Here is a 72,089-nt window from a genome sequence, read left to right as displayed (position 1 = left end):
AAATTCAGACACTTATGAGCATACATCTGAATGTTCTCAGTCATGCTTAGTCAGTATGCTCTTGATTTGAGTATGCTTATGAGTTCAGAGCTTTCTAAGTGACTGAATTCCTTGTGCATGTGAGTCATTAAGTTGTGTTTAAATAAAGATTCTAGATAGAGAGCTTCTACATATTCTAGATCACAGTAAAGCACAATGTCATTTTTCAATTTTCTCAGCTTGAAGTTTGAAAGCATCTCTTCTACTACTCTTATAAGATGCTTATTATCTGACATCTTGTCATTCTTCAAGTAAGAGATTATGATGTTCACTCATTCTGATTTCTTGCATTCTCTTAGCATATTTAATGTGAATGTCTCTTATGCCTGATTCACAGAACTCTTATCTATGAAATCACGTCTGTGACTAATTGCATCAGATATTACAGTGTCTGATCTCTTTCAGTATTTGATATGAAGATTATACACTTGAAACTCTGAGATTCAATGTGCTAAGTGTTTGAAAGGTTTTATTATCAATTGTAGATAGATGAGACTTTCATAATCTGTGATCATCATTGTTATATGCTTATTATTAATATATCTATCTCACAATGTCAGTGCATACTTGATCACTAGCAATTTCTTTTCATACACTGAATAATTGAGCTCAGCATCTGATAGTTTTCTATCATCATATATCACTGAGTGTAGCTTGTTATTCTTACTCATCTGTAGAAGAGTGTCTCTGATAGCTTATTCAGATGTATCTGTCTCAATGTAGAAAGATTTATTACAATCTGATTGAATAAGCACTGAGAATATTATTATATATTCTCTCAGTGTGAGAAAAGTCTCTTCACATACAGTATTTCAGATGATTGAATGAAACTTCTTCTTTCACAGATTTGTATTCATTTCTCTTAAAAGATCTGAGAGTAGTGTAGATATTTATATGAAATTCTTGATAAATCTGCAATAATATGAGATCAACTCAAGAAACTGTCATACATGATATACATTTCTCAGTCATGATTAATTCACTATGACATTCAATTTCTTCAGAATGAAGTATATACAGTCATCACTCACTATATATTCTATGAACTTCAACTCTTTCATTTCAAACACACACTTTGTTAATTTGATATAGAGCTTATACTCTGTCAGAGTTGTAAGCACTTCATTGAGATGCTTCAAATATTCATTGTATGAGTTTGAAAAGATTAGAATGTCATCAAGATATACAAGATATGAGATTTCATTTTGTTTATAAAGAATTGTATTCATCATCATTTGAAAAATGACAGACATATTTGGCAGACTGAATGACATTGTCAGAAATTCAAACTTCTTCTATTATATATTAAATGCAGTTTACAGAACTGACAGTTCATCTATACAGATCTGTCAGTATTCTGAGAGAAGATTAATCTTTAATAGATATTGAGTGTTTTTAACTGTATTCAACTGTTATTGAATCTGTGACAGTGAATATTCATTCTTAATCATAAGCTTATTAAGTGCTCAATAATCAATACACATCTGTCACTTCTTATCTGTCTTTTTCACAAATAGAACTGGAAAGTCTCACATGCTTGATGAGAATTGTATGAGATCATGTTCCAGAAGATCAGTGATCTGACACTTCTGTTCTTCAAGATGTGTTTGTGACAGAGAGTATGCATTCTGATTGACTGATTTTGTGTTTCTCATGTCAATCTCATGTACAAATCCTCATTTCAGCAGCAATTTCAGTGAAAGATCTGTTCAGAAGATCTTCTTATGCTTCTTCAGAAGCTTCTTTATACACATGTTCTCTTATATATTCTTTATCTTGGTTTTCTCCACTTTCAGGTCCTGTATAATATACAGAATGCTTTCAGATGAGGTCTTACAAATTATTCTCTTCACTTATTAATATGTAAGCAGATTTAATTCTTCTATATCAGAGATGTGAAATATTCTTCTTATATCAGTTGATAGAATTGTATGAATCATTTTCTTTCTATCAGTCAATCATATATAATATATATGTTATTGAATCTGCAGATTGAATCTTTGAAATCAATCAAGTCTGAGAATAAGATTATATTTCACATTCTGCAGCTCTCACACTCAAATATAGCAAGATCATTCTCTGAAGTGTAAGAGAACTCTTACTCTTGCAGATGATATCAAATATTAATTATCAGATAATCTTATATATTGAAGATTCTTCACTTGATAAACCTCTTTCAGTCTTCAGATCATATAATTATCAATATATTATATAAAAGCTTCTGTATCTGTTAACACTTTTGCAGCTATCTCTCAATTCTTATTCAAGTGCTTCTTATACATTAACATTTCAGATCTCAAGGTATTGAGATGAGTATTCACTTCATTCTCATCTGCATCTCAGTCAGAAGCCTGCTTTCTCTTGACATTCACAGAATTCAGAGAGTCATCTAAGACAGGCATCTCTTTCACTTTGAAGACTTTTTATAGAATATCAGTGAGTGTCTCTGAGCTCACTGATTCTGCTAGTTTTTTGACTTTCTTACTTCTCTTGACTGTGCATGCTGAGTGCAATCTTTTGTATCATAATTTTGACATTCACAGTTGAAGCAAGCTTGATACTTATGACATCAAGATTTTCATTCAGAAAATCTCTTTTTCAGAGGATTCAGTGCTTTAGCAATGACATTCAGATCTAGATTCATTACATTCAGATGTGTGACTTATATCATAGAAGTCTGATTATCTGTTCTTCACTGAGATATACTTGATTGCAGTATTTTCTGTTACAATTGACTCACTTATTCTCATATAATGAGAATATTGTATGCTTTCTTCACTGTGCTTGACTGTGAGGTTAAGCATTTTCATTTCACTCTCAACTCAGATGTAAGATTATGAATGAAGATCTGTAAATAGAAAGATATTAAAAGCTCTTCATTCAATATGAGATAGTATAAACTGAAGTGTATAAAGTATGATGTAAGATCACTCACTTATCTACACTCAGTGAAGTATTTGTAACACTTGTCTTATATATTCACTTTCTCAAAGTTGTGTAAGATTCATTTGGAAAACTTATTTCATGTTTGTGAGAATGAATATCACTTCAGATCTGTGAGATTTATCTTTTCATCAGTCATTTATAATGACTTTGCTTTTTCATGTAGAAATGCAGCAGATCTTAAGACTTATTAGAATTCTGTTAACTGTCTGTCTATAAGTTCATGTTTGATCTGATAATATGATTATATCTGACTTAGTCAGCTGATTGCAGCATCATTTTTTCAGTCATTATTAAAGCTTAGTGACTTCAGCAGATCTTCTGACTTGATGTATTTCATGCTCAGATTCTCATTCTGTGTAGTGATCTCTGATAATATATATGCTTCTGAAGAGGTTGTGAATAATCATGATAAAATCTCCAGATTCAGTGTAGTCATCTGTCTGTATAAACATTTGATCTCTCACTGCAGGTCTAAGATCTGATTTTCTCCATTCTTATTGATAATGATGATTGTGTCAGCAAAGCTCTTCATAGTGAATGCTTGATTCACAGTGAATATCAATTGTTATTTAGCTTCTGTCTCAGTCTGTCACTGTATATGCAAGGCCTCAATCTCATTTAGAATTCTCATACACATACAGAGCTTTGATTTCAGTTCAGCAGTTTCAGCTGTTTTTCTTACTGTTTCAAGTAAACCCTCTGAGAGGTTCTGTATATCTTTCAGTTCAGATAGCAGAGAAGAATGTTATTCATATTAGCTAGAGAAGATATTCATTTCAGTGATCTCTCATTGATTGTACAATGTCTATCATTATATCACTATATTGTTATATAATTTCTGTTGTCATTATATAACTTCAGTGATGATCATCCTTCTCTTTTATCCTTCTTTTAAGTAGAGAGTGAACTTCTTTGAATCTCATTCATCACTCTCATCTCTTTTCTCACATCTCATCTGTTCATGTATCATATGTGGCATTTATCTGAGCATGAAGTTTTCCCTCTACAAGTGAAGCAGTATCAATTGAATGCTCTTCTACTCACTGCTTTTCATACACTATCTTTTGAGGTGTTCTAGAACCACACTGACATGATAACTACAAATCACTTTATAGATGGAATTATCACACTCTGGAGAAGTCTGCACTTCTCACCAGTTTTTAGACATGCTATCAGATGTGATTCAAAGGTTGCTTGAGCCAGTGTATGATTACAGGTATATGCTGGCTTCTTATATATTGTAATATTATATGCTAAATTAATTAGTGGCTGCTATGACTCTCTTTACACTTGTAAGCAAGTTCAGAAGCGGTCATGTTATTATCCGACAGTTGTACATTCTTCCGAACCACAGAAGATTATGTCTAGAGACTCAGTTTAAGAGTGTTTACAGATAGTAAGTATTTCTTATAGAAAAATATCTTAATTCTGTGAAAGATACTCAAGAATATTCTTCACTAAGATTGATTTATTTATAAGTTCAGAGAATTTCTCTATTACAGATGTAGAGAATGATATTCTGTGAGTGATTAATAAGTTCTCTGAGACTTCTTTTATAAAGATTATTTATAATTCAGATAACTGCTTCTGAGTGTCTGCAGTAAAGTTTACAGAGATTGAAGTATATGAGTTTCTAGTTCTTTCAGTTATAACAGATGATTGCTGACTGACTGAGCTTGAAATGTAAGAATAAGTGCTCAAAGATGATTATTCAGGTGTTTGCAGCTTGATATGATATATACTGTTAACTACTAGAAGTATTCACAGTAGAAAGATAAAATATAGAGATTAAATATATAGTAGCATTCAAGCTGAGTTATAAATAGTATTCATGAACTTCAGTCTATATAGTTGTGTGTAGCCAAGGGCTGCTAACTCTATTGATTACGTGAGAGATAGGAATAGAGGTAAAGAATCTGTGAAAAGCAGGATTTCTTACATCACAAGAACATTATTATTCTAAGGTTTCAAGATAATGCAGAAATGATGAATCTATGAAGTTGAGTTGAAATTCTCTTTCATACTCAGAGTACTGAGTAAATTCTTCTCATGTTGCTAACAATCAGAAACTGTTTCTTCTCAGACGCTTTGCAAGATATTATCACTCACATGACCTGATTTTACTATTTGAGGTTAGCTCATGACATAATCATCAATTCAGTGTTAAAACAGCAATTGAATATATATCTGAAGAAGCGTCTAAGCTTGCTGAGATAACATCATTATACATTATTGTTATCAATGCGTCTTGTAAAAGTCAACGCCTATTTGAAACTATATGGTGCAAAGTCCCGTATTTGCTAAGCAGCTTAAACTATTGCCATTTGCCCCTGATTAGCGCGGTATATAACGGGCTAGGAATTCCGGAGAAAACTTTCTGGCCACATGTGACTTGCTCAACTTCCTTCTTCTCTTGAATGACTTTTAGCAATTAATGTATCTTTCAATCATGATTCAATTGCTACCTTTTCCCTCTCAATCTATGAAGACCTTAGCACTCTAAGTGACACTTTTACCACATTCTAAATAGAAATAGCTGATTTTTCTGAAAATATGATTTCAATTCTCTACTTTTGTTCATACTTATTACTATTCTGTCATGATCTCTGTCTGATTTCTGTTTATTCACACATTTACTATCTGCATGATTAAGATAAAGATATGAAAATCATTTAAATCTCTACAGCTTAGACATTGTTAATGTCTATGCAGACTTAAGGCAGTTTTTTCAGATGCTTGTGAACTATATTATAATAAGTGATAAGAAGCTCTGTTACAATAATCTATCAGAGTTTAAACATTTAAGCATAAGACTGATCACTGATATATACAGAGTGAATAATAACTGTCTTCTAAACAGATCTACTATAGATAGAGTTCTATATATACAGTCTTAATATTAGTACTGATTTCAGAAACTATTCATCTCATTTCAAGACATACTTTTCTCAGATTCAAGTCTAGCAGAGTATTGTATATTTAAGAATTTCTTTTCATATTCAAGTTATTTATATTCATCAGTTAAAAGAATTCATAATAATAGAGTATCAGATTTCATTAAAATTTTTAAGTAATAAATAAAACAAGTTCTTACATTTATATAATCTTGACAGTGAAATAATGTATATTACAAGTTTTCACTTTTATCACTTAAAATGACTATAATATCGCCCCAGTGACTGAATGGTTAATGCGGCCACCTGGTAGCGCCTTGGCGTGGGAAACCAAGGTGCATGGGTTCGAAACCCGTAGGGAATACATTAAATTCAGAACTCAAGCACCTCAGGTTTCTAATAAATACAGAGGTGTACAAATTGCTTCAATGAATTGCTCTATGTTCCTGAGCTGGAAAGTTATTATTGCATGTATCTAATTGTCACTTCTTTGTATTTTCCTGTGTTCTTGTTATCTTGATGTGGTCTCAACACCTGTATTTCCTCCTGTATAATCAACACTTGACCTGTATTTAACATCACGCAAGGACTCATCATAAGCTCCGCTTGTATATGAGTATAATGAAAGAATAATAATAATAATAATAATAATAATAACTATAATATCAGATTAAAAAAAATCAATCACTAAAAAAGACAGAGTTGAAGAAATAAATTTCAATTATACTAACTTTTATAATAAACTTTTGAGTGAGAAAAATGATGAAGAAGACTGAGATTACTAGTTTAATACTATCAGAAATTAATAACTTAAATAATAAAAAACAGATTTACATTCTCAGTATTATTAACAAACTTTGAAAGTTGAAAGTAAGTGAAAACATCTCACTTTCTTAGATGAGATATACAGAGTTTAATTTATATATACTTACTGATACACTGAAAGCTTATCATTGTTAGAAATTAGTTAAGTGAAAAGTTCTTACTTCTGAAAGAACTTATAGAACTTTTATTCTCAATTACTAGTAATCTATATATCAGGTTTATAACACAGATTATTTTTTATTAAGTCTCAGTTGAAGAGGTAATAATCAGAGTTACAATAATCTCAGATCTGAATAATTATGAAAATAAGTAGATGAAAGAGTATCTACTAAGCTTTAAATATACTTTTACTATATATAAGTTTAATACTCAGACATTCAGATTTATCTTTAATAAGATATATTATTATTAAAGTTAAGAGATATAGATACTGATATTATAGACTATATAATATATAAAAGTTTCAGATTTGAATATTAAGAAACTTGTAAGAGGTCTATACTGAATAGATTAGTATAATATTAATAGGTCTTATATAATAAAGAGAAAAACATTAGAGAAGAAAAAGAAAGAGAAAGTGTGAGAATCAGCAATTGAAGTGAATATTTATATGTGTATGTAGTAATGTACACAGTGAAGCTTCAGAGCGGAAGAGTCTATTATATATTTATAGTAACTGAGAATTAGTGATTGAGAATGGCTGAGAATCAGAGTGTACATGTTCAAGAATGAAGTGGTTGAAATCTGTGAAGTGTAATGAAATAGTCTATATAATTGATCGGGTGCACGTGTTCAAGAATGAGGCGGTTGAAATCTGTGAAGTGTAATGGAATAGTCTATATAATTGATCGGGCGCAGCCCGCCACATTAGCCTCTTCTTTCCAGAAGCAGTTCTCATCAGTCAAGAGCCTCTGTTTTGAATAATGCAGAACTCAGAGTTCAGGTTAAGTAATCATATCTGACTCATTTCATGAGATATTGTCAGCTGTGACTGCAGAGTCTCTTATCAAGAATATTCTCAATCTCTCACTTAAGCTCATTATCTTCTTCTATGATGCCTGGCAGCTGCCAGTTGAAAGTCAGTTGAGAAGGAAATGAGTCAGTGATAGCACAGCAGAGCAAGCTTGTATAGAAGACATCATGAATTTCTGATAATATGTTAAGACAGTAGTTGTGACTATCTAGAACTTCTATCACTTTGTACTTGATATAATGATAATTCAGTGTACAAGATGAACATATGATCTGTATATTCTTAAGATTTAATTATATCAGATCTTCTATCTTATATTGTTCAGTGAGATCTTGATGAATATTAATTCAATCTTCTTAATTCTGTTTAGTACTCATCATAGAGGCCTCTGCTCAATCACAGATATCTTGAAGTTTTATTACTATATTATCAGTAATCTGAATAGAACTGCAGGAGTTTGATATGAAATGTGTGATTTCTAGAAGATTCAGTACTTTTATATGATATCTGTGTATGAGAAAGAATAAGCTTATATCTGTTGAAACAGCATCTCAATCATTGATAGTGATCTCTGCATGTAGAAGAAGATTATATCAATCATCTTATAAGTAATTGTAGAATGTACAAAGATAATTCTTTACAGTCTGAATTGTCTGTTCTGTCATATTATCAGTCTCAGAGTGATAGACAGTTGATGAATAATGTATAATCTTGAGAATTGAACAGATTCTTATTCAAAGAGTGCTTATGAATTGATGACTCTGATCTGATACTATAGATCTCAGCAATTCATGTATCTGATAGAAAGAGCTCTGTAGAAAAGCTTCAGTGATATTTTTAGTATTCATTTTATCATAAGATTTCAATATTATATCTTTGCTTAATCAATCTATAATGATCAGAATATTCTTACAATTCTTACTCTCAGAGAGATTGATAGTGAAGTTAATTATTATATCTCATCAGATTCTATTAAGAATATTGAGTGATTTCAGCAGATCTTTTCTACAGTTCTTTTATAAGATAATGAAAGAATAATAGTTACAGTGTCAGATAAAGTGTCTGATACTGTTTAATATCTCAGATTAGTAAAATTCTCAGAAGATTATTCTGTACAGTTATTCACAGCCTGAATAATCAGTTATATACAAATCATGCATCTCTTGTACTATCTGAGTGTGTAAGAGTTCAGAGTGAGAAATTCAGCATTGTTTATAAAATTATAGAGTGTTATTATTATTGATTGAATATTCTGAAATATTGATTCTTATACATAGTTCTGAGAGAAATCAGAGTGCTTCTTGATGTACTGCTTTAATAAGTGCTTAAAGAAGTTCATTAGTTTAAGCTGTTACATATCATAATTCATCTAGTGTAGGTTCAGAAGAAGTTGAGATATCAGTGTCAGTATTAGTATCAGTGTCAGTTTAAAGAGAAAGTGTTCTAATGAAAGAAGTGTGTATAGTGTCATGAGTTGTTTCATCTTAATCAACTAATATCTTCAGATTTAGAAGCTGATATTCTCAGTTCATTCAACAGGTGTCTGCTACATCAGAAGGTATATCTTACTCTCATTATAAGAGAGTATCTGTCATTGAGTTCTAGCTGCTGAGACAGTAGTGTATTATAAAATAAAAGTGACTTAAGAACTCAGATCATTACATTTATTATTCAGTGAGTTTACAGATAGTTATGAAGTATTTGAGATTCTTATAATCTGTGATTATCTTAAATTCAGTGACACTTTAAAGTTCAGAGTCTCATTCTTCTAAACAGTGTACAATTGTGAGAAGTTTCTTATCATAGATCTTATAATTGCATTCAGTGAGACTCAGTTTCTTAGACATGAAGATATATAATTATAGAACATTTTCATCATTATATTATAATATCACTTCTTCTGTTATATAGTCAGAGAAATCAGTCTTAATAACTGTCTTATAATCAGAATTGAATATTATCAGTAGAGAGATATTAATAAACATCTTCTTTATCTGTATAAATACAGCTTCAGTGTTCACTGATTATTGAAATACTGAGTCTTTTTTAGTGAGATCTGTAAGTGATCTTATGATATCTGAGAAGTTTCATATAAATTACTGATAGAAGTTAGTAAATTCAATGAAGCTTTATATATCTTTCACAGTATATGAAGCTTCTCATTTGAGAATGACAGAGATCTTCTCAGAATTCATTCAAAATCTCTTATCAACTTCTATGATGAAATCTAAGTATTTAGTACTCTTAACTTTGAAATCACACTTGTTAATATCAATTAGTAGTTCTGCTTCTTATAGTTATTGTAATACTCTTTGTACATACTCTTGATACTCTTTTCTAAATTCATTGATGAAGATGAGAATGTCATCTAGATAAGCAGATACAAACTTATTAAGAAAATCTTGAAGTGCTCAGTTGATATACTTCTGAAATATACTGAGAGTATTAGTCAGTTCAAAGAGTGTGACTATTTATTTAAAGAGATCATAATATGTTCAGAATGCTGTAAGTTATTTATCTTCTTCAGTGATATAAACCTTATGAAATGTGATAATGATATCTAGCTTTATAAATCATTGAGCTTATCTGATCTGTGCTAGAGTTTCATTGATGAGAGATAAGAGATATTAATCTTTCTTTGTCAATCTGTTCAGATCTCAGTAGTTCATGCAGAATTAAAGTTCTTCATCTGACTTCTTTACAAAGAGAATAGAAGCTGTGATGAAAGAGTTATTAATATGTATAAATTTCTTATCTAACAGATCATTGAGTGTCTTCTGAAAAAGAAGAAGTTCATCTCAAGATATATTATAAAGAGAATCTCATAGTGACTCAGAGTTCTTATCATTCTTCTTTTCTAACTTGATACTGTGATTCACTCCTGAGTCTTATAAAGAAGGTATATTTATAATGTTATCTTGTTAAAAGACATCTAGATATTCATGATATTATTAAGAGAGTTTTGTGTGAGAATCTGTTATTATAGTACAGAATAACTTTTCTAGAGCTTTCTTGATGTCAGTCAGACTGATGAAATAGATTGATACACAGTTCTGCTATCAGTGACTTTGTCAGTAATTTTGATAACTTCTTTTTCAGAGCATTTTATAAGTGTTAACAGAGATCTGTGTCAGGTTCATTGTCTTGTGAGTATCATCTTCATGAATTCTATCATTATTAGAGAATATTACACTCCTGTTTCAAGTGTTCAATAAGATGTCTTATTCAGATAGTCAGGTAAGTTCTAACATCAGATTATAATCAAGATTATTAACTTTATATACATAGGCATCTTCACACTGATATTCTCTGACATCTATATTTGGTTTTATCATATAATAAGTGCAAACATCTTTTGAATTATCAAATTCTGCAAGAAGTTGAGGTTTTGATAAGAGAATACACTGAAGGTTATGATATCTTATGACTGAAGATTTTATCATTGTATAGTGGCATAGACTGCTATCTATCATAGCTTTTATATTATACATGTTATTAATCACAGTAGATATAAGAATTGCATTCATTGTCATTTTCTCTTCAAATTATTGTTATTCAATCTCTTCAAGCTTCTGTTTGCAAATTTGAACAGAAGCTAATCTTTTCCCTGTTTCATCAGAGCATTCTTATAGTTATCTTCTGAATTCTTCTCTAATGTAATGTAGTTGACATGAACAGACACTGATTCATTCTTTGAATAAGAAGGTATGTAGACTAATCAGCAGTTGAAAGCAATGTGTTCTGATCAGTTATAGTTAATACACACTTCTTGTTAATGTTGATCAGCGACTTCTTCAGAAGTGATTTCAGAAACTTAAAAGCCTGTTTGAATGATAAAGATTCTTGCTTGTATGTAGATATTTAAGTCTACTTAATTCATGACATCTGCATCATTGCTGTTCTTCAGTGTAGATATATAAATAACTGAAGTGTAATATCTTCTATCACTGTTCTGTATACTCTTGAGCTTGATAAGATGATTATTCAATATCTGAAGCTGTGTGCAGAAATCTTCATAAGTCTGATCTTTATCTATACTTACAAGAGCCTGTAAGAGTTTGAAAGTTAATGTCTTCTTGAGCATGTTAATCTTCATTCAATTCTCTCAAGATTGATCACCTGCTTCTAGAATCTTGATATTAAAGTCAGAAATGAATATTATAAAAGAAGTGTTTCTCTGTCAGATGCTCTGTAATCAATCTAATACTTTCTATTACATGACAGTGTCTCAGAACAGAATATCAAGATATTTCATAATATTATCAGACATTTGCAATGCTGGTTCACATGCTTTCATTTATAAGTGAAATTTCTATTTCACATGATTCTTCAATTATTCATTGATATATCAATCTTGATTGATTAATAAACTGATGATATCTTCATTTACACTCAGTTTCATAAGCATTTTCATTCTCTATGATAAGTAGAGAGTAAGATCAGAAGTATTGAAATATACAGAAGTATCTAAGTGTTCTTTCAGTGCTTTTGTATTCAATTCTGTAGATGTTAAAATTATATGAGTTAATTATTAAATCTCTTCATATTGAAGTTGTTGAGTTACATGCATATCAGTTACTTATTATTATTATAACTTCAACATTGCTTAAAGTCACTGTAATATCACATCTATACTCATATTTGAGAGTTTCATATTATTGTTAGACATAGTTATATCAATTATCAGATATATAATTATATGAATATCTTATACATCTGAGTGTCAGAACTCTCAGATCTTTCACTGACATTCTCTTGTAAAATCTTATTGCAGGGCCAGAGTGACTGATGAGCAAGCTTCTATCTAAGAACTTAATATTTATTTAACTGTTTCTCTTTCTTACATATCATTATGCATTCAGATATCTCTTGATAGATAATCATTTCTAATGAGAAGACAATGTATAAATAATCATTTTCTAATAAGAAAACAATAAACATTTTTCTAGTGTAAGAGGCCTATGCTGAATAGATCAGTATAATATTGATAGGTCTTATATAACAAAGAGAAAAACATTAGAGAAGGAAAAGAAAGAGAAAGTGTGAGAATCAGTGATCAAAGTGAATATTTATACGCGTATGTAGTGGTGTACGCGGTGGAGCTTCAGAGTGGAAGAATCTATTACACATTTGTAGCGGCCGAGGATCAGCGATCGAGAATGGCTGAGAATCGGGGTGTACACGTTCGAGAATGAGGTGGTTGAAATCTGTGGAGTGTAATGAAATAGTCTATATGATTGATCGGGTGCACGCGTTCGAGAATGAGGCGGTTGAAATCTGTGGAGTGTAACGGAATAGTCTATATGATTGATCGGGCGCAGCCCGCCACAAAACTGAAGAGTCTGAATAAAAGATTCTCAGATAATATTTTAAAAATTGAACTTTCTGATTTAGAGTACTGATATCTCAGTATGATTAATATATCAGATCTATTTTCATAGTGAATAAACAGTGATTGAATAACACTTTGTTTAATTATCTGACTGTCTTCTTAAATTTCATGAACTATTCAACTGAGAAGAACTGTGCTATTATTATAGCGGCCTGCGCCCGATCAATTATATAGACTATTTCATTACACTTCACAGATTTCTACTTCTCCGATTCTCAGTCACTGATCCTCGGCCGAAAACCTATGAAATTTCTATTCTTCCGCCTCGAAGTTCCACTGCGTACATCATCATGTACGTGTATAAATATTCACTTCAATCACTGATTTCTACACTTTCTCTTTCTTTCCTTCTCTAACATTTTTCACTTTGTTATATAAGACCTATATATTATATCAATCTATTCAGTGTAGGCCTCTTACACTTGAAAAACATTCATTATCTTCTTATTAGAAATGATTATTTATATATTATCTTCTTATTAGAAATGATTACTCACTGAGATATCTGAATATATAATAACATGTAAGAAATAGAGAAACCGTTAAATAGTTAAGTGAACACTGAGTCTCAATTAGTTAAGTAAACACTGAGTTCTCAGATAAAAGCTTACTTATCAGTTACTCTGACTCTGTAACAAGATCTCATAAAGAGAATAAGATTTTATAAAGAGAATATCAGTAAAGAACCTGAGAGTTCTGATACTACAGATATATAAGATATTTATATAATTACACTTCTTCTGATTTCACAGATATTATATATTCAATGATTGATATAATTATATCTAATAATAGTATAGAAGAACTCTTGAATACAAGTATAGATATAGTACTACAGTGACTCTGAGTAATATTAAAACTATAACAACAATAAATAGCTGATATGCATGTAACTTAACAATGCTAATATGAAGAGATTTAACAATTATCTTAACAAGAAACTCATGCAATTTCAACATCTACAGAATTGAATATAAAAGTGTTGAAAGAATGCTTAGATACTTCTGTATATTTTAATACTTCTGATCTCACTCTCTACCAAGCGCTTCATCACGAACTCGCTAAGGTGAAGAGATCTAATCATATGTGCCAATCTTCTTGATTTTGAAAGATTCTCAATCTGTAATTGTGGAGATATCTGAGAAGCAACTTTCATAAAAACCCTGTCTATCTTTGATGTTTCAAAACATCAACACCAAGTTTCACTCTTGTATCACTCTTCTCAATCTGACTCATCTTCAGCAGAAAAATAGAAAAAAGATATCTCAGCAATAGTATCAAGCACATAATTAATAGACACATCTGAAGTGCATTCTTCATGAAAAACTCTCTCTGTCTTTGATGTACTAAGACATTAACATCAAGTCTTACTCTTGTACCACCTCTTCTGATCTGGCACATTTCCAGCAGAAAAATACAAAGAGATATCTTAACAACTGTACTCAATACATAATCAGCCGACACAATAACTATAAAATCAGTATATCTCAAGATCTGACTGAGCCTTTAATCTCTGCACAGTGAGATATATTAAATTTAGTTTTAATACCTCAATATTCAAAAGATTCTGTAAGAGATTGAGAACAGTAACACTAGATTTCTATTGAATTTGAGAATTAACTCTATATTGATATAATCATTGATAAAGTCTTCTATTTTGAGATATAAATAATCAGTTTCTCTACATCCTGCTGATAATATTTACATTATTATATAGAAACAGACTTATATTCTCTATAATATCAAGACTCTGAAGAGAGAAAGTCTTGATAGAGAATATATAGTAGTGTATATTTTAGTAGTTTCTATCTCATTCTTCTGCAGCAGTTAATGCAAAAAAAAAAAAAAATCTTAGAAATAGTTTTTTACTTCTCTTGAAAAAGTAAGATATTTTTCTCTGAGTTTTATATAATATTCTTACAAAGAATTAAAAACAGAGTTATTTTCTGTTATAATTTTATATTCTTTTAAGTAAGAATTACTTTTTCAGTAGCTGAAGAGCTTTTATTAATACTTAATTCTTTTTTATACTTTTTATTAACTGATTTGAGTTGCATACTTGTTGTGTGAGAAGAATTGAATGATTTAGAATAAAATTGAATAGTTTTAATCAATTTCTCTGCAAAAAATTGATTTATTTTTTGTCAGTTTTTCTCTCAAAAACTGTCATATTATCTGATTTATTATCAATTGATATCATACTTTTTCTCACTGTATCTCAAGAAAGAGATTGTAAAGATTTTATTAATTTATCTCAAAAATCAATTCTAGTTTATTAGATTCTCTTCAAAAATCTAATCTAGTTACTGAACTAGTGTGAAAAAAATCAGGTGTTTTATACATAAAAGTCTTTTATTCTTCTTTTGAAACAGTCTGACCAGCTTTTCAATTGAAAACAGACTTAGAAACCTCTTAATTAAAACAGTCTGACTAACTTTTTAAAAGAGTTCAATACATATCTCAATTAAAACAGTCTGATCAACTTGTCATTGAGTGAGAATAATAAGTTCAAAAATACACTCAGTTGATGTGGAAAAAGATGCTTTTTCAAATACTATTTCTGAGATTGAAATTCTGAAGAGAAGAAAGAAAGAAGAAATAGAGAAATAATAAGTTCTTGAAATACAGAAACTTGAAAAAGCAAGCAAGATTCTTGAAAAACAGTGTCTGAGTGAGATGAATAAAGAAGTTCTGTTAATTCTTCATACTCAGACTAGACAACTACAGAAGATGATCAAGTTCAAACTTGGAATTTCAAACACAGTTTAAAAAACATTGAAAATTCCTAGTACAATCACTGACTTCTTATCTTACTCTTCTTTCTCTTTTTCTACTTCTTCTTCTTCTTTGAATCAGAAGAAAACATATGCTCAAGCAGCTGAATCTGCTATCTCTAAACCTGCTATCTCAAAACCTGCTCAAAATCCTGAGAAAACTGAGAAGAATAGTGCTCATACTTTTATTCATAGAAAAGTGAAGAAAAAAATATAAAAGAAGAAAAACTTTCAAATCTTCAGAAATAGAAGACTTATTCTCAAAGTCTCAAATCAGAATATCTTACAAAGGAACAAGCTAAACTCAAATCTTATTTTCAGAATTAGAAATGAAATTAATTAGCAGTTCTTTTCTCAGTTAATAACTGATATTGAAGTTCAAAAACCAGTTATAGCTTCAATTGAGTCATTCTTCTTTGAAAACTTCATCATTCTGACTACAATGCCTGAATTCAGTGCGGAATTTCTTATTCAGAATGAGAATCTCTGAAAATCAGCAGTAGAATCTTTGTTAAACACAATAATTCTATCTGAGAGAGATGAAAAGTGAGACAAATTCATTCTTTATAATATTCTAGTTGAAATTTTTGACTGTGAAGAAGAAATGCTACTTCTCAAAAATAAATTAGAAGAATACAACTCTATTCAACTGAGAAAAGAGTGTGTGTGACTAAATTCAATTAAGTTCAGATAAAGTAGAAGAAATGTCTCTGTTCTAGTATATATAAAGACACTTGAACAGTCAAAGATCTCTGAAGTAAGAGTAGCAGGTTTGAAAATGAGAGTTCATGAATACAAAGACTTAAGAATGAATCTCAAAGCTCAAACATGGTGTTCAAACTGTCAAAGATATGAATACTTTGCAATCTTCTGTTTTAGAGACTTAAAATGTGCATTTTGTGCCAGAGATCATAAAACTAGTGAGTATAAATGTGAAACATGCTTAAAAAGAGATGAAATATGTCAACATACTATGCTTAAATGCTCTAATTGCAAATAAAAACATGCATCTAGCTCAAAAGAATGTATGTTTGCTTCAAGAACTCAAAAGAACTGAAGAAAAGATGAAGCTCAAAGCAAATCTAGAACTGAAGAGAATAGTCAAGTCAGTAAACTTACAACTGTAAGCTTAAAAAGAAGAAACTCTCAACTATCTAAATCTTCAAACTTCAATTCTCTAGCTAAATGTAAACAGAATTTGAATTCTCAAACTTCTGTTAAGATTAGAGAATTGAGAAATGACTCTGATGATAAACTAGATATAATGCAAGTAGTTGAGATTTCTATCTTTATTATTATTATTATTATTCTTCAATTATAGATGTATGCAGTCAGAGACTATGACATCTACCTGAGAACTTTTAGTTCTCAGGGTTTTTCCTATGTCAGTAAAGTTAACTATTATACATTCATCAATTTCAGATATGCAAAATCAGAAAATTCCAGCCCAGAATACAAAAACTGTTTACAAATTGAAGTGTTTTAACATCTTTTGATACTTTGAAACCATTTGACAATATCATGACAAAGGAAAAGAGAAAAAGAACACAGTCTCAAAGATAGACACATTAAATAGATAGTATAGAAAGAAATTGAAAGGAAAAGATAAAGAAAAAGATAAAGTAAAGAGAGACTATAACAAAACAAATTATTAAAAGAGAGTGTATAGCTGTTTTAACAGACTATATCTGATTGATTTCCTCCTCTTCATATTCAGATAATTCTGAATTTAGCCATTTTCTTGTAGCTGCTTGAGTTTCTGATAGAAAGTCTATTAAGTATTTAATTCCTGTCTCAGTTGAGAATAAGAATCTCATATTTAATTGATTTAGATCATACTTCTCTTTCAATCTGGCTCTGAGACTATTGTATAATGCACAGTGCATTACAATATGCTCAGAATTCTCATTTGTATTGCAGAATAAGCATTCTATTGAGTCAAATCTATCATCAAATCTTTGTATATAAGATTTGAAATAGCCATGTCCTAGTTTCAGCTGTATTATAGATGAGAATATTTTCTTTTTACATTTAATTGAACAAGATTTCCACTTGGGTTTTGTTTCAAATCTTGAATAATGTATACTCTTCTTTTGTTTCTGCCAGCTTTCATTCCACTTGTCTAAACAAGATTCTTTTATTTTTCTCTTTATAAAAGACCAGGACACAATTTTTTGAATAGATCTGCTTAATTCTGCACCCTTTTTTGCAGCTGAATCAGCCAATTCATTGCCATGAATATTCATATGAGCAGGAACCCAGTGCAGATGAATTATCAGCTTTGATATTCTTCTCTTTTGAATTTTCAAAACAGAGTTTAAGATCAGTTCAAGATTCATTTAATCATTATGAATCTGACTATTTCTAAGTCTTTTTAAAGCAGCTTGACTATCAGAGAATATTCATGCCTCTTTCAAACAATTTTCTCTTTTATGAGATTTTATTTCAATGAGTTTGAAAGCTTTCACTATTGCAAATAGTTCAGCATCAAAGACTTCACATTCACAGCCTAGATTTCAGAAATCTGAGATAAAATTGATATTATCTTCAGTATAAGCAATGCCTGCGCCTAATCTATTCAAGTTCTCATTTTTTGAGCCTTCTGAATAAATCAGAATAGAGTCTTTTATATTGATTGTAGAAATTCTCTTCAAATGCTGTTCATATTCTTTCTCTTTTAATAGTTCACTTATTTGTAAGTCTATAAGAGATACAAGCTTTTCTCTTCAGGGTGATAACTTCTCATGATCAACTTTTTCAATATTTAAAGAAGAAAATTGATTTTTAATCAGAGAGCATAGTCTGTACAGTTGAGAAGGCATTTTCTTTGAAGAATTATTTTCATTCCAATCAAGAAATCTATTTCAATCCAGTTCATTTCCAGAGTTAATTGATGGAAATGAAGAAGAGACTCTTTCTCTGATTATATGATTTGAGCTCATCTTTACAACTCTCAGAGCATAGTTCATACAGGCCTTTTCAAATCTAATAGCAGGAGGAGGAATTGAAGCTTCAATTTACATTGCTTTAATAGAAGATGATTTGAATGCTTCCAGAATTCTTCTCAAGGCTCTGTTTTGCAGACTTTAAAAGAGTTCAGTGAAATTCCCTTGATTATTCCACCAAACTTGAACTTCATAATCAGCTACTGATGTAATACAGGCTATATATAACTGTCTCATAGCCTGGAAGGATAGACCCCTCTCTGTACTTGATAGTCTGATTATGTTGTTCAATAGTCTTTCTGCCTTGACAGTTCTTTGTTGAATGTGATATTTAAAATTCAACTTAGAGTTTAACCATACTTCTAATCATTTGACATTTACACTGGGTTTAATCTCTCTATTTAAAAGAGTTAAAGATAGTTCTTTCTCATTGAATCTAGGAAAGAAATGAATTAACTCAGTTTTATCCATATCAAATTGAATTTGATTGATATCTGCTCTAACAAAGATTTCCTTTGCAGCTTCTTCAATTACTTTCAAATTCTCTTTGATAGTTTTTGAGCTGTAGACTAGATCAATATCATCCACATAACTCGGAGATCGCACTATTCTCATATTTCTATTTTTGAATAGAGATGCAGTGTATATTGCAAATAAAATGAGTGAGATTGGAGATCCCTGTGGTACTTCTATTTTTATCTCAGTCTTATCTTGTTTCATTCCATCAAAGAAGAGTTGTATAATTCTTTTAGACATAAAACAGTTAACTCATTTTATTAGAGAAAGTGGCAGTTTTAATATCTTCAATGTCTGAATTAACTTTGACTTTGAAACATGATCAAATGCTCCTTTTATATCAATAAAAACTGCAGTTGAGACCAGACCCTCATGCTTTGCTATTTGAATATCATGAACAACTGAGAGATTTCTATCTTTCAGAATAGTTATAATCTACTATCTGATAATAGTGATTAGATTCTACTCTACTCTCTTTTAGTATGAATTTACAACAAAAACAATAAAAAATATTTAAAAACTCTTCAAAAATCACATTTATTTAAAATAATCTGAATAGAAACTCAAATTACATTTATTCTTATCTTCAAATTGCATTTGAATAAAAAGTTAATTTTATACTGCTTCAGAAGCTGAATTTTGATGCTGAGTAAAAATATGTCATTTCTCATTCAAGCTATCACTACTTTCTATCTCAAAAGTCTGAGATAAAGTCAAGAGTAGTGATCTATGAAAGAAACAGGTCAAGATATTAATTTAATCTAAGATTTGATATCATGTCTGACTCTGATATTCTAGTGAGTGATATTATAGATAAAGAGAAGGAGTTTGATATTATACAGCTCATAAATATCTATAATAAAAAGTCATTGAAGAAAAATAATAATATCTGAATAATTGATAGAGAATTTCTGAACATAACTTTATTAAGAAACTCTATAATTGTAGAAGATTTCAATACACATCATCTCTGATGAAATTCAGAATGCAAGAGAGTAGTAAGAGCTGATAATCTGATTGAATGAATCTTTGAGCATTTAATAGATTTAGTTAATAAGTCTGATCAACAAACATTCTTTAGAAAAGATATGAAACAGAAATCTATTATAGATCTAATCTTCATATCATAAAATCTAATGAAAGAAAGACTTGTAAACTGGTTTATTAATTCAAATGAGATATCAGGATCAGATTATGAGATTATTCAATTTGACATTGAACTGAGTGAAAAATAAATGAGTGAAAATCCTCTTCTCTCTAATCAGTTTAACTTTGAAAAAGCTGATTGAAAAGCAGTTGAAGAAAGTATAAAACTGTTAAAATCTGAAAGATAGAGTGAGTTATATTGAAATTCTGATCAAGATATCTCAAATGAAATACTTGAGAATAGAGTGAAGCTCATTACATCTATTATTCTAACAAGTGTTAGAGATAATATTTCAAAGAAAAAATCTTCTGAGTATTTAAAGTCTTGATAAAATGAGAATATCTCATCTAAAAGAAAAGAATTAGCTACTGTCAGAAGAGATTGAAAGAATAATATAATATCTGATAAAGAGTTCAAAGCTGTCAGAAATGAATATTTTTCAGATATTAAAAGAGCTAAAACAGACTGCTGAAATAAATTTCTTGAAGAAGCATAAGAAAAGAAAGTTTTTAAAGCTTTGAACTATATTAAAACAAGAAGTGTAGTAAAATCTCCAGCCTTAGAATATAAGTTTCAGAATAAATTATATACAGCAAACTCTTTTGAGGAAAAATGTCAAGCTTTTATAAGAATTCTCTTTCAAAACTCATCAGATTCAGATTCAGAGAAAGAGAATATATCACTGCTCAACTACATTGATGAAAATGACTGGGAATGGCCTGATCTTACACAAGATGAACTAGAGTCAGCTATCTTCTCAAGTTCTGTTAAAACTGCTGCAGAGCCTAATTCAATTAATCACTTGATTATTCAAAATACATATTCCTACTTAAAGAATGAGTATTTTGAGCTCTTTTTCAATCTCTTGAAACATGAATATTATTCTGAATGCTGGAGAGAAGTCACTGAAGTGATTCTTGTAAAATCTAATAGAAAAACTTCAATTTCTAAGTCATATAGAGTAATATCTCTATTAAACTGTCTAGGAAAGATTTTGAAAAAGATAATAGTTACTTAACTATCTTTTATAAGCTCTATTAATAACTCTCTTTTATTCAGTAAATAAATGAGAGATAGAAAACAATATTCTGCAATTGACACTGTTCTCTTAGTTATTCATGATATTCAAATAGCAAAGTATGAAGATCTGGTCTCAACTGCAGTTTTTATTGATATAAAAGAAGCATTTGATTATGTTTCAAAGTCAAAGTTAATTCAGACTTTGAAGATGTTAAAACTGTCACTTTCTCTAATAAAATGAGTTAACTGTTTTATGTTTAAAAGAATCATATAACTTTTCTTTGATAAAATGAAATAAGACAAGACTGAGATAAAAATAGAAGTATCATAAGAATCTTCAATCTCACTCATTTTATTTGTAATATACACTGCATATCTATTCAAAGATAGAAATATGAAAATAGTGTGATCTTCAAGTTATGTAGATGATATTGATGTAGTCTACAGCTTAAAAACTATCAAAGAGAATTTGAAAGTGATTGAAAAAGCTGCAAAGAAAATCTTTGTCAGAGCAGATGTAGCGGGCTGCGCCCGATCAATCATATAGACTATTCCGCTCCACTTCATAGATTCTTCCACTCCACTCTCGAACACATATGCTCTGATCCTCGGCCATTCTCGATCGCCGATCCTCGGCCGCCACGAACGCGTATAGATTCTTCCACCCCGAAGCTCCACTGCATATGCCACCACATATGTGTATAAATATCCGCTTCACTCTTGAACATGTACACTCTGATCCTCGGCCATTCTCAATCGCCGATCCTCGGCTGCTACAAATGTGTATAGATTCTTCTGCTCTGAAGCTCCACTGCATACATCATCACATACATGTATAAATATCCACTCAGATTGCTGAATTCTACACTTTCTCTTTCTTTCCTTCTCTAACATGTTTCTCTTTGTTATATAAGACCTATCAATATAATACCGATCTATTCAGTGTAGGCCTCTTACACTAGAAAAATATTCATTGTCTTCTCATTAGAAACAATTATTCATTGAGAGATATTCAAACATGTAACAATATGTAAGAAATAGAGAAACAGTCTAACAGTTAAGCAGACACTAAGTCTCTAGATAGAAGCTTGCTTACCAGTCACTCTGGCTCTGTAATAAGATCTTACAAAGAGAATATCAGTGAAAGACCTGAGAGTTCTGACACTCAGATATATGAGATATTCATACAATTACACTTCTTCAGATTTCACAGATATCACACATCTGACAAACAATATAACCATGTCTAATGATAATATGAGAGAACCTCTGAACATGAGCATAGACACAGTGTCACAGTGACTCTAAGTAATGTTGAAACTACAATAATAATAAATAGTTAATATGCATGCAACTCAATAACATCAATATGAAGAGATTCAATGATTATTACAATAAGAAACTGATACAATTTCAACATCTACAGAATTAAATACAAAAGCACTGAAAGAATGCTTAGATGCTTCTACATACTTCAATACTTTCAATCTCACTCTCTACTCATTATGAAGAATGAAAATGCTTGTGAAACTAAGTGTAGATGAAGATGCTATCAGTTCACTAATCAATCAAGATTGATATATCAATGAATGATTGAAGAATTGTGTGAAACAGAAGTTTCATTCATGAATGAAAGCATGTGAACCAGTGTTGTGAATGCCTGATAATATCATGAAATATCTTGATATTCTGTTCCAAGACACTGTCATGTAATAGAAGATGTTAGATTGATTACAGAGTATCTGACAGAGAAACATTTCTCTTACAACATTTATTCCTGACTTTGACATCAAGATCTTAGAAGCAGGTGATTAATCTTGAGAGAATTAAATGAAGATTAGTATGCTCAAGAAGACATTAACTTTTGAACTCTTACAGACTCTTATAAGTGTAGACAAAGACCAGACTTATGAAGGCTTCTGTACACAGCTTCAGACATTGAATAATCATCTTATTAAGCTCAAGAGTATACAGAACAGTGGCAGAAGATATTATATCTTAGCAACTCATACATCTGCACTGAAGAATAACAATGATGCAGATGCTATGAATTGAGTAGATATAAATATCTATACACAAGCAAGAGTCTTCACTGTCTGAACAGGCTTTCAAGTCTCTAAGATCACTTTCAAAGAAGTCACTGATTAACATTAATGTGAAGTGTGCATCAACTGTAATTAATCAGAACACATTGCTTTCAACTGCTGATCAATCTATGTGTCTTCATACTTAAGAGAAAGATCAGTGTCTTCTCATTTAAAGAATGAATCAGTGCCTGTTCATGTCAATCATATTACATTAGAGAAAGATTCAGAAGATAACTAGAAGAATACTCTGATAAAACAGGAAAAAGATTCACTTCTGTTCAAATTTATAAACAGAAGCGTGAAGAGATCAGATAACAATAATTTGAAGAGAAAATAACAATGAATACAATTCTTATATCTACTGTGATTGATAATATGTATAATATAAAAGTCATGATAGACAGCAGTCTATGTTACTATATAATGATAAAATCTTCAGTTGTAAGATATCATAATCTTCAGTATATCTCTGTATCAAAACTCTGACTTCTTACAGAATTTGATGATCTGAAAGATGTTTGTATCTGTTATATAGTGAAACTAAACATAGATGTGAGAGAATATTAACATGAAGATGTCTACACATATGAAGTTGATAATCTCAATTATAATCTTATATTAGAACTTGTCTGACTATCTGAACAAGGTATCTTACTGAATACTTGAAACAGAAGCTTGATATTCTCTAATAATGATAGAATTCATGAAGATGATATTCATAAGACTATGAATCTTACACAGATCTCTGTCAACACTTATAAAATACTTTGAAAAAGAAGTCATTATTAAAATCACTGATAGAGTTACTAACAAGTTCACTGACAGCAGAATCATGTATCAATCTATTTCATCAGTCTGACTGATATTAAAAAAACTCTAGAAAAGTTATCTTATATTATAATAACAGATTCTTGTACAAAACTCTCTTAATAATATCATGAATATCTAGATGTCTTCTGATAAGATAATATTATAAATATATCTCTCTTACAAGGTTCTGAAGTGAATCACAGTATCAAGTTAGAGAAAAAGAATGATAAGAACTCTGAATTATTAAAAGACTCTCTTTATAACATGTCTTAAGATGAACTTCTTCTTCTTTAAAAGACACTCAATGATCTGTTGAATAAAGAATTCATATATATTAACAACTCTTTCATCACAGCCTCTATTCTCTTTGTAAAGAAATCAGGTGAAGAACTTCAGTTCTGTATAAATTATTAAGAATTGAATAGATTAATAAAGAAAGACTGTTATTCTTTATCTCTTATCAATGAAACTCTAGCTCACCTTGAATAAGCTCAACAATTTATAAAGTTAGATATTATCACTGTGTTTCATAAGATTCATATCACTGAAGAAGATAAGTAACTTACAGTATTTCAAACATAATATGATCTCTTTGAATGAGTAGTCACACTCTTTGAACTGATCAATGTCTTCAGTACATTTCAGAAGTATATCAACTCAGTACTTCAAGACTTTCTTGATGAATTTGTATCTGCTTATCTAGATAACATTCTCATCTTCATTAATGAATTCAGAAAGAAATATCAAGAGTATATACAAAGAGTATTACAATAACTACAAGAAGCAGAACTATCAATTAATATTAACAAGTGTGATTTCAAAGTCAAGAGTACTAAATACTTAGATTTCATCATAGAAGCTGATAAGAGAATCTGAATAAATTCTGAAAAGATCTCTACTATTCTTGAATAAGAGGCTCTGTGCACTGTGAAAGATGTATAAAGCTTCATTGAATTTACTAACTTCTATCAGCAATATATACAAAACTTCTCAGATATTATGAGATCACTTACAGAACTCACTAAGAAAGACTTAGTATTTCAATGATCAGCAGACACTGAAGCTGTATTTATACAGATGAAGAAGATGTTCATTAATACCTCTCTGCTGATAATATTCAATTCTGATTATAAGATAGTTATTGAAGCTGATTTCTCTGACTATGTAATAGAAGAAGTAATATTATAATATAATAATGAAGATGTTCTACAATTATATATCTTCATATCTAAGAAACTGAGTTCTGCTGAATGCAATTATGAGATCTATGATAAGAAACTTCTCATAATTATACACTGTTTAAAAGAATGAGACTCTGAACTCTGAAATATCTCTGAATTTAAGATAGTCATAGATTATAAGAACCTCAAATACTTTACAACTACTTATAAACTCATTAAATAACAGATATGATAATCTGAGTTCTTAAGTCACTTTCATTTTATAATACACTATCATTCTGGCAGTCAGAACTCAATAACAGATGCTCTCTTATAATGAGAGTAAGATATACTATGCAATGTAACAGATACTTACTGAATGAACTGAGAGCACTGACTCTTGAATTTGAAGATATTAGTTAATTAAGATGAAACAGCTCACAGCACTATACATGCTTCTCTGATTAGAACTGTCACTGATATCTCAACTTCTTCTAAACCTATATTAGATGAGCTATGACATATAGCAGCTCAAATCAATGAACTTCTTCAAAACACTTACTAAAGCAATATAATAAGAAGTACTCTGATTTTCTCTAGAATTATATGTCAGAACTGACATCTCAGAATGTTCAATCAATACTAATAACACTCTATGATTGTATGAATGACACTGAGTCTCTCACTTTGAATTCTTACACATCTGAATAATGTAAGAGATACATGATTCATGTATAACTAATTATTCAGACTGTGAATAACTGTATAGAATGATCTTCTGAGATGTGACAGGCTGCGCCCGATCAATCATATAGACTATTCCGCTCCACTTCATAGATTCTTTCACTTCACTCTTGAACATGTATGCTCTGATTCTCAGCCATTCTTGATCACTGATCCTCGTCCGCCACGAACGCGTATAGATTCTTCCGCCCCGAAGCTTCACTGCATACATCATCACATACATGTATAAATATTCACTCTGATCACTGATTTCTACACTTTCTCTTTCTTTTCTTCTCTAACATTTTTCTCTTTGTTATATAAGACCTATTAATATTATACTGATCTATTCAGTGTAGGCCTCTTACACTAGAAAAACATTCATCATCTTCTTATTAAGAAATGATTATTCACATATTATCTTCTCATCAGGAACAATTATTTATTAAGAGATATCTGAACATGTAACAACATGTAAGAAATAGAGAAACAGTCAAACAAGTTAAATGAACACTGAGTTCTCAGATAGAAGCTTGCTTATCAGTCACTCTGACCCTGTAATAAGATCTTACAAAGAGAATGTCAGTGAAAGACCTGAGAGTTCTGACACTCAGATGTATGAGATATTCATATGATTACACTTCTTCAAGATTTCACAGATATTATACACTCAATGAACAACATGTCTAATGACAATATGAGAGAACTCTCAAATGCAAACATAGAAGTAATACCACAGTGACTTCAAGCAATGTTGAAATTACAACAGTAATAAATAGCTGATGTGCATGCAACTCAACAACTTCAATACAAAGAGATTCAACAATTAACTCATATAATTTCAACATCTACACAATTGAATACAAAAGTGTTGAAAGAATGCATAGATGCTCTCACATATTTCAATACTTTCAATCTCACTCTCTACTCATCATGAAGAATAGAAATGCTCATGAAACTGAGTATAGATAAAGATGCCATTGATTCATTAATCAATCAAGATTGATATATCAATGAATAATTGAAGAATCACATGAAACAGAAATTTCATTCATGAATGAAAGCATGTGAACCAGTATTGTAAACATCTGACAACATTATGAAACATCTTAATGTTCTGTTTCAAGACACTGCCATGCAACAGAAAGCATTAGATTGATTACAGAGTATCTGACAGAGAAACACTTCTCTTATAACATTTATTCCTGACTTCAACATTAAGATTCTAGAAGCAGATAATCAATCTTGAGAGAATTGAATGAAGATTAGTATGCTCAAGAAGGCATTGACTTTTGAACTCTTACAGACTCTTGTAAGTGTAGACAAAGACCAGACTTATGAAGACTTCTGCACACAGCTCTGAACATTGAACAACTGTCTTATCAAGCTCAAGAGTATACAGAACAGTGACAGAAGATGTTACATTTCAGTTAATCACACATCTGCACTGAAGAATAATAACAATGATGCAGATGCTATGAACTGAGTAGACTCAAATATCTATGCATAAGCAAGAGTCTTCACTGTCTGAACAGGCTTTTAAGTCTCTGAAATCACTTTCAAAGAAGTTGCTGATTAATATCAATATGAAGTATACATCAACTGTAACTGATCAGAACACATTGCTTTCAACTGCTAATCAATCTATATACCTTCATACTTGAGAGAAAGATCAGTGTCTTCTTGTTCAAAGAATGAATCAGCACCTGTCTATGTCAATCATATTATATTAGAGAAAGATTCAGAAGATAACTATGAGAGTGTCTCAATGAAACAGGGAAAAGATTAGCTTCTATTTAAATTTGCAAACAGAAGCTTGAAGAGATCAGATGATAATAATTTGAAGAGAAAATGACAATGAATATGATTCTTGTATCTACTATGATTGATAACATGTATAATATAAAAGCCATGATAGACAGTGATCTATGTCACTATACAATGATAAAATCTTCAGTTATAAGACATTATAACCTTCAGCATATTTCTTTATCAAAACCTCAACTTCTCACAGAATTTGATGATCTGAAAGATGTTTATACCTATTACATAATACAACTAAACATAGATGTGAGAGGACATTAATATAAAGATGTCTACATATATGAAGTTAATAATCTCAATTATAATCTTATATTAGAACTTATCTAACTATCTGAACAAGGCATCTTACTGAATGCTTGAAACAGGAGCTTGATATTCTCTAATGATAATAGAATTTACAAAGATGATATTTACAAGACTATGAATCTTACACAGATCTCTGTCAACACTTATAAAATACTCTGAAAAAGAAGTCATTATCAAAATCACTGACAGAGTTACTGATAAGTTCACTGACAGCAGGATCATGTGTCAATCTATTTCATCAGTCTGGTCAATATCAAAAAGTCTCTAGAAAAGTTATCTCATATTATAATAACAGATTCTTGTACAAAACTCTCTTAACAATATCATAAATATCTAGATGTCTTCTGATAAGACAATATTATGAACATACTCTTCTTACAAGATTCTGAAGTGAATCACAGTATCAAGTTAGAGAAAAAGAATGATAAGAATCTCAAACTGTCATGAGACTCTCTTTATAACATGTGTTAAGATAAACTTCTTCTCCTTCAAAAGACACTCAATGATCTGTTAAATAAAGAATTCATACATATTAGCAACTCTTTCACAACAGCTTCTTTTCTCTTTGCAAAGAAATCAGATGAAGGACTTCAATTCTGTATGAATTATCAAGAAGTGAATAGATTAATAAAGAAAGACTGTTATTCTTTATCTCTTATCAATGAAACTCTAGCTTGTCTTGAATAAGCTCAATGATTTACAAAGTTAGATGTTATTACTGCATTTCATAAGATTCACATCACTGAAGAAGATGAGTGACTTACAGCATTCTGAATACAATATGACTTCTTTGAATGAGTAGTCACACTTTTTGAACTGATCAATGCTCTCAGTACATTTCAGAAGTATATTAACTGAGCACTTCAAGACTTTCTTGATGAATTTGTATCTACTTATCTAGATGACATTCTCATCTTCATCAATGAATTCAGAAAGAAACATCAAGAGCATGAGTAAAGAGTATTACAATAACTATGAGAAGTGAGACTATCAATTGATATTGATAAGTGTGATTTTGAAGTCAAGAGTACTAAATACTTAGATTTCATCATAGAAGCTGATAAGAGGATTTGAATGAATTCTGAGAAAGTCTCTACTATCTTTGAATGAGAAGTCTCATACACTGTGAAAGATGTATGAAGCTTCATCAGATTTACTAACTTCTATCAGCAATTTATATAAAACTTCTCAGATATTGTAAGACCACTTACAGAACTCACTAAGAAATACTCAGTATTTCAATGATCAGTAGACATCAAAGCTGCATTTACACAGATGAAGAAGATGTTCATTAATACCTCTCTGCTAATAACATTCAATTCTGATTATGTGATAGTTATTGAAACTGATTTCTCTGACTATATGACAGAAGAAGCAATATTGTAATACAATGATAAAGATGCTCTACAATCATGTGTCTTAATGTCTAAGAAACTCAGTCCCACTGAATGCAATTATGAAATCTATGATAAGAGACTTCTCATAATTGTACACTGTTTAGAAGAATGAGACTCTGAACTTCAAAGTGTCTTCAAATTTGAGATAGTCATAGATCATAAGAACCTCAAATACTTCACAACTATCTATAAACTTATTAAATAACAGATATGATGATCTGAGTTTTTAAGTCACTTTTATTTTACAATACACTATCATTCTGGCAGCCAGAACTCAATGATAGATGCCCTCTTATGATGAGAGTAAGATATATCATTCAATATAACAGATACTCACTGAATGAACTGAGAGCACCAGCTCTTGAATCTGAAGATACTAGTTGATCAAGATGAAACAGCTCACAGCACTATACATGCTTCTTCAATTAGAACTGTCACTGATATCTCAACTTCTCTCAAATCTACATTAGATGAGCTATGATATACAGCAGCTCAAACTGATGAACTTCTTCAAGCACTCACTGAAGCAGTACAATAAGAAGCACTCTGATTTTTTCCAGAATTATATGTAAGAACTGACATCTCAGAATATTCAATCAATGATAATAACACTTTATGATTTTATAAACAACACTGAGTCTCTCACTCTGAACCCTTACACACCTGAATAATGCAAGAGATACATGATTTGTGTATGACTGATCATTCAGATTATGAACAACTGTATAGAATGATCTTCTGAGAGTTCTATTAACCTGAGATATTAAATAGTATCAGACACTTTATCTGAAACTGCAACTGCTGTTCTTTCATTATCTCATGAAAGAACTGTAGAAAAGATCTACTGAAATCACTTAATATTTCTGATAGAATCTGATAAGATGTAGTGATTGACTTCACTATTAATCTATCTGAGAGTAAGAATTGTAGGAACATTCTGATCATTCTTGATCAACTAAGTAAAGATGTAATATTAAAATCTTATAATAAGATGAATACTGAACAAGTCACTGAAGCCTTCTTACAGAGTTCATTCTATCAGATGTATGAGTTGCTGAGATCAATAGTATCAGATCAGAGGCATCAATTCATGAGCATTCTCTGAACTAGAATCTGTCAAGTTCTTAAGATTATATGCTGTCTGTCAACTGCCTATCACTCTGAGACTGATAATGTATCAGAACAGACAATTCAGACTGTAAAGAACTATCTTCATAAGTTCAGCAATCACTTATAAGATGATTGACATGATCTGCTTCTACATGCAGAGATCACTATCAATGAATGAGATGCTGTTTCAACAGATATAAGCCTGTTCTTTCTTACATACAGTTATCACATAAAGATGTTGAATCTTCTAGAGATCACACAGTTCACACTGAACCTCTGCAGTCTGATTTAGATCACTGATAATATAGTAATGAAGCTCTGAGATGTCTGTGATTGAGCAGAGATCTTCATAACAACTGCAAAACAAGATCAAGAGACTCAAATCAATATTCACTGAGATCTCACTGAACAATATAAGATAGAAGATCTGATATGATTGAATCTTAAGAATATACAAATCACACATTCATCTCATACATTAGATTACTGCCATACCAGGTATAAAGTGATAGAAGTTCTAGATAGTTATAACTACTGTCTTGACACATTATCAGAGATTCATGATATATTTTATACAAGCTTGCTTCATCACACTGTCACTGATCTGTTCTCTTCTCAACTGACTTCTGACTGACAGTCACCAGGCATTATAGAAGAAGATAATGAGCTTGAGTGAGAGATTGAGAATATTCTTGATGAGAGACTCTGCGGCCACAGTCAGTAATATCTCATGAAATGAGTCAGCTACAATCAATTAACCTGAACTCTGAGTTCTGTGTTATCTGAAACAGCAGCTCTTGACTGATGAGAACTGCTTCTGAAAGAAGGGAGATATTGAAACTTTCTGATATGAAGTGAACTCAGTTGAAATATATGATTGATTTACTGTTTCAGTCACTTCACTCTTAAACACATACACTTCAATTCTCAGTCATTCTCAATCACTGATTCTTATCTGCTATAAATGTGTATAGATTCTTCCACTCTGAAGCTTCACTGTGTACATTATCACCTACATGTATAAATATTCACTCTGATTGCTGATTTCTACACTTTCTCATTCTTTTCTTCTCTAATGTTTTTCTCTTTGTTATATAAGACCTATCAATATTATACCAATCTATTCAGCGTAGACCTCTTACATGAGAGTTCTATTAATCTAAGATATTAAACAGTATCAGATACTTCATCTGAAACTGTAATCACTATTCTTCTATTATCTTATAAAAGAACTGTAGAAAAGATTTACTGAAATTACTCAATATTTCTGATAGTATCTGATGAGATGTAGTAATTAACTTCACTATTAATCTATCTAAGAGAAAGAATTGTAGAAACATTCTGATTATTATTGACTGACTAAGTAAAGATGTAATATTGAAATCTTGTAATAAGATGAATACTGAATAAGTCACTGAAGTCTTCTTACAGAGTTTATTCTATCAGATATATAAGTTACTGAGATCAATAGTATTGAATTAAAGTCATTAATTTGTGAGTGCTCTCTGAACAAGAATCTGTCAAGGTCTCAAGATTATACACTATCTGTTAACTATCTATCATCTCAAGACTGATGATGCATCAGAACAGATAATTCAGATTATAAAGAACTATCTCTATAAGTTCTGCAATTACTTACAAGATAATTGACATGATTCACTTCTATACACAGAGATTGCTATCAATGAATGAGATACTGTTTTAACAGATATAAGCTCATTCTTTCTTATACACAGTTATTACATGAAGATATTGAATCTTCTAGAGATTACACAGTTTATATCAGACTCTCATAGTTCAATTCAGATCACTGATAATATAGTAATAAAGCTCTGAGATGCCTGTGATTGAGCAGAGATCTTCATGATAACTATAAAATAAGATCAAGAGAATTAAATCAATATTTATCAAGATCTCACTGAACAATATAAGATAGAAGATCTAATATAATTAAATCTTAAGAATATATGAATCACATATTCATCTCATACACTAGATTATCACTATATCAGATATAAAGTGATAGAAGTTCTAGATAGTCACAACTACTGTCTTAACACATTATCAGAAATTCATAATATATTTCATATAAGCTTGCTTTACTGTACTATCACTGATTCATTTTCTTCTCAACTGACTTCTAACTGATAGTCACCAGACATCATAGAAGAAGATAATGAGCTTGAGTGAGAGATTGAGAATATTCTCAATGAGAGACTCTGCAGCAGTAACTGATAATATTTTATAAAATAAGTCAGCTATAATCAACTGATCTGAACTCTGAGTTCTGTGTTATCTGAAATAGCAGCTCTTGACTGATGAGAACTGCGTCTGAAAGAGAGAGACTAATGTAGCAGACTGTGCCTGATTAATTATATAGACTATTTCACTTCACTTCATAGATTCTTTCACTTCACTCTTGAACATGTACACTCTGATCCTCAGTCATTCTCAATCGCCGATTCTCGGCCACTATGAATGTGTATAGATTCTTCTGCTCTGAAGCTTCACCGCGTACATCATCACATACATGTATAAATATTCACTTCACTCTTGAACATGTACACTTCAATCCTCAGCCATTCTCGATCGCCAATTCTCAGTCATTATAAATGTGTATAGATTCTTCCGCTCTGAAGCTTCATTACATACATTATTACATACATGTATAAATATTCACTCTGATTACTGATTTCTACACTTACTCTTTCTTTCCTTCTCTAACATTTTTCTCTTTGTTATATAAGACCTATCAATATAATACCGATCTATTCGGCGTAGGCCCCTTACAGCAGATATCAATTAAATTCAATTTAATATGAATAAAGCTGAGTTAATTCATTTCTTTTTTAGATTCAATGAGAAAGAACTATTTCTAACTCTTTTAAATAAAGAGATTAAACTCAGTTTAAATGTTAAATGATTAGAAGTATGGTTAAACTCCAAGTTGAATTTTAAATATCATATTCAACAAAGAACTGTCAAGACAGAAAGACTATTAAACAACATTATCAGACTATCAAATACAGAGAGAGGTCTATTCTTCCAGGCTATGAAATAGTTATATATAGCCTGTATTATCTCAGTAGCTGATTATGAAGTTCAAGTTTAATGAAATAATCAATGAAATTTCACTGAACTCTTTCAAAGTCTTTAAAACAGAGCTTTGAGAAGAATTCTGAGAGCATTCAAATCATCTTCTATTAAAGCAATGAAAATTGAAGCTTTAATTCCTTCTTCTGCTATTAGATTTGAAAAGACCTGTATAAACAATGCTTTGAGAGTTATAAAGATGAGCTTAAATTATATAATCAGAGAAACAGTCTCTTCTTCATTTTCATCAATTAACTCTGGAAATGAACTGAATTGAAATAGATTTCTTGATTGAAATGAAAATAATTCTTCAAAGAAAATGTCTTCTCAACTGTACAGAATATACTCACTGATTAAACATCAATTTTCTTCTTTAAATGTTGAAAAAGTTGATTATGAGAAGTTATCTCTCTGAAGAGAAAAGCTTGAATCTCTTATAAACTTGTAAATAAGTGAACTATCTAAAGAGAAAGAATATGAACAGCATTTGAAGAGAATTTATACAATTAATATAAAAGACTCTATTCTGATTTATTCAGATGGCTCAAAAAAGAAGAATTTGAATAGATTAGATGCAGACATTGCTTATACTGAAGATAATATTAATTTTATCTCAGATTTCTGAAATCTAGGCTGTGAATCTGAAGTCTTTAACACTGAACTATTTGTAGTAGTGAAAGCTTTCAAACTTATTGAAATAAAATCTCATAAAAGAGAAAATAGTTTGAAAGAGATATGAATATTCTCTGATAGTTAAGCTGCTTTAAAAAGACTTAGAAATAGTCAGATTCATAATGATCAAATGAATCTTGAACTGATCTTAAACTTTGTTTTAAAAATTCAAAAGAGAAGAATATTAAAGCTGATAATTCATCTACACTGAGTTCCTGCTCATATGAATATTCATGACAATGAATTGGCTGATTCAGCTGTAAAAAAAGGTTCAGAACTAAGCAGATCTATTCAAAAAATTGTGTCCTGATCTTTTATAAAGAGAAAAATAAAAGAATCTTGTTTAGACAAGTGAAATAAAAGCTGGCAGAAACAAAAGAAGAGTATACATTATATAAGATTTGAAACAAAATTCAAGTGAAAATCTTGTTCAATTAAATGTAAAAAGAAAATATTCTCATCTATAATACAGCTAAAACTAGGACATGACTATTTCAAATCTTATATGCAAAGATTTAATGATAGATTTGATTCAATAGAATACTCATTCTGCAATGTAAATGAGAATTCTGAGCATATTGCAATACACTGTGTATTATATAATAGTCTCAGAGTCAGATTGAAAGAGAAGTATGATCTAAATTAATTAAATATGAGATTTCTATTCTCAACTGAGACAGGAATTAAATACTTAATAGACTTTCTATCAGAAACTCAAGCAGCTACAAGAAAATGGCTGAATTCAGAAATATCTGAATATGAAGAGGAGGAAATTGATCAGATATAGTCTGTTAAAACAGCTATATACTATCTTTTGATAATTTGTTTCATTACAGTCTCTCTTTATTTTACTTTACTTTTTCCTTTCTATTCTTTTCTATCTATCTATTTAATGTGTCTATCTTTAAGACTGTGTTCTCTTTTCTTTTATCATGATATTGTCAAATGATTTCAAAGTATCAGAAGATGTTAAAACACTGCAATTTGTAAACAGTTTTTGTACTCTGAGCTGGAATTTTCTGATTTTGCATATCTGAAATTGATGAATGTATAATAGTTATCTTTATAGATATAGAAAAAACCCTGAGAACTTTTGATTCTCAGGTAGATGTCATAGTCTCTGACTACATACATCTATAATTGAAGAATAATAATAATAATAATGATCTCACTCTCTACTTATTATGAAAAATGAAAATGCTTATGAAACTGAGTATAGATGAAGATATTATTAATTCACTAATTAATTAAGATTGATATATCAATGAATGATTGAAGAATCACATGAAACAGAAGTTTCATTCATGAATAAAAACATGTGAATCAGTGTTATAAATATCTGATAATATTATTAAACATCTTGATATTCTGTTCTGAGATACTGTCATGCAACAGAAAGTATTAAATTGATTATAGAGTGTCTAACAGAGAAACACTTCTCTTATAACATTTATTTCTGACTTCAACACTAAGATCTTAGAAGCAGGTGATCAATCTTAAGAGAATTAAATGAAGATTAATATGCTTAAGAAGATACTAACTTCTGAACTCTTACAGACTCTTATAAGTGTAAACAAAGACTTAACTTATAAAGGCTTCTGCACATAGCTTCAGATATTGAATGACTGTCTTATCAAGCTCAAGAGTATACAGAATAGTGATAGAAGATATTACACTTATATATCTGTACTAAGAAATAACTCAGTTACTTACACATCTGCACTGAGAAATAATAACAATGATACAGATACTATGATCTGAGTAGACTTAAATATCTATATATAAGTAAGAGTCTCTGCTATCTGAACAGACTTCTGAGTCTCTGAAATTACTTCTGAAGAAGTCACTGATTAATGTTAATAAGAAGTCTGTATTAACTGTAACTAATCAGAATATATTACTTTTAACTGCTGATCAGTCTATGTATCTTCTTACTCAAAGAATAAATCAACTTCTATTCACATCAATCACATTGCATTGAAAGAAGATTTAAAAGATAACTATGAAAATACTATCATGAAATAGGGAAAAGATTAGCTTATGTTCAAATTTATAAACAGAAGCTTGAAGAGATCAGATAATAATAATTTAAAGAGAAAATAACAATGAATGCAATTCTTATATCTACTGTGATAGATAACATGTATAATATGAAAGTTATAATAGACAGTGATCTATGTCATTATACAATAATTAAATCTTCAGTTGTAAGATATTACAATCTTCAGTGTATTCTCTTATCAAGACTCTGACTTCTCACAGAATTTAACAGTTCAAAGAATCTTTGCACCTGCTACATGATAAAACTAAACATAGATGTCAGAGAATATCAATGTGAAGATGTCTATGTATATGAAGTTAATAATCTTAATTATAATCTTATATTAAAACTTGTCTGACTATCTGAATAAGACATCTTACTGAATGCTTAAAACAGAAGCTTAATATTCTCTAACAATGATAGAATTCATGAAGATGATATTTATAAAATCATGAACCTGACACAGATCTCTGTCAATGCATATGAAATACTCTGAAAAAGAAGTCACTGACAGAATTGCTGACAAGGTTGCTGATAGCAGAATCATGTAATAATTTACTCTGCTAGTCTGACTGATATTAAAAAGACTCTAGAAAAGTTATCTCATATCATAATAACAGATTCTTATATAAAACTCACTCAGTAATATTATAAATATCTAGATATCTTCTGATATAATAATATTATAAATATACTCTTCTTATAAGATTCAGAAGTGAACCACAGTATTAAGTTAGAAAAGAAAAATAATAAAGACTCTGAATTATTATAAGACTCTCTTTATAACATGTTCTAAGATGAACTTCTTCTTCTTTGAAAGACACTCAATGATCTGTTGAATAAAGAATTTATACATGTTAGTAATTCTTCCGCTGCAGCCTCTATTCTCTTTGCAAAGAAATCAGATAAAGAACTCTCATTCTGTGTGAACTATTAAGAATTGAATAGATTAATCAAGAAGAACTGCTATTCTTTATCTCTTATCAATGAAACTCTAGCTTGTATCAGACAAGCTTAATGATTTATTAAACTAGATATCATTACTGTGTTTTATAAAATCTGTATCCCTGAAGAAGATGAATGACTTATAGCATTTCAGACATATTATAATCTCTTTGAATGAATAGTTATGCTCTTTGAACTGATCAATACTCTCAGTATATTTCAGAAGTATATTAACTGAGTACTCTGAGATTTTCTTAATGAATTTATATCTGTATATCTTGATAACATTCTCATCTTCACTAATGAGTTTAGAAAAGAATATTGAGAACACATGTGAAAAGTATTGTTATAATTATAAGAAGCAGAACTATCAATAGATATTGACAAGTATAACTTTGAAGTCAAGAGTATTAAATATCTAGGTTTTATCATAGAAGCTAATAAGAGAATTTGAATAAATTCTGAGGAAGTCTTCATTATTCTTGAATGAGACACTTCATATACTGTGAAAGATGTATGAAGCTTCATTGAATTTACTAACTTCTATTAATAATTTATATAAAACTTCTCAGATATTGTGAGATCACTCACAGAACTTATCAGAAAAAACTCAGTATTTCAGTAATCAGCAGATACTGAAGCTGTATTCACATAGATAAAGAAGATGTTTATTAATACTTCTCTACTAATGATATTTAACTCTGATTATGAAACAGTTGTTGAAGCTGACTTCTCTAACTATGTTACAGAGAGAGTTATATTATAATATAATAATAAAAATATCTTATAATTATGTGTCTTTATGTCTAAGAAACTGAGTGCTGCTGAATACAACTATAAGATCTATGATAAGAAACTTCTTATAATTATACACTATCTAGAAGAATAAGACTCTGAACTCTGAAGTATCTTCAAATTTAAGATAATTACAGATTATAAGAATCTCAAGTACTTTATAACTATCTATAAACTTACTGAATAACAGATATAATAATCTGAGTTCTTAAGCTGCTTTTATTTTACAATACAATATCATTCTGACAGTTAGAACTCAATGACAGATACTCTTTTATAATAAGAGTAAAATATATCATTCAATATAACAGATACTTACTGAATGAACTGAGAGCACTGACTCTTGAATCTGAAGATACTAGTTGATCAAGATAAAACAGCTTATGACACTATATATACTTCTCTGCTTAGAACTGTTACTGATATCTTAACTTCTCTTAAATCTATATTAGATGAACTATGATATATAGCAGCTTAAACTGATAAACTTCTTTAAGTGCTCACTGAAGCAGTATAATAGAAAGCACTCTGATTTCTCTCAGAACTATATATAAGAACTGATATCTCAGAATGTTTAATCAATGATAATAATACTTTATAATTTTGTAAATAACACTGAGTCTCTCACTCTGAATTCTTATGTATCTGAATAATACAAGAGATGTATAACTCTTGTATAACTGACTATTCAGATTGTGAACAACTGTATTAAATAATCTCTTAAGAGTTCTACTAGCTTAAGATATTAAACAGTATCAGATATTTTATCTGAAACTATAACTATTGTTTCTTCATCATCTTATAAAAGAACTGTAGAAAAGATCTGCTGAAATTACTTAATATCTCTGATAGAATCTGATAAGATGTAATAATTAACTTCACTGTTAATCTCTCTAAGAGTAAGAATTATAGAAACATTCTGATCATTATAAACTGATTAAGTAAGAGTGTAATATTGAAATCTTATAATAAGATGAATACTGAACAAGTTACTGAAGCTTTTCTAAAAAGTCTGTTATATTAAATGCATGAATTACTAAGATTTATAGTATTAGATTAAGACTGTTAATTTATAAGTACTCTCTGAACAAGAATCTGTCAAGTTCTTAAGATTATATACTGTTTATCAACTGCCTATTACTCTGAGACTGATAATATATTAGAATGAATAATTCAAACTGTAAAGAATTATCTTTATAAGTTCTGTAATTACTTATAAGATGATTGATATAATCTTCTTCTACACACTGAAGTCACTATTAGACTGACCGTGTGACCGTGTCTGAGATCAGAATCAAATATTATAGTTATTATATTATCTAAAAGTATTACTTCTGATCATGATTTATATTCATTACATTAATCTCAAATCACATTATTTCAAATATTACAGATCTCAGATTCACTTTTCAAATAAAAATCTAGTTTCAGATAAAGAATATATTTGAATTCTTAGTCATATTTTCATTCTAATCTTATTATTAAGAATAATATTAAATAAGATTATGAAATCATTTCTTACTTACATAATATCATAACATAGTACTGATTTATTGAAAATTAAATAGAGAGTATTACTAAATATCATTACTTTTCTAAATATAGATTATAATTCATATAATTTTAATTATGAAAAAAATATAAAATATAAAAAAAAAATAAAAAACAAAAAACAAAACAAAAACAAGAAAAAATCACAATGAAAAAAAAAATAAAAGAGAAAGAAAAAAAATAAAAGAAAAAGAAAAAAATAAATAAAAGAAAAAGAAAAAAATGAAAAATAAAAATAAAAAAAATCAAGATTGCAGAGTCACAGTATTTTTAAAATACTCACTCTTCAGAGTCTTTACAATATTTATCACTAACTGTGTATTTCTTATTATGAGAGTTATTATTATTATTATTATTCTTTCATTATACTCATATGCAAGCGGAGCTTATGATGAGTTCTTGTATGATGTTAAATACAGGCTAAGTGTTAATTATACAGAAGGAAATACAGGTGTTGAGATCATGTCAAGATAACAAGAATATAGAAAATACAAAGAAGTGACAATTAAATACATGTGATAATAACTTCTCAGCTCAGAAACATAGAGCAATTTATTGCAGTGATTTATACACCTCTGTATTTATTAGAAACCTGAGATGCTTGAGTTCTGAAATTAATGTATTATCTGTGAGTTTTGAACTCACATGTCTTGATTTCCCACCCCAAGGCGCTACTGAATGACTGTATTAATCATTCAATCACTGAAGCTATTATAAGAGTACTATGTTGAAGCTACTACACAAGCTCTAACTCACGTGACTCACACACATATATTTAGCTTTCACTAGCTACTAGTTAGATAATAATTAATCAATCACATTCAATCTCTCTCACAGGTTATAAAGCCCTTGCACTTCTATGAAGTGTTATAACTATGTAATAATCATACAATAAGCTTTTCAAATAGCTGCTTCTTTCATTCAAATATCTCATATCAAATGCCTGTTAATACAAGATCAATTAACTGTGAAGAGACTTCAGAGAATCAAACTACTGCATCTGAATTCTTTTCAATCTTAATAACCGCGAGAAAATCATCACATAATAACAATAATTAAGATAACAATAATATGACTGATGAAGCTACTGTCTTGAGATGATGTATTGCTCAGATAAATGAAGAACTATATCAGATAAGAGCTTCTAGCAATTCTACTGCTATAGCTACTGTCAATGATGACAATAATTTAAGCTCTGATCTTGCTGCTTATTTTCAGAATTATGAGAATATCTCTGCACTGAGCAGAGTTCTTCAAGAATTTCATGAATATATTAAATACCTTAAAAACCAGGTCTTCTCAAATCAATATCTGATTATCTCATTTGAAAGAAAGAGATTCTACTTGTTATTAAGCAATCTCATACAGAAGATATTCTCACTAGCAAGCTCTTGAAAAATGTCTCTAAGAATATGAAATAATTCTGAGAGGAACACAACTTCTGACTATATAATTTTGTATGATTTTCTATTTCTATTGAAGTTAAATCTCTTTTTACTATATTTCAAGATTTTCTAAGTTCTGCTGCTCTATAAAATGTCATAGCAGTATTCTTTTCAGAACAGGTGAAAATCTGCAGAGTTCACCTGTTCAAGAAATTCAATGATATCAGTGCAACTGCTATCTATGATGACTTCAATCACTTATTCATAGAATGTCTGCTTACAATTTATATTGAGTATATCTGCTTTAAATATGCTAATATTTCCAACTTCATATTCTTCAAAAAGCTTCTCAACAGCCTCATCAAGAAGTGGTCAACCTTTATCAGAGATTGCATGAACTATGCAGCAAAGAATGATAATATCACATCACTAGAAGATGATTTCCTTGATCTCTGTAGAAATATACTACTCCATCTACTGTTGAATGACAAAAATACCAGAGATGATACAAAGAATGCCAAAGACATCATCAAGAAGAATAAGAATAATAAGAAGAATAATAAGAAGTACACTCACTGTAAGTAGAATGATCATGAAGAGTCAGTAACAAAGTAGAATAAATACAGCAGTTAAAGCTATCTGAGGCTTGTGAATCTGATAAGATCAGATGAAAGGCTGTTTGCGCTTGTAGAAGTTCTGACTTGTGACAAATAATAAGATCAATGAATTTGAGGACAATGTGAGGCTGAAGAATCATGACAAAGCTCATTATCATCAGCGATAAAATACTCATGTTGATTATTATTATTATTCTTCAATTATAGATGTATGCAGTCAGAGACTATGACATCTACCTGAGAATCTTTAGTTCTCAGAGTTTTTCCTATATCTATAGAGTCAACTATTATACATTTATCAATTTCAAATATGCAAAACCAGAAAATTCCAGCTCAGAATACAAAAACTGTTTACAAATTGCAGTATTTCAACACCTTCTGATAGTTTGAAATCATTTGAAAATATTATGACAAAAGAAAAGAGAACATAGTCTTAAAGATAGACACATTAAATAGATAGAGAAAAGAACAGAAGGAAATAAGTACAGTAAAGAGAGACTATAGCAAAACAAAATTATTAAAAGATGATGTATAGCTGTTTTAACAGACTATATCTAGTCAATTTCCACCTCTTCATATTCAGATACTTCTGAATTCAGCCATTTTCTTGTAGCTGCTCTAGTTTCTGATAGAAAGTCTATTAAGTATTTAGTTCCTGTCTCAGTTGAGAATAAGAACCTCATATTTAATTGATTTAAATCATACTTTTTCTTTAATCTGACTCTGAGACTATTGTATAATGCACAATGCATTACAATATGCTCAGGATTTTCATTCACATTGCAGAATGAGCACTCTGTTGAATCAAATCTATCATCAAATCTTTGTATATAAGATTTGAAATAACCATGTCCTAGTTTCAGCTGAATTATAGATGAGAATATTTTCTTTTTACATTTAATTGAATAAGATTTTCACTTTGATTTTGTCTCAAATCTTGAATAATGTATACTCTTCTTTTGATTCTGCCAGCTTTCATTTCACTTGTTTAAACAAGATTCTTTTATCTTTCTCTTTATGAAAGACCAGAACACTGTTTTTTGAATAGATCTGCTTAATTCTGAACCCTTTTTTACAGCTGAATCAGCCAATTCATTGTCATGAATATTCATATGAGCAGGAACTCAATGCAGATGAATTATCAGTTTTGATATTCTTCTCTTTTGAATTTTCAAAACAGAGTTTAAAATCAGTTCAAGATTTATTTGATCATTATGAATCTGACTATTTCTAAGTCTTTTTAAAGCAGCTTGACTATCAGAGAATATCCATGCCTCTTTCAAATCATTTCCTCTTTTATAAGATTTTATTTCAATGAGTTTGAAAGCTTTTACTATTGCAAATAGTTCAGCATCAAAGACTTCAGATTCACAGCCTAAATTCCAGAAATCTGAGATAAAATTAATATTATCTTCAGTATAAGCAATGCCTGCGCCTAATCTATTCAAATTCTCATTTTTTGAGTCATCTGAGTAAATCAGAATAGAGTCTTTTATATTAATTATAGAGATCTTCTTCAAATGCTGTTCATATTCTCTCTCTTTAGATAGTTCACTTATTTCTAAGTCTATGAGAGATTCCAGCTTTTCTCTTCAGAGAGATATCTTCTCATGATCAATTTTCTCAACATTTAATGAAGAAAATTGATTCTTAATAAGTGAACATAGTCTATACAGTTGAGAGGACATTTTCTTTAAAGTATTATTCTTATTTCAATCAAGAAATCTATTTCAATCCAGTTCATTTCCTGAGTTAACTGATGAAAATGAAGAAGAGACTCTTTCTCTGATTATATGATTTGAGCTCATCTTCATGACTCTCAAAGCATAGTTCATACAGGCCTTTTCAAATTGAATAGCAGGAGGTGAAATTGAAGCTTCAATTTCCATTGCTTTAATAGAAGATGACTTGAATGCTTTCAGAATTCTTCTCAAAGCTCTGTTTTATAGACTTTGAAAGAGTTCTGTGAAGTTTCCTTAATTGTCTCATCAAACTTGAACTTCATAATCAGCTAGTGAGGTAATATAGGCTATGTATAACTGTCTCATAGCCTGAAAGAATAGACCTCTCTCAGTATTTGATAGTCTGATTATACTATTCAGTAGTCTCTCTGTCTTGATGATTCTTTGTTAAATATGATATTTAAAATTCAACTTGGAGTTTAACCATACTCCTAGTCATTTGATATTCACACTGGGTTTAATCTCTTTATTCAAAAGAGTTAGACTTAGTTCTTTCTCATTAAACCTGAGAAAAAAGTGAATTAGCTCAGTTTTATTCATATTAAATTGAATTAGATTGATATCTGCTCTAATAAAGATTTTCTTTGCTGCTTTCTCAATTACTTCTAAATTCTCTTTGATTGTCTTTGAACTGTAGAGTAGATCAATATCATCTATATAACTTAGAGATTCCACTATTTTCATCTCTCTATTCTTGAATAGATATGCAGTGTATATTGCAAATAAAACAGATGAGATTGAAGATTCTTGTGATACTTCTATTTTTATCTCAGTTTTATCTTGTTTTCTTCCATCAAAGAATAGTTGTATAATTCTTTTAGACATGAAACAATTGACTCATTTTATTAGAGAAAGTGGCAGTTTTAACATCTTCAAAGTTTGAATCATCTTAGACTTTGAAACATGATCAAATGCATCTTTTATATCAATAAAAACTGCAGTTGAGACCAGGCCTTCATGCTTTGCTACTTGAATATCATGAATAACTGAGAGAACAGTATCAATTGCAGAACATTGTTTTCTATCTTCCATTTGTTCATTAAATAGAAGAGAATCACTAATAGAGCTTATAAAAGATAATCTAGTAGCTATTATCTTTTCTAGAATTTTTCTCAAACAGTTCAACAGAGATATTACTCTATATGACTTAGGAATTGAAGTCTTTCTATTAGGTTTTGCAAGGATTACTTCAGTAGCTTCTCTTCAGCATTCAGAATGGTAATCATTTTTTAAGAGATTGAAAAAGAGCTCAAAATATTCATTCTTCAAGTAGAAATATGTGTTTTGAATAATTGAGTGATTAATTGAATCAGGCTCTGCAGCAGTTTTAATTGAACTTGAGAATATTGCTGACTCTAGTTCATCATATGTAAGCTCAGGCTATTCCCAGTTATTTTCATCAATATATTCATGAAATGACATATTCCCCTCTTCTAAATGTGATGAGTTTTGGAAGAGAATTCTCATAAAAGCTTGACATTTTTCCTCAAAAGAGTTTGCTGTATATAATTCATTCTGAAATTCATATTCTAAGGTTGGAAGCTTTGCTACACTTCTTGTTTGAGTATAGTTGAAGGCTTTGAAAACTTCTTTTCCTTGTGCTTCTTCAAGAAATTTGTTCCAGCAATCTGTTTTGACTTTTTTAATATCTGAAAAATATTCATTTCAAATAGCTTTGAACTCTTCATCAGGTATTAAGTGATTCTTTCAATCTCTCTTAGCAGTGACTAATTGCTTTCTTTTAGAAGTGATATTTTCATTTCACCAGGGTTTGGAATACTCGGAAGACTTTTTCTTTGGAATATTTTCTTCAATACTTGTTAGAAGAATAGATGTAATCAGCTTTACTCTATTCTCAAGCATTTCATTTGAGATATCTTGACTTTGATTTCAATAGAGCTCACTCTGCCTTTCAGATTTCAGCTGTTTTACTCTTTCTTCAACTGCTTTTCAATCAGCTTTTTCAAAGTTATACTGATTAGAGAGAAGAGGATTTTCACTTCATTGTTTTTCACTCAGTTCAATATCAAATTGAATGATCTCATGACTCAATCCTGAGGTTTCATTTGAATCAATAAACCAGTTTATAAGTCTTTTTTCAATTAAATTTTGTGACATAAAAGTTAGATCTATAATAGATTTCTGTTTCATGTCTTTTCTAAAGAATGTTTGTTGATCAGACTTGTTAACTAAATCTATTGAATGCTCAAAAGTTCATTTAACCAGTTTATCTGCTCTTACTGCTCTTGTGCACTCTGAGTTTTATCAGAGATGATGTGCATTGAAGTCTTCTGCAATTATAGAGTTTTTTAAGGAAGTTATATTCAAAAATCCTCTATCAATTGTCCAGGTATTGTTATTTTCTTTCAATGATTTTTCATTATAGATATTTATAAGTTGAATAGTATCAAACTCATTATCTTTATCTATAATGTCACCCACTAGAATGTCAGAGTCAGATATGATGTCAAATCTCAGATTAAATTGATATCTTGATCTTTTTCTTCCATAGATTGCTACTCTTGATTTCATCTCAGATTTTTCAGGAAGAAAGCAGTAATAGCTTGAATGAGAAATGATGTACTTTTGCTCAGTATCAAAGTTTGGTTCTTGAAGAAGTACAAAGTCAACTTTTTCTTCAAATGCAATCTGAAGACAAGAATAAATGCAATTTGAGTTTCTATTCACATTGTTTTGCATAAATGTGATTTTTGAAGAGTTTTTAAACTTTTTTTGTTGTTTTTGTTGTACATTCATACTAAAAGAGAGTGAAGATATAGTAGAATCTAATCACTATCACCAGATAGTAGATTATAACTATTTTAAAAAGCAGGAATCTCAACTGCTTGCATTCTATCTAGTCTATCATCAGAGTCATTTCTCAATTCTCTAATCTTAACAGATGTTTGAGGATTCAAATTCTGTTTACATTTAGTTGGAAAATTGGAGTTTGAAGACCTAGATAGTTGAGAGTTTCTTCTTTTTGAGCTTGCAGTTGTGAATTTACTAGCTTGACTTTTCTCTTCAGTTTTAGATTCACTTTGTGCTTTATCTTTACTCCAGTTCTTCTGAGTTCTTGAAGCAAGTACACATTCTTTTGAGCTAGATGCATGTTTTTCTTTGTAATTGAAGCACTTAAGCAGAGTATGTTGACATATTTCACCTCTTTTTGAGCATGTTTCACATTTATGCTCACTAGTTTGTGATCTCTAGCATAGAATGCGCATTTTGAGTCTCTGAAACAAGAGATTGCAAAGTGTTCATATCTTTGACAGTTTGAACACTGTGTTTGAGCTTTGAGATTCATTCTTGAGTCTTTGTATTCATGAACTCTCATTTTCAAACCTGCTACTCTTACTTCAGAGATTCTTGATTGTTCAAGTGTCTTTGTATACACTAGAACAGAGGCATTTCTTCTACTCTGTCTGAACTCAATTGAATTAAGCCATACAGGCTCTTTTCTCAGTTGAATAGAATTGTATTCTTCTAATTCATTTTTGAGAAGCAGCATTCCTTTCTCACAGTCAAAAATTTCAACTGGAATATCATGAAGAATGAATTTGCCCCACTTTTCATCTCTCTCAGATAGAATTGTTGTATTCAGTAGAGATTCTATTGCTGATTTCCAGAGATTCTCATTCTGAATGAGGAATTCTGCACTGAATTCAGGCATTGTAGTCAAAATAATAGAATTTTCAAAGAAAGATGACTCAATTGAAGCTATGACTGGTTTTTGAACTTCAATATCAGTCATTAACTGAGAAAAGAACTGCTGATTAATTTCATTTCTAATTCTGAAAATAAGATTTGAGTTTAGCTTGTTTTTTTGCAAGCTCTCCTGATTTGAGACTTTGAGAATAAGTCTTCTATTTCTGAAGATTTGAAAGTTCTTCTCTTTTTGCATTTCTTTTTTTTCTTTTCTATGAACAGAGGTCTGAGTAATATTCTTCTCAGTTTTCTCAGAATTTTGAGCAGATTTTGAACTAGCAGGTTTGGAGACAGCAGATTCTGCTACTTGAGCATATGTTTTCTTCTGATTTGAAGAAGAAGATGAAGAAGTAGAAGATGGAAAAGAGTCAGTGACTGTACTGGAAGATTTCAATATTTTTTGAATTGTGTTTGAAATTCCTACCCATGTTGAAATCACTGGTTATTGGTTGCAATGTGCAGAACTGACAGGAAATCGAGTAGAATATATCATTTAACAGCAATTCAATAGTGTGGTAAAATGACTTGTGCAAAGACAAGAGTGTTTTCAGTTGTAAATTTCATGATAAATATTGCTGCCCAACCTGGGCAGAGTACATCATTACTAGTGAAAACAAAGAGAAAATTTTTTTACTATTCTTCTTGTCTCTAAATTAGTGCGGTAGCATAAATCTTTAGTGTTTTAAGATATTTTATAAGATCTGTATTCTTTCTATCTACTTGATTGGTCATTGAAAATCTAGATTACTTAGCAAGTCTTCACACTAGATCTGAACTCATCTCCTCATCTGCATTCAAAAGCATTTAAAGCCTGTCATCATTTAAAAGCATCTGAACCTCATAAGCAATGTAATGAATCATCAAGTTTCAGAGAAGAGATCTTTCACCTGGCTCATATCTGTCAGTATGCGTGTAAGTGAAGTCAAGCAAGTTGAGAATCAGAGATGTTATTTCTCTGTTCAGTGAGAAGTCACAGAGATCTTGATGAAGACTTTTTAGACATTGAATCTGCAATGATTCAATGAGATATGTTGTTGCAAACATGTATAATTTTGCATGGAATAGAATGCATGAGTGAGATGAGACTGAAGCTTTCACACCACTGAATGACTGAGCCCTGAAACTTTTCCAGAGTTGCTCATAGAGGTATACAGTATAGACTGTGAGAGATATAGATCCCGCTCAATTTGACTTCTTCCGGTCTTTTTTACCTGATCAAGAATTGAAAACCTTATTATCTTCCTGCACTTTGTTGAATTCAGCATTGCTTTCAGCTATGGTTTCAAGGTTCGTGAAGAACTAAGTGATTATGCTCATTTTCTCAGAGTACTTGATGAGAGTGTTATATACACCTGTTTATGCAAATTCGTAAAATTCAGTGAAGGTGTCAACATTGACATTATCTAGTGAATCATCTTCTGAAATAGACTCTTTCATCTAGCCATTGTGAATCAATGCGCTTAAAGGCTCAGACAGGTTTTGTACTATACTGTTATAAATGACTATATGAGTCTGATCAGCACTCACAAGGAATTCATATGATGATGAGTCAATGATACTGCTTAGATTAGACAATTCTAAGGTTCTTTCAACATGTATAACTCTCATATCTCTTGTAATTTAGCATTCTGAGAATATCTAAACAGATATATTTTGAACTATAGTCAGAGAGCAGTGAGAAATGTTTGTGTTCATATTTCTGAAAAATTCCTCAGGTTTACTCTGCATTAAGTTGCCTTACTTGTATCTTGTTTGAGTAAATCAATGCCTGTCACGGCCTTCTTTCTTTGCATCAATGAAAAGAGTATCAGTGCATCTGGAAAATTGAAAAGTTCGGAAATCATATGAGTGACGCGAGTCCTCTAGAGGCTCATTGTGAGAGGCCTTATTTACTCATTTCCCTGAACTAATGTTTTCTTTTTTCTTTATACTTGATCTCAGTAATCGCATCTGATGATGAGAATGCCGGTTATAACACTGAACATATATGTGAATCTTCAGAGATTGCTAAGAAGAGGTGCAAATAGTTGACAGAGGCATGTTGAGAAGACAATACTGCTAGAATAGTTTGAAATCAAAAGAAGAATACGAATTTTCACATGATTGAATTAGTTCATATTGAGGCCAAATTTTCCCCCCTGCTCATAGAGAGAGATAATTCCTGACATTTTTAACAGTTAAACCCTCACTTTTCAATGCAATTGATTAATATAAGGAAAATAGAGAAACATTTGAAATGAACTGATACACTATGTCAAGACAACAAGGCTATAAGTCAGAGAAAACTTTTTTCCTGAGTGATTGCATCATGCTTTGTAAATGAATAGCATGATCAAATTTCAGAACTGTCAGCTAAATATGAAGTGAAATGCCAAGGAATTTGAGTAAGATATGCAGAGTGGAGGAGATTTCCAACATTCTACAGTAGCAATGATATAAAACTAGATGTGAAATTTGCAAATTAACTTTCATAATAGACTGGTTGAATCATGGCACTGAGAGATATGTAAAAACAGTTCAAGACATGACTAGTCTGAGTGAACTTGAGACAGGATTTATTAGCTGATGAGATAGAAAACAGTTCAGAGATCAGAATTCTGACAGACAACTAGATTGAATTTTCTGAGAGAGAGAAAACAAATGTAAAGTTCATGCATTGATCTTTCTACAATAAGAATGAACATGTGCTGATAACTTTAGTTATCATCTTCAACTTTAGCAGGCATCTTTACACAGTAATAGAATACAATCTTCTCTCTAAAGCACAGATATTCATAACAACTGTTACAGAGAAGTGTATCTCAGTCTTTAATACTACAGCAGAATGAATACAATGCAGTTAATCTTCAAAAAGAACTGGTGATTTTGCAGTGTTGTGAGAAGAGTTTCACCTGTTTATCTTGAACTGCATGAAACTTGTATTGACTGTTCAACTATATACATATCTTCTTAGCAATCTCTGATGATTCACATGCGCGTTTCTAATATTGTCATCATCTCTTTTCACATTCTTGACCTGCAGCCTCAGTGAGTTGCATGATTCTCTTCTTGAATTATAACTCAGTCTAATATCACTGTGTCAGTTAACAAACTTTAATTTAAGTTTGAATTACAACTGTATCTGATGAGTTTTGATCATTGACTTCAGAAGTGCAATATATAAAAATAGAGTCTTGACATTCGCGAGAATTAGTGCACAGTCAAAGCCATCTAATTTATAAATATACTGTTTTATATATTCTTCCAGTCTCTTCTGAATGTAGCTCACCTGTTCCTGACTTAGAGATTTATACATTTGCTGAAAAGACATTATCAGTTGACTCTCTGCAAGAGCTGTATAAATTGATTAAGTTCAATCTGCTACAGGTCTTGAGAGCTGGAGATTCAGTGAATTTCTGAAAAGAATGATATAAATGACTTTCTCAGCAGCACTTTTTTCACAGTATACAGAACTATGAGCTGTCAATTCTCAAATGCATATTGTCTGCACTGAAGATGTCAGCCTTATTAAGTCAGTAGAGCTCAGAGAGCTGTTTTTCTGAGACTCAACAGAACTCTGCTACTGAGCTCTTTCAGTCATGATTATTTCTTAATTAATACTATTATTATTTTCTGCATTCAGATGTCAGTTATAACTCATTATTAATAGAATAATGAAAGTTTTCATTGCATCTGTGACAGAACTTGAATCACTGTTATCTCTGCTAACTGCTAAGCTAGTCTCTGATTTCTTAATCTTATAAGTTTGAGTTGTTCAGACACTCATGATGAAAGTGTGATGTTAAATTATTTACAAAGCTAAGTGATCTTTATAAGAAGAAAAGAAAAGATGAAGTGATGAAAGCAAAGTGAGAAGAGAGCTAGCTTTATATATCTCAGACTCTCTGATCTATACTAATATTTCTCTCTAAAGACAGTACACTCTTCACATTTTCAGATAATATTTGACTAGAGATGTTTATAAAATTTGACTAACTTTCATCATCAATTATTGAATCATGACAGAAAATCAAACAAGGCGGATTTCATTGAGATTCAGTGTATGACAAGCAGTATTATTATCAGATACAATTACAGATAGAAAAATATAAAGAAGAAAGAAAGAATAAATTACATTAGTTATCACAGAAAGAATATCTGATGAATAATCTTTACAAACATAAGAGTCAGAGAGAATGTGTAGAAATCTATCTCAGTTTATCTACTGAGAAAATAGACTTTGAATTAACATCTTATTAAGCAAAACATCAGAGAGTCTCTCAGATTGATTATTTACATTAAACATTTCATTATAAAAATATAAAACTGTTATCAGATATAATTATTAAGAGATAAAACAGAGTAAACTAATAGATCAATTTCTCACTTATAAACAATCTTTATAAACATAGAACAAATATGGTAGCTAGGTATAAGAAGAAGAATTAAATTAAATTACATACTAGATAATCTCATCACTTACTCATTTATATTAAATAAGACTGAGAGGCAGATTACATACTTCTATGATCATGATATTCTAATTATACATGATCTCAAGACACTCTGTGCAATTAAATACATATGCGAATTTCTCATTCAATTTCACAGCCTGCTTCAGATAAGTGTAAAACACATAATCTTTACTAACAGTGATAAGTGTATAAGTGATCATAGCTAGGTTTCTGATCTAAAAATGAATATACAGTTAGAGATAAGATATGAATGATAAGTATTTCATTATATATCTCTCAGACACTGAGATTTAAACTCTTCAGTTTATACAACTTATCACTGAACAGCTGTAAGCTTTTCTGATACATATATAACTTTGAAAGAAAACTTCTTCAGATATCTCTTCGGAATTCTCAGCTTAAAGTCTTATACTTCAGCTTATAATGAACTCTACTAAGAATAGCATTATTAAATTCATTGACACAGTTTGTAGTAAGAAATAAAACTCTCTTAAAATATTCAAGTTTGCAGAGAAAGATTATCACAGAATAATTATAAACTTTATTAACAGAGTACTCATGTAAAAAGACATCAACTTCATTTACAAGAAGTATAGTATTGAAATAACTAGCAGTTTTAAATATGTTGAAAATATAATTCTTCAGACATCTATCTCTGATTAATTTATCTACAGATATCTAAAATGTAATATTAATCTTTGACTCTTACTCAGGTGAATTAGAGACATACTTTGTAAAGAGAGTACTACAAGTACTCTGTTAATATCTTAGTGATAAAAGTCTTTTCAAGATCTAAATATTCATTAATATTAAAGTCAGAGTGCTTTATTCACTAAGTCAGAATACAGATACTTACTATAGAAGTATATTAAGATCACACTCTTTATTAGTAATAAAGTTATTAAAGAGAATACTAGATATCAGATCTAATTAAGTTCTTACTAAAGTTAAGAGTATATCTCTTTACTAACTCAGAATCTTAAGATTTTTAAAAAGTATAAATAATCATTTAACTTAATCAAGATCAGTAACAGCAAACTTCACTGAAATTAAAGATTAATAAGAATATCAGTTAAAAGTAGACTGACTACTGAGATTATGAATTTCACATTTAATGTCATTTAATCTGATCTCATACATTTCTTGATGTGAATCCCGCTGGGACTAATCATTAAAAAAACATGCAAAGTGACTATATATCAGATCTCAAAATGAAATCATGACTTAGAAAAAATAAGAAAGTGATTTCATTTAATCTCATTTAGTCTCATTCTTGACATAAAGTTACTATTTTTAGACATTTTAAGGTTTTATTTAGACTATTTTTAATTTTTTAAAAAGTAACACTTTTTGATAATACTCAAATGAGATTTAAAGTCATTTAAAGTAATAAAAATAATTTAAATTAAGAAGTGAAAATCATGATCTCATTTAAAAAATATAATAAAAGTAGATAGTAAGTCTCACTAAGATAGTATAAGACTACTATTTAATATTAGAATAGTGTAATGAGATCAGTTGAATTAATAATAGAATTATTAAATATTCTAATTCTGATCTCAGACACAGTCACATAATCAGTCTAGTTAAAAGTTAGTCTCACTTACTTCAGATATTCTTATTAAAATAGAACTCTAAAACTATTAAATAGTAAATAAGAAAGTTAATATTCTTTATTTTAGATAAGTTTATCTTATTGCTTTTTATCTGATCTTATATTCACTGATTCTGATTATTAAAAAACACTGAAATATTAATATAAGTAATACTATTATTATTTATATAGAAGTTATTTTACTGATTAATTTATAATTTAATATAGTTCAGATTTATCTGATGAAAGAAAACTGAGTTAATTATAATATAATTATTAATACAGATCTGAACTATCTCTTCTTATACTTTAAAGAAAGCACAGCTGTAATAGTAATAAATATACTAACTCTTCAAGCTGTAAAATTTTCAGCTGAAATTGATAATAGATATTATAATATCTGATTTATTAAGATAATAATTAAGAGAGAAAGTCTTAAGAGTATGAATAAGTCTGAGTCTGTGAAACTCAGCAATCTTCAGCTGAGTATCAGCTTCACTGAATATCTCACTATTAAAGTTCAGATAGTGATAATCTAAGCTAAAGTATTTAATTCTGTTTATTTTCATTTTCTCTTCTTCAGTATTAAATATAATATATCAGAGCTTGTCAGTCTCTAGACAGGTACTGTATATGAAGATTTCTGACTTGAAAATGATTCAAAGCAGATTGTAGATAATCTCTTCTCTTTTCAGAAGTGATGAAAGACTCTGAATTATAAAAGCATAGATATTCTTAATATACCTGATGAGTAGGTTCACATGCTTCAAACATGAGTTATCATAATCTCTTCCTTTCTTAGTAATGTACTTCTTGAGGTCGGGAAGAAAGTTGTACAGGAAATTCCACTCAATCTGATTCAGGGTTAGTGACTAGTTCAATGTGAATGAGTAGAAGAGTGAGACAATATTGAAGACTTATCCTCACACAAGCTGATAGCTCTAACACCTCTCAGTATTTCTCACAGCATGTTAAGCAACACCTTTGACTTAATATCAATGAAGGCCCTAGTTTCCTTGGTCATCCGGTCTGATATGTTGTCAGTGGCCAAACATGAACTGGTATTGAGATCATGTTTCTTACTGAGCTGCTTCCGGACAACAAATATATATTGATCAAGATCATCAAGTGCCTCGTCCTCTCTCACTGATTCCACAATCTTATAGTTCAACTTGTCCTTGTCCCACCTAACTGGTAGTGAGCATAGAGAGGATGTAAGGATTGAATATTGAGACATACACTTCATGAACTTCCTTGAATTCAAGCTTTGATGCTCCAGCTTTCATCTCATTATCTTCCTTATACTTGCTTTGCTCCGGCTTAGTAGCTTCAGTTGGCTCCGGAGAATCTGGCGATTTCTTGACTTCATGAAAAATATCTATGAGAAGCTGTTGCAGGTGTCGCATTGTAACGGGCTGCTGAGCAGCACAATGCTGGAGTCCTTCAGCGATAAGAGTGTTCGGAGGCGGTTGAGCTGCAGCAAAAGCAGGTGCCTTGCCATTAGGCTTCATTCCTTTGGACATTGTGTAAAGTAAAGTGATAAGGTGTAAGACTGGAGTGTATACCTGGTTTAGCAGGGCTTAAGTTTTATGAATACAACTGTCCATTGCTTCAGGATTGGGAGGGAATCCTGCCTCCTTATATGCTGTTGTATTGGACTCCGTAGATCCATCTATTCGACATGTCGAACCATCTAGACGCAGGATATGTTGTTCACACTGACCTAACCCATGCGAGGCACATTGCACTCTGCGCCGCAAATATCCAGTCCTCGGAGCATTGGGGCGTTTGGGGTTCCAACTGGCAGAGAGCTCCAGGAAAAACGAACTGGATGCCAGGTGCGTTGTCCCTGAACCCAGGTGCAGCTAGAACAATCGATCACGAAGGGTTGTCGCTTGGGATTGACGACAGTGAAGGAAGAGAATATTGTCATAGCTTGCAGTAGTGGGATGACCCAGGGTGCAGAGGAAGCTGGGCGTAGCGAAACCGTTTTTAAAGGAAGCCAAATGAAAGAGCTACCAGGCAAAGGGATGTTGGTATGGCGATTGAGGTTTCATGTATCATCCAATCGTAAATTGTTTTGGTATGATGTAACTAAGCGGGGGAAATTTTGCTGACCTATCTCAGACAGAAATATTTCGTTCTCTCCGCCTTTCCAAGTTGCCGCGTCCTTCAGCGAGCGACAGTATATATTCCACCAACTTACTTGGTCGAGTCTTTCGTATTCCAATACTCGTGCAGATCGGGAAAGATGGCTGCATCTGCGCTGGAAATAGCTAACTCGACTTTGAGCCGAATCATGTCCGATCTTTGGAGCTACAGCCATGTGGATAGCCCACTTGACGACGTACTACAGAAAGTGTTGCACCTCAAGACACAGCTAGAGGTACAGAATGTCTTACAGGCGACTGTTCTGCTGTTGCGACGGCGGCCAAGCAATCAACCCCTTCCGAAACAGCAAGCTGTCAGAGTGAAGCATCTCATGAAATTCGTTTTTGAAAAAGCCAGTCGCGAGAAAAAAAAGCAAGAGAAGTTGAAAAATCTCGATTGCAACTCCTTGGTTTTCCTGGGCCTTTCTTACAACGTGAAGACACTATATGAAATGCGGATGACCCAGTTTGATTTTCTTATTGATAATATTGGAGACTTTATACGGCGCCATAAACTTAACGATTACTTGTATCGAAGCGACATTGACAGAGTTGTCAATGGCCAGTTTGACGCAGAAGATGACGACTCGTTGAAGGAGTTTCAGAAAAGTGAGTACATCAACTGCTATATCGAAATGTTCTGGACTAATATTACAAGGGCGCATTGAGCTGCGACCATCGAAACGAAAATTTTCTGACGGTGCGACCATTTCACAATCACTTTTGGAGCTGAATTAACCGCAAGCAGATCAACAATCAACACCGAGCGATATGCGTGAGAGTCGCAAGAGCCAACGGCGTTATACGCCTGATACACTTCACCGTGCGCGTCAAGGAATTCTAAGCAGCGAACCTCCCCCAATTGGTACGCTCATTCTATCCTTATGTGATTCAAGGTTAACGATTGCCCAGATTCACTTACCGGGGCCGCATATCAACTCACTGTTAAAGACGCCCAAGCCGTGACAGCCTCTGACCAGATTCGGGGACAGATATGGTTGACAAACACATACAACATGAACTTTCCACCCTTCGTCACCATCCCAATCTCTCAAGAGATGAGTGACAAGTTTGCTACACAGCTCCAGCAAATAGACCTTTCGTCACACAATCTCAAATTTCAAGGTTGATATTCCATCAATATATACCCTAGCTGTCGCTTGTATCCACCCTTCGGATATACCCTAACCGTATCCTTCCAATCGTGTAATAATACCAATTGCCATCCCAAGGCACTATAACAACGTGTCCGGCTTCCTCTGTCCCTACACCGTCAACAAATTTTCCACCTTCCGCCTCATGAATCCTCACTGCTCCGGCATTGCTCCCAATATCGACCGCAACCGCTAGTGTACTCGACGGGGGGCTCGTTCTGATGTTATTTGTTGGAGTTATCCACTCTATGCTACCATCGATATCGCCAACCTAACAACGTCAGTATGTTCCGCTGATAGTCTGGTCGGGAAAGAAAGAAGTCCGTGTTGGAGCCTTGGGTTGAGAGACTTACTTCGTGCTGGTAGAGGGCGAGAATATTCTGGTCGCCTGTTTCTTGAGTTCTGAATTTTCGTGCCATTTTCGACAATATAATCGTTGGATGATTGTGGAGTTCAGTAGGCGTTCTCGCAAACTCGGTTTCACAGATACCGACCACAGAAGTACCTGGGATGATTGATTACAGAATGGTGTACTAAGTAGTAAAGCAAGGGTTCACTCTTGTTTTGTGGGGCGATTTCTAAGATATAATTAGCAAAGAGGCATGACTATCCCAAAGTGTCATAATAAATTTGATTCCGTAAAATGAAAATTGAGCAGAGCGTCGTCGGGTCAAAAACATCTTGGGTATTGGACTGAGATGGAAGTCGGGTTGTTAAAATAAAATGCTGGTGCAGAAAGAATCATATGAGAAAATCGGGTAAATGGTGGGTGGGCACAGTCAAGTGGAGGGGCTATTGAGGGGTCGGATGGGGCATACCAATGATGTAAATCACTGTTGTCATAAGGATCGAGCTGAAAATTGTAAGCCAGTAAAAGTTTTATCGTCGTTGGCGTGTTTCCAGCGTGGTTGGTGAAATTTGGGTGGCACCTTGGCAAGATCCCATCAGAAGCTACTTGTGGTGGGGTCGGGCATCTGTGCATAGAGTTTTTGTGGAAAGGTGTAAAGCTTGTGTGATTGTAAGGTTGCTAGCTTGTGGAAAGTTATATGGTGGAAGGATTAGTAAGCCGGATCACGTGACCTGACACCCCCACTCACCAGAGTAACTATACACAATGCTATATACAAAATTCGCCTTCAAATCAAGTACAGGTACAAAAAATGACTGGAAAATGTGAAGTAATGAAAAACCAGTCATGATATACATCATTTTTTATCCCTCTATCTCTCTATCTTCTTTATATTCTCTTTCCAACATGTATATTTCAACATTTCAAGTGGTTTAGTAAGCCCATCCGCCGTGTTCTCAGCAGATGAAACATATCAGATAGATATCTTGTTCTTGCAGACAAGATTCTGAAGAATGTGAAAACAGACCTCTATATACTTCAAGCAGTGTGGAATTGCTTTGGAAGAGAATAGCTCTATGACAGACTTATTATCAGCATGGATTGTATAAGCCAGACCATTGACTGTGGTGGGAATGAGGTGATCATCGGCATTCAGATTGTTGAGACAGAATGGGATGAATCCAGTGTCTTCTAGAAGCTCTTGAAGACAGACAAGCTCATATGCGGCCTCAGAGAATGCAATATATTCGGCCTCTATTGATGACTTGAAGACCCCTGTTTGTAGACTGGCCGGCGGGACCATGAATTTCACATTTGGTCCCATTTGGTCTGGTCTCATACATTTCTTGGCGTGAGTCCCACCAGGACCAAGCCTCAAAAAAATCTGAAAATGGATCATTTCTGAGAGAAATGATATGAAAAATGACCAGATTTAATTCAAGAACAGTGAAATGAGAGTAATTTTTCAGAATAAACTGTGAAAGATAATCATTCTTTCAAAATCAGAATGAGACTGAGACTGAAGATTAAAATCAGTCTCATTCAGTTCATTCAGTGATTGCTTATATAATCAGAATTTGATAACAATTATTGATAACACTTATGAAATAACTAAATATATTCTTATACAAGTTTATTCTTCACTTTCTCATGAAAACTACACTTCTCTGATATACTGTGATGAGAGATATTAAACTGTCTGATAATTTCATGTTTTATAATCATGAGTTTCTTAATTGTTTCTTCTTGTAATTGTCTCTGATAATAGTGATAAATATCTCAACTTGAGTTGAACTTTTACTTCATTCTTATCTCTGTTAATGAAATTATCAGAATATTATATATTATCAGTGTAATAGTTGAATATATACTCTCAACAATTTTTCATAACTCTAGAATTGATTTAGTGTGTAAATTTATCAGATTATCTTGAAGATAGTGATCAAATTCAGTTTTATAAGTATATAGTTTTGCCTGATTTTCAGTTGTAATCAATGTATACAAGTTCTGTTTCAAAGTTAGTATTATAGTTCTATATAATATAAAGTGTTATTAAAGATCATTACTTACTAGAGAATTATATTTCACTATCTTCATATCTTGAACATCTGCTCATTCAAATCTCTGATAGTTGATATTATAGTAGTCTCAGACTAATTTAACATATAAGTCTCATTTCTCCTCTGTTCAATCTTGAGAAGTGTAGATATTAATTCAATAAAAGAGATTTAGTAGAGCTGCTACAGTATAATACTCTGTAAAAGATTGTTCTATTTTGCTGTAGTAATATATCAGTTTATTTCTTACAGTAACAATAGTCTGTACTATAGTATTATTTCAGACTGAATTTTTTTTTAAGTGATTTAACTGCTTCTTAAGATAAGTAAATAAACTGTTATACACTTATCAGACTGACTGCAGTATTAATGTACAAGTAATTGAGACTGTCTTTATTATCTTATAAAACTGAAACAGTAAATTAATTACATATTTCAACTGAGTTCACTTTATATCTGAAAGTTTCAATATCTGAATCTTTTTCTAATCAGAGTGTTACACTTAATAATCAATTATCTAATATAATTAAAGAGTCTGAATAGTTATCTTATATATTAAACTTCATTATATTCTAATATTCTGTATCATATTCAGTGATGTGACTGATTTATTTATTTATTGAATATCATGAAATTGTTATTATTATTTAGAAGAGGTACAAATCACATTAGCAATGTTTTAAATCTATGATATTTAAATTATTAGTCAATCTATTCAAAATTAACAGTAGCATTATTAAAAAGTATTATCAAAAAGCAATATTAAAAAGTGTTGTTAAAAAACATTATCTTTTATAAAGTAGATATAAAAATTACTTAAGTAATCACTTTCATCTCATTCTCATTTCAAGAATCAGTCATCTTATTATTCTTTATCTTGATATTAAGATTCTTTATCAGTGTTTGTATTATAAGTTGAATCATATGAGCAATGCAGAGAATATGACCTTGTTTATTATTTCAGAAATACAAAGTCAATTTTTACTTTAAGCTCTTTATCATAGTATAGTTATTTGCAGCATTATCAGTTGTAATTGTAAGAAGACTGAGACTAATATCTTAATAGTTATTTTTAATCACAGTTATTAATATCTCTGCTATATAATTCTCAGTATGACTACTAATCAATGATTCAAATTCAATTAATATCTCTTGATAAGTTCAGTTCTTATCAATGTAATAACATGTAACTCTTATAAATATAAGATTGTTTATACTAGTTCATGCATTCACTATGAGAGATACTCTTCAATAATTCTTCAACTCTGATTCTAGATATTGTATATTAACTTTGTAGTGTGTCTTGAGATTGAACTGAAGACAGAATTAATATGAAATATGAAGATTTGAATTAAGCATTTAAAGAAGTGTTCAGAATTCAGGGTTTTTAATTAATTGAAGAGAAAGATTCAGAGATATATATATATAAAGTAATTATTCACAGAAGTTATCAGATAAGAGTTGTGAAATCAGAGTACTGATACAGAGTTATTTTCACATAATTTTCTTCAAATTAGAAAGTTAGTATTATTAAAAATCATTATCTGATAGAGTAACTTATCAGCTCAGTAGTAATTTTCTGATTATTTTTCTTTTATTGTCTGCATTCTGATAACTTCAGATATCAGAAAATTTCTTCAGAGTTATAATCAGTCTATGATGAATATTTCTGAATGAAGTTGCAGTGATTGTAGTAAAGAGATGACTTTTCAGTAATCTATAATACAATCTGTTAATAATTATTTCATAGTTCATCTCAATATTTGTGTTAAGTTTTTCATAAATTTTGTAACCTGAAATCAGATGTGAAGAATGAAGTGATTATTTATTATAATTGAAAGAGAGTATTCTGTGTTGAATTGTAAATAATGTAGACTTTATAATTTACAGTGATTTTTTAAAGAGTTTGTGAATCTTCAATAGAAGTAAAAGAAGTGAAAGAAGTGAATTCAGAAGATATAATAATAATTTGAGAAAGATAATAATTTATTTTTAATAACTGATTACTGATGTGTGTAAGAAGAATTAATATAAGAGAAAATAATCTTGTTTCTTAGCTTAGTTATAATTTTAGTACTAACTCAGATTGAATATCATTGATATATAAAAGTAAATAAACAATCTTGATTAATCTCTGTCATATTTCTTGAAATATATTAATATTGTGAAAGAGAGTGTTATCAAATTATATTATCAGATGATATTATTAAAAATATATTAATATTGTAAATATCAATGTTGAAAAAATGTTGATACTTATACATTATAGTGATTTATGAATCATGATAGTTAAATATATATATATATATATATCATTCCTGACTTGATTATAACTTGTACAATAATTTTTGAAAACTCAAAATCAATTTTAATTATTAATAATTAAAAACTTAAACTTATAACTAACTAATATAAAAAGAAAAAAATCTACTTCTTCTCTTTCTTATTCTTCTTATCATTCTTCATAATTCACTTCTTATTCTTCTTCTTCTTCTTCTTCTTCTTCTTCTTCTTCTTCTTATCTGAGATAATAATCATCTTAAAATCTCTCTTCACTGCCTTCTCAGAGAAGGGTTTCTGCTACTCTCTCTCAGCCAGATTAATCTGTATCTCAAAATCCTGCATTTTCTGGTCTGCTGTCTCAGGTTCTATCTCAGTGACAAGCAGATTGACATGCTCAGAGAGCAGGGCTGCCTTCTCAATGTCCTGAATCATGAAGCACATTTGAGACCTGAACAAGGCCTCAATTCCCTTCTTCTCTGCCAGCTCCTGCTAATTAATTAGAGAACAGAAGTATTACTAAAAATCATTATCTCTTAATAAAAAACTTACTAGTTTTAACTTCTTTGTCTCTTACTTTAATATCTTCTCAATCTTCTTCTATCACTGTTTATTTATAGTAACACTCTTCTTCTCTCTCTCTCTCTTTATCTTGATCTTAAATCATTCTTAAGACTTCTTCTGATCTTATCACTGCTGTATGAGACTCTTCACTGTCTTCTTTTTCAATCTCTCACCAGCAGTGTCATCTGCATTATTTCTATACTTAGTTCAGTCTAAATCTATCAGAAGTGTTACTTAAAATCATTATCATTCTACTCTCTTACAGAGCCTCTTCAAGGCATTATAACATGTCTTATAATCTGTCTCTCTGTGCTTAAACATCTTCTTCTTCTCTTTCTTCAATCTGTAATAATACTCACGTGTCTTGATGATCTGCAGAACTGCAGAATATTTAAAGAGAGATGATATAATTGGTTTTGATAAGTGTTAAGAGAGAGATGAAGACAGGCAATGATATGATAATAATAATAATAATGATAATAATAATGATAATAATGATGATGATGATAATAATGATGATGATGATAATGATAATAAAAGAGAGAGTGCATCAGAATATATTATTGACTTATCAAATATAAAGAGACAAAGAAACTATTAACAGTTTTCAGAGATGTACAGAAACAGCTACAGTGTTGTATAACAATATTATCTTCATTCAATACATGCACTATTGATATTCTTTGTATACATTTATCATATAATCTATATCAGAAATACATGCAGAAAACAGATCTTTATTGCTAGAGAGAATGATTATAACAATTCTCTGTTTTCATATTATAAAGATAAGTTATTCTCATTTCTTTCTTCTTTCTTTTCTCTTCTTCTTCAACTCATCACTAAGTTCAAGCTGGTATGAAAACTATTAAAACACTCATAGAAACTCTCAAATTGAAGAGTATAAACTAATTAAATTTTAAATGCAGATGAATGAAATTAATTCAATAATACTAATTATTCATCTCTCTCTTAATAAAACAATAGTTGCATCTTTCTCTTCCTCTCTCAAATGAAACATGGCTTGTGAAAAGCAAGTATCACATCAGGTCATAATAATTAACACAGCCTCAGCATACAGAGCTGTATACACACAGTGCATGCTGAACTGAGAGACTGCATGAGTTACAAACTGATGACAGCATCTCAGAGAGAGCTGTGCAGTGTGAAAAAGCTGTAACTCTCAGTTACATACACAGAGAATGAATTATCATAGTAAGTGTATATACATTGTATAAAAGTAACACTTTTTGATAACACTTAGTCTCTGATATCATGAAAATAGAGTCTCTCTGTGAGATCTGTTTTTATCAGAAGTTGAGAGATCTTATATTTCTCAAGATCATCTTTATATGTCTTATCTGTGAAATCAATGAGAAGAATCATCAATTTCAGTGTTCTGTTCTTAATGTTATTCAAGTAACAGCAGAGTTCATCCTGATCATACTTTTTAAGTGTATATTTTCTAATTATTCACATTTATACAGATATATACTGATTATTTATTAGATAATGTTAAGACAATGACTCATCACAGCTGTGTTACTCTCACTGTGAGAAATACATAATTGATAATAAATATTGTAAAGACTCTGAGAAGTGAGTATTTTAAGAGTACTGTAGCTCTGCAATCTTGATTTTTTTTGTTTTTATTTTTTATTTTTTTCTTTTTCTTTTCTTTTTTTTTTTTTAATGTGATTTTTTCTTGTGTTTATTTTGTTTTTTGTTTTTTGTTTTTTTTTGTATTTTATGTTTTTTTCATAATTAAAATTATATGAATTATAATCTATGTTTAGAAAAGTAATGATATTTGATAATACTCTCTATTGAATTTTCAACAAATGAGCACTATGTTATGATATTATGTAAGTGAGAAGTGATTTCATGATCTCATTTAATGCCATTCTCAATAATGAAATCAGAATGAAAATATGACTAAGAATTCAAACATATTCTTTATTCAGAACTAGATTTTTATTTGAAAAGTGAATCTGAGATCTTTAATATTTGAAATAACATGATTTGAGATCAATGTAATGAATACAAATCATGACCAGAAGTAATGCTTTTAGGCAATGTGACAACTGTAAAGTTTTGTCCTGATCTCAGACACGGTCACACGGTCAGTCTACCTGTTTGCCGGCAGCTCCGCCATGCAACGGGACCACCTGCCATGTAGATGATATAACCGGTGATTGAACGGGATCCTGGATCCCTACCGGCTCAATCGGCATCTGTGTATGCTACAGGTTCAATTTCAGCATCTCTGTGATAGATTATACTCTCATTAATTAAACTCTGTAGATATCAGAGCATACACTTGTATGCAGCCCAGTTCTTTGATGTAGGCTGAGAGCTGAATTGTTCAAGGAATTCTGCAGTGAAGCTCATATCAGAACATGTATTGAATGCCAGATATTGCAGAGATCTGATACCAGATTGATAGAACTGTAGAATAAATTCTACTGTGTATATAATTAGTTTCTCATTATTATTCATGAAATTGACATTCTTCTTCATAGAAGTGAATGTAGAATGACAGTCATTTATTAAGAACTTCTTCAGAAGATTTCTTATAAAGAGAGATTGAGACAATATTAATAAAGTTAAATCTCTATCAATCTTCATTTCTAGATAGTGATTGAAATTCCCTACATTCTTGATCTCATAATTAGCAGCAATTTCAGCTCTGGCCCAGTTCAGATCTTCAATTTTCAGGCTGTAGAGACAGACATTATTCATGTAGATAATTATATAGACCTGTCTTTCATCATGAATAAATAGTTCAGTATCATAGAAACTGATATAGAAGTCTGAGTATAATAGTATCTTTCACAGCTTCTCATATTATAAGAGTGCTGCTTGCTTAAGACTGTAGAGTCTCTGCATCAACTTACACACAAGATCATCACAGTCTTTGCAGAATTCTGTGAATTGATTCATATATATCTGTGTAAGAAATTCCGCTCCTCGCGGATTCTTTACCCCTATTCCTATCTCTCATGTAACCAATAGGGCTAGCGGCTCTTGGCTACACACAACTATATAGACTGGAGTTCATGAATACTATTCATAACTCAGCTTGAATGCTATTATACATTAGATCTCTACATTTTATCTTTCTACTGTAAATACTTCTAGTAGTTAACAGTACATATCATATCAAGCTGTAAATACCTGAATAATCACCTGTGAGCACTTATTCTTATATTTCAAGCTCAGTCAGTCAGCAACTGCCTGTTATGACTGAAAGAACTAGAAACTCACATACTTCAACCCCTGTGAACCCTACTGCAGGCACTCAGAAGCAGTCACTCAAATCATGAATAATCTTCATAAAAGAAGTCTCAGAGAACTTATCAATTACTCATGAGACATCATTCTCTGCATCTGTGACAGAGAAACCCTCTGAATCTATAAATAAACTAATCTCAGTGAAGAATATTCTTGTGCATCTCTCACAGAATCAAGCTATTTTTCTACAAGAAATGCTTACTGTCTGTAAACACTCTCAAACTGAGTCTCTAGACATGATCTTCAGAGACACTTATGAACTGAAAAGAAACTTTCTTAAGCTACAATCACTTAAGGCCACTTATTGAATTATAATCTATAAAAGCTTTTATGAGTTTGCATTTGAAATTGACTTACAAGCTCAGCTGTGTGACATGAAAGATGAAGAAGCTGTTATCTATGTGATAACAGGCCTCTATTACACTGAAGTCAAGGACTGGCTGAATTATCTAGAGAATGATTATGAGAGATTCTGCTAATTCATTCTCAAGACCTATCTAGAGAATAAGTTAGAGAACTTCATAAGCTGAACAGAGAACATCTGGGCTGTGATTATCAATATTAGAAAAAGAGGTGAAGAATCTGATGAAGACTACTCACAGTACTTTATAAAATTATGATATAAATTGAGATCTGTGAAAACAGGGCTCTGAAACAAGATCTGAATGATGATATTTACAAAGAGACTGAATAAAGACATGCAGAATAAGCTTATTAAGCAAGACTCTAAGTTCTTGACTCTGAAGAAACTGATGACTCTCATTCACTGCTTATGAATCACTGTGAGAGTCACAGATCTGTGAAGAGCAGATCACTGACCAGCCCTGCAAGAGCCAGAACAACAGAGAACAGATTTATCAGAAAAAGATGATAAGATATAGAGAGATTTGTATCTGACTGCTGAGCAGAGAGAGAGAGCTTCATAAGCTTCTGTGAACAGAGTGTATAACAGAGAGACTAAGAAAAAGAGACTCTACTTCATCTGTTCTAAATCAGAACATCTTCATATAAACTGTCTGAACAAATCAAAATAGAAATTTGAGAAGTTATGAACAGAGTCAGTAACAGTCTTCTTAAGAATCTTGAAGCTAATACCTGAATCTGTTACTTCTCTGATGAAAATGCTTACTCATAGAAAGAGACTGCATCACAGTACTACTATTCTGCAAGTATAAGAAGTATTAATAAACTCAGAATCTCAGATCACTGTGATGTCTCTAAAGCTTTCAGAGTGAATGAGCTGAAAGATGAAGACTGAGAACCTGCTCTTATAATAAGCAGAATGTGAGAACTCAGACCTGAGAGCTGAGAGACTTATAAGAGTTATCTTTGAATTGCAAGATCTCTCTGAAATCTGAAGAAGATTTGTAGAAACTGTGATTATCACAGACATTGTAGATAACATGTACTTGAGACTTATATAACTTCAAAGATACAATTTACACATAGCTGTCTGTGAGTCAGGTTTATACTTTCAATCAGTGTTAGCAGACTTACTTACAGAGATAGAATCAGTTGATGCTGCAGAGTTGATTAGAGAAGATAAGCTCATCTATATAATGACTTTGTGAGTGTCTGAGAATCTCACAGTCATGAAAACTGAGCTTCAGATACTAGAGAAATACTGAGATCTTACAGAGATATTCAGCTCAGTAAAGGCAGCTGAGCTTCTCTCTCACTGTGAGAAGAATCTGATAATAAATTTAATAGAAGAATAGAAACTCTTCTGAGAATCAATCTATAAGCTCTTTCACTATGAGACAGAGATCTTATGAATCTATGTAAAGAAGAATCTAAAGAATGACTTCATCTGATCTTCACAGGCCTTCATAAGAGCCTCTGTGATATTTGTAAAGAAGAAGAATAGAGATCTCAGATTGTGTGTAGATTATTATGATCTGAACTCTAAGATAATAAAGAGCTGCTACTCTCTGTCTCTGATTGAGAATGTAATTAACTGTCTCACAGAAGCTGTCATATTCATACAACTGAATGTGATTAATATATATATATAGTTATAAATATAGTCTGAGAATGAATGAAAGACTGTCTTTAGAACTGTACTGAGATTATTTAAATATCTAGTGATATCTTTTGATCTGACTAATGTCTCTGTGATATTTCAGTCTTTTATTAATAAAACACTTTATACATATCTGAATGTCTTCATGATAATATATCTGAATAATGTGATGATGTACTTCACAAAGAAGAAAGAATACACTGAGTATGTATAAAGTGTGTTAAAGGTCTTAGATGAGGCAGAACTGTATATTAAGCTTATAAAGTACAACTTCAGTATCTGCTGAATTAATTTTCTAGAATATATAATCACTACAGATAATATTCAGATAAAATCTTTATAAGTTAAGACTATTCTATCATGATTAGAGTTAACTAGTATTTATAAGATTCAGATCTTTCTGAGTTTTATAAATTTCTATAGATAGTTTATCTTTGCATTCATGAGAATCTTCTTAACTCTTATAGATATACTGAAGAATGAAAATAAGAAGAAGTCATTCTGTGAACAGAGAATGAAAAGATTATTAAGAAGAGAGAACTGTGAGAACTTTCTTATCTCAGAAGCTTATAAGGTCTTTTGTAAGATTGAAATAGATATTCACAGACACAGTGATACTGTTTCACTTTGATTTCTTACTCTTAATGAGATTGAAGATAGATGTCTTCTTCTTTATAATTTCAGGAATAATCTTATAACTACAGTTAAATAAGAACTGAGTTTCAGTGATCTTTTTCTTATAGAAGATATAACTCATAGAGATTAATTATAACATTTATAATCAGAAGCTTCTCATAATAGTGAAATTCTTTCATCACTGATATTACTACTTTGAGAGTCTTATAACAGTAATTACTATTAGAACTGATTATAACAGCTTATAATAGTTTACTTCAATTAAGAAACTCTCACAGTAGTAGATTTACTGAGCTCAGAGACTGAGTGAGTTCTGATTCAAGATAGAATATATCAAGAGAACTAAGAACTCAGTGAATGAACTCTCTTACAGATCAGACTATGTTAAGAAGATCAGAGTGACAGACACAGAGAGACTAGAGAAGACAGAAAAGCTTTATAGAATGCTTGAACTGAGTGTTGTAAAGAGATTGACTGAAGAGTCTCTCAATTCTCTGTAAGAGAAGAGAGAAGAGAGAGAGAAGAAGCCTGTATAACTACTCTCTATAATACTGAGAGTCAATACTCTGAGAATCTCTGTGAGAATTCTTGAAGAGAGTATCTATAATCTGAAGAGTTTGTGAGCTTTGAGAAGTGCTGCAAAAGACCTGATATAAGAGAAAACAGAGTATAAGTCTTTGTAAGATCTTCTATTCAGATTATCTGAACTGTAATTGAAGAATGAATATGCTCAGTATATTTGAAAACTACTTATAACAGGGATCAATCCTGCAGAAATAAAGAATTGAAGAGACTTAAATGACCTCTTGTAAAGAGAGAGCTGAATTTATATACCTGTGAATGAGTTTCTATGTGTAGAACTCATTAAAAGGTATTATGACTCTTCTCTAACAGGTCATTTTATAGACACTAGAACTCATAAGTTACTTGTAAGAAAATACTTCTAACTGAAGATGTGAGAACTTGTGAAGAAGATAGTGAATTCTTATACTATTTATCAGAATTTGCAGATAGTGTGATTCAGATTATATGAAGAACTTACTTCTCTACTCATTCTATGAGAACCTTGAAAACAGCTAGAAATGAATGCTCTTGTGAGTCTCTCTGAAAGCAAGAATATATATAATGCCTGCTTTGACAGTGTGCTGATGATAGTGAATTACTTTATTAAGATAACACACTTTATACTCATCTGCAAGAACTTGAAGTCAAAGAATTTGACTTATATCTTTGTCTATGATATGATCTGATTGCATGAGTTATCTGTAAACATTATCTCAGACAGAGAATCAATCTTTATAGAAGAGTTCTGATCTGATCTGATAACTATACTGAAGATCTTATAAGATCTAAGCACAGCTTTTCATCAACAGATAGATGATCAGATAGAATATCTGATAAGTATATTAAAACAGTATCTGCAGTGTTTTATCAATTATAATCAGAATAACTGAGTGTATTGATTATTACTTACAGAGTTCATGTATAATAACTCAAAGCATGTCAGCACAGATAAAACCCTCTTTAAGATGCTCACTGAGACTCATCTGTGAATGATCTTGATGAACTCATGAGAGTATACTATAGAGTGTGATGATATCTGTGAACAGGCTGAGAGAATTCAGAAGATTCAGGAGAAAGCCTGTAAATTCTTGAGAAAGGCTCAAGAGTATCAGAAGAGATACTATGACTTCAAGCATATTACAAAGAGTTTTAAGAAAGATGATAGAGTCTGACTAAGTCTAGAAAACATCATTATATAGAGATCTAGTAAGAAGCTGAATCTCTTGCAGATAGAGTCTTGTAAGATTATAAAGAAAGTTAGCTTACAGTTCTACAGATTGAAACTGCTATCTAAGTTGCAGATATATAATATTTTTCATATCTCTTTACTCTATGAATATAAGAAATTCTCAGAAGAGAACTCTGTGACTCATCACTCTGTCTGTAAAGTACTAGAGAGTGAAAGAGAATATCAGGTCAAAGAGATTATTAACTCAGAGAAGTGAGATCATGAGCTCTGATTCAAGGTTCAGTGACAAGAGTATTCTGATAAGATAAATAAGTTCACTTGAGAATTATTCAGACAGATAAGACATCTGCAGAAGCTGAGATATGACTTTCATACTATGAATTCTGATAAGTCAGAATAATGTAATCTTCACTAAGAACCTGATTGTGATAAAGACATTAACACTGTTATTTATAAACTCTAGTCTATAAGATAATGAGTTTCTACTGAGATGAACAGTCTGCAGTGTATGTAAGAAAAGAAGAAATCATATTCTTATTAAAGCTAAAAAACAAGAAAATAAACAGAGCTGTGAACACAATTTGAAGATTAATAAAGAAAAAATAAAGAAAACTCAAATTCACACTCTCATCACTTATGATACTCAATCTTCTCATAACTATCAATTTCTCTCTTCAAAGAAGCAGAGAGTATCATGCCTGCAGTACAGACAATTATTACATTTGATATGAAGGCTGTCAGAAATGCACAGACTTCAGAGAAGTCAGACATCAGAGTACATACAGTTACAGCAGAGTCTTGAAGACTGATCATCTGTATGTGTGATCAGATACTTCTCACAAAGCTGTGTTCACTTTCTCAGTTGTGCTGGAGTATTCAGTCTGAAAACAATTGAGATGTGAAGAGAGAGCTTATCTATTCAGATTAACTCTCATTACAAATTCATGACATTCACATTACCTTGATTACTCAGATTTTACAGGTATCTGAGAACTCATCTCTCATTGATAATGAGATTGCAGAAATGCACTGCAGTGTGAGAATCATTGATAGAGAACCTAGACATATTTATATATGCCTGGTCAGTGATTATACAGGCAGAGAAGAAGTGATTGTAGGTTCACAGAACTGTAGAAGACACTGACAACACTGAGAGCTTTGCAAGAACTATCAGCTAGAATCTGTAAGAAATTACTTATGAGAAGACTTACAGTAAAGAGAGAGACTGTGCTGCTTGAAGCCAGAAACTGATCTGAAGAAGATAGAGGATTGGCTGCTGATCTGAAGATCAGATGCAGTGACAGAACTGAGAGAGATGAAGACACAGTCATGAGCAGCAGCATTCCTGCTTCACCAGCCAGCAAAAAGTGATCAGAGAAGTCATGAAGACACTCATGAGAAGCTCAGCAGTGATCAGACATTGTTATAAAGATATTGAAATTGAAAAAATTTTATTCTTGAGAAGTTCTTGAATTAATATGCAGACATTGTTAGAAACACTCTCTCTCTATTATCTGAGTGAAAACACTTCACAGATGAATGAGAATACTCACAGTTTATAAGAATAAGAGCTGTTACAGAAAAAGAGAAAAGAAGATGAGATTTCACAGATAGATCTGAGATATTTATACTACTCTAGAGAGATTTGCTTACACTGTGAGTGATTCTGTGAAACAGTCAGATCACTCTAGTAAACAAGAGTGATTATAAATCATAGACCTGAATCTTTCTATATGACTATAAAAAGTGATTACAGATCACAGATATCTTAATTCTACAATTCTATAGAGTTAGTGAAAGAATGGAAAATTCCTCACAATTCTACAGTATCAAAGAATAATGATTTGTGAGAATAAGTGAAAGATTAACTTATGAATGTTTCTCTTTGATGAGAATAATCTCACAGAAAGTGATTCATCTGTGAGATGAATCTGTGTAATGATTACATAAGAATCTTGTGAAAATGATTGAGAGTCAATCAGAACTCTTCTGTATAAAAGATGTGAGATAAATCTGTGTAATAATTAGAGAAGAATCTGTAGGTCACAAAGAACCTTATAGAATAAGAAACTGAGTGACAGACTCTTTTCTCTTCATAGTAATAAGAGATTTTTCCTCACTGAGGTTTTTTTATAGATATAAAGAGTTTTTAGTGAGTATCACTGCAGTGCTGAGCTGATTCTATGAAGTCACTCAGTAAAAGGCTTCACAGACAAAGCCTTAGAGAGGAAGAAGTATGTAAGAAATTTCACTTCTCATGAATTCTTTACTTCTATTTCTATCTCTTATGTAATCAATAGGGCTAGCGGCCCTTGGCTACACATAACTATATAGACTGGAGTTT

General features: G+C 30.9%; 4 protein-coding genes across 4 annotated transcripts; 1 reads left to right on the top strand and 3 right to left on the bottom strand.

Moving 5' to 3' along the window:
• Positions 1-46,820: 46,820 nt before the first annotated feature.
• BDBG_16910 (uncharacterized protein) lies at positions 46,821-47,012 on the bottom strand (the record flags this gene model as incomplete). Its single annotated transcript, XM_031724765.1, has 1 exon — positions 46,821-47,012. A coding segment is annotated over one exon (192 nt), but the record flags the coding sequence as incomplete, so codon positions are not given.
• Positions 47,013-55,736: 8,724 nt separating this feature from the next.
• BDBG_03897 (uncharacterized protein) lies at positions 55,737-56,765 on the top strand (the record flags this gene model as incomplete). Its single annotated transcript, XM_031721450.1, has 3 exons — positions 55,737-56,244; positions 56,384-56,500; positions 56,548-56,765. The coding sequence occupies 3 exons, from the start codon at positions 55,737-55,739 to the stop codon at positions 56,763-56,765; spliced, it is 843 nt and encodes a 280-aa protein (XP_031578006.1).
• A 19-nt stretch (positions 56,766-56,784) lies between these two features.
• BDBG_03896 (uncharacterized protein) lies at positions 56,785-57,208 on the bottom strand (the record flags this gene model as incomplete). Its single annotated transcript, XM_002625791.1, has 2 exons — positions 56,785-57,060; positions 57,143-57,208. 2 exons carry the CDS (start codon positions 57,206-57,208, stop codon positions 56,785-56,787), a joined length of 342 nt encoding a protein of 113 aa, XP_002625837.1.
• Positions 57,209-61,775: 4,567 nt separating this feature from the next.
• BDBG_16909 (uncharacterized protein) lies at positions 61,776-62,230 on the bottom strand (the record flags this gene model as incomplete). The annotated part of the gene is made up of 2 exons (XM_031724764.1): positions 61,776-61,967; positions 62,213-62,230. The coding sequence occupies 2 exons, from the start codon at positions 62,228-62,230 to the stop codon at positions 61,776-61,778; spliced, it is 210 nt and encodes a 69-aa protein (XP_031578005.1).
• Between the last annotated feature and the right edge of the window lie 9,859 nt (positions 62,231-72,089).

The sequence above is a fragment of the Blastomyces gilchristii genome (assembly GCF_000003855.2).
Source record: "Blastomyces gilchristii SLH14081 genomic scaffold supercont1.6, whole genome shotgun sequence".
In the NCBI taxonomy this organism is placed as follows: domain Eukaryota; kingdom Fungi; phylum Ascomycota; class Eurotiomycetes; order Onygenales; family Ajellomycetaceae; genus Blastomyces; species Blastomyces gilchristii.
Note: the sequence above shows the minus strand (reverse complement) of the source record. Positions and strands in the feature narration are given on the sequence as shown.